Raw genomic sequence first — 60308 nt, forward strand, 5'->3', positions numbered from 1 at the left:
CGGCAGGTTCCCTTGGTTGCTTCAGATACATGCTATATTTCACTTTTCAAGTTAATATCAATTTTACTACAAGTGCACACATGAGTACAGCGAGAGGAACATGTACACAACCACGATCATGCACACACACCACTGAGAACCAGGACTCCTGACACCAGCTCTCAGCCCCTCTAGAGGAATCTAGGCCAGTCCTTCAGACCCTACAGGTAAGGAAGGAATCAGCCCTGCATGCTCTGTATCAGAGCAATATGATCTCCCTCAGAAATATACCATTTCACTGTCCCCGTTTCTGTGATGACTACCCTCAGCTCCCACAGGCTTAGCTCCGGTTTCCAGCCTCAACGCATTCGGCAACATGGATGACAATTCCCTGCTACTCCTCCCGATGCCTACTGGCCATGGCCCCTGGATTGGGCGATGGAGGGGAGAGGAAGGTGGAATGGCAGCTATGGGCCATCCCAAGGGCTGTTTCCTGCTTAACCGCTCCTGCCATTCTGCAGAACAAATCATCTTCTGTAGCCCCACACTGACCCTCTGACAGCCCAGAGCAGCTCTGGCCATAGCAAGAGGAAGGCCCTTCCTCAAGAGCTCATGGGGCTGCTGACACCTCAGGGACTCCTGCCTTTCTGGACATTTGTGGGCAGAGATAACAGCAAGGCAAGGCCTGATGGTCACTGGCAGGAGAGCAGACCAGGATATCTTCCTCAGCTTCAAGGGTTGGTGCCCAAAACAGGAGCCACTACAGGCTGTCCCAGCCTCCCACTCCTCTGAGAATGGAGACGTGTCTCCTTGTGCTCTAACCCCCTTCCACCCCAGAGCAACACCTTTCTCCTTTGGTAGCTTGGGGAGTGTCCACAGAGGGAAGGACCACATGGAGGCCAGGCTTGAATGCAGCAGAAGTTTAATGAGTCCAAAGAGGGAGACAAAGTCACTCCAGGTGGGGGCCGCCAGTTCATGGAGCCCCACGGGCAGCAGCAGAGGCTCTGTTGTCCTTGGCCGTGCAGAAGTTCTTGCATGCTGTCTGTCTGCCTGCCTGCCCCATAGAGGGAGAGGAGACAGCAGGTCCCTACCAGGCTGGCATTAGTAGCACCTTACTGCCAAGGGGAACTGAAGCAGTCAAAGAAAAGGGAGAGAAAAGCAAAGCTCTTCAGCTACACCAAAAACACATCCTAAATCTCGATCCCTTGCCCAGCATCATGTTCTGCATTGCTCGAGATGTCTCCCTGGGGCTTTCCCAGCATCTTTATCAGAGGAGGCACCTTCTGCCACAGTAGCGGCTGGAAATGCCAGAGAGGTCACAGCACCCAGAGGTGATGGGCACTCCATCACAGCTGAGGATGCTGCCAACAGCAGCGGAGGTGGAGGATCCCACAACGGTGTTCTGTGGGAAGGAGCTGAGGATGGGGCCGGGCAGGGTCACCACCACAGGAGGAGGCTCAATGACAACACTGGAGTTCTGGCACTGCCTGATGCAGGGCTCATTGCAGCTGTTGGCCAGTGGGGTGGGGCCACAGGGCTGGCAGGGCTGGCACTGGTTGTAGCAGGACATGTCTCAAGGGCCTGGAGGTGCACCTGCAGAGGATCAAGGAGGAAACAGAGCACAAGGGTGGGTGAGGAGCAGCCTTGTTACCCCCTCAGAAAGGAGCCAAGGCCACTACTGATTGGGGAGCTGGAATCTTGGCCAGGAGACACACAGTCTTCATCACCCTACAAAGAGTAGCCTGGCCCATGGAAGGTGTCTCCTAGAGCATAAACCAAAAGCCCTGTCAGCCACCACTCAGCTTGTCTCTAAGCAGACCTTCTCCCTGCTTTCCCCTAGCATGACAAGAAGACGCAAACCGAAGGATGGAGAGAGACAATATCAGCTGAGAGGTCCATCGAGGAGAGATCTCACTTTGGAAGAGGAGGAGAAGGAGCTGCAGACTCACCTGGTCCCCAAGGAGAAGAAGGCCAGAGAAGTGGAGGAGAGAGCAGGGACTTGGGCTGGCTTTTATACCTGCCCTTCATTGACGCAGCACCAGAGGCATCCTTTGCAGAGGTAACAATTTTTGCACAAGCTCATCTTGAGTGCAAACCATTGCAGCTAATGATATGGGCTGTGCTTTGGTTTCCTGCACTGCTGCCTTTTCATTTCCAGAGTTGTTCCATGCCCATTCCCCATTCCCCATTCCCCAGTGAAGGCTTCCTGTCATCAGTGGGATGAAAGGCCCCAGGATTTCCAGGGCAGGAATGCAGCAGTGTGGGCAGAAGACTCAGATCAAGTGCTGGACAGGTTCAGAGCAGATGACAATAGCCTGGGTCACTCTGCTCATCTCGCCTCATCTCACCCCAATGGTCACTTACTGTTGCTTCCCCAGATGTATGTGTTGCACTGCCAGGTTTTCACCCCACCCTGCCTAATACTGCCCGGTTCCCAGGGGTCCTCAGAAGAATCCATGGTTCATGGTGTTCCTATGTGTGTTCTTGTCTTTTGTGTACTTGTAAGCAGCCAGGTTTTTGTGAATGCACATGGGAACACAAATTTTTGCATGATTCCATGCCAGCGTGCCTGAGCCTGTGTGTATGTGTCGTTGTGTGTCACTCATCAAGAGGGCATGTGCTGGTTATGGCAGGGATACTGTCCGCTGCTCTATCCATGAGCACCACAGAGCAGCATGTTCCCCGGGGCAAAAGGAGCCCGAGTGCAGCTGAGCGGTGATGGCACCAGCCTGCTGGAGATGTGTCCAGGGAAGAGGCACTGAAATGTAGCCCCTGCCTCCTGACACCTCCTTCTCCTGCCCCTGCAGAGCTCACACTCTGCTGCTGCCTATTTCAGGCCACAACGAGGATGGTTTCACTCCATTTTGGATCCTTAGTTGAATTCAGTGTGACACTATTTAGAGTTCCTCAGCACGGCCTCTCCAGGCCAGGGCACAGCTGCTCTCCCCAATGCTAGAGAGTTCAAAGGATGCGGATTGCATTCTGGGCAAGGAGAAAGGCTGAGCAATCCTGCCCACCTTGTGCTGGCTGCCCCTGAGTGCACTTCTTTCCAATGCAGTGTCGGTGGTGTCGGGGGTGGGACATGGCTCTCTCTCATGTCCATGTCAATGCCAAACGTATTTATGTAGCTTATCAACCTGGTGCGGGGACAGGCAGGGGCTGAGACCTTGGATCAAACAGGTCCTGAATGAAAGGAACATGAAGCCTGACATTGCTGTGCTGTGAGTGGAAGGACAGACCCTGCGGCTTGCACAGGAAAGCCAAAGAACTAATGACCACTTTGGACTTCAGCCAATAAGGTCCCTCATGTCCCACATTGGAATCTCAGTCTGAGCCCAGCAACTGTCCCTGGGAGGGAAGGGACAGTGGATTCAAGACCACATCCCCCAAAGCCAGCTACTGTCCCACAGGGCTGTCCAGTATAGACCCTCTTTCTGACAAGGGCTGTGCCCAGTGGGGAAATTTTCTAAGGCCATCTCCCCTCCTGAATATCGGTCGCCCTGTGCTCACATCAAGCTTGGAGACAGTACAGCCAAGGGCTTTCCCCCTTGCCTTTGAGAGACCTTAGTGAGATCAGAGGCAGGGAGCTCTGCTGGGAGAGCTCAGCCAGGGCAGGTTCCCCTCTCCGTGGAGCTGCTGTTTCTGAGCTGAGGCTCTAGTGTAGCCACGATAGCTGACTGTTCCTTTTCTATTGCTACCTGAGAGCATCCAGCAGAACCCCGTGCCCTTCCCTTCCACATCTGGTTTTAAATGTCCAAGTTTTGTCCAAGAATGTCCGAGACATATTCGAGAAAATAAGAGTACTGTTAAAATAGCAAGCACTTGACCTCCAAACCTTCCTGCCATGCCCTGCTGCTGTGCCATTTGCCCTCCCCTTGGCTCCTTCCAGGCCACCAGCGTCCCCGTGGCTGAGGTGCCCGTGCCGGGGACAGCCCGTGCCCGCCCTCCCTCACAGCCGGTGTAGCTGCGGGCAGCTCCGCTCCGGCCGGTCTCTGCCCCGGTGCCGCCTTCCTGCTCAGGGCGCAGGGCTGAGCCCCGGGGCGGAACTGGCGGAGGCGGAGAGGAGAGTAGAGGAGGCGGCGGAGAGAAGGGGGCGTGGCAGGAGCAGAAAGCCGAGGCTGGCGGCGGGCAGCGAGGCACGGGCGGCGGAGCGGCGGGATGCAGCGGTACCGGCGCGCAGGGCTGTCGGGGCTGGCCGTGCTGCTGCTGGGTGTGTGGGGCTGGTGGCGGCAGGCAGTGGGCTGTGTGTTACCAGCGCTGGAGCCGGGGCTCTCCTGCTCCTTCTCGAACCTTATTCCCCCTCTGTTCTCCTTTCTACAGACATCCCTTCTGCCCTCAATGAGGACATTCCCTCCCAGATGACCTGTCTCACTCTGTTACTCCATCCATCCATCCATCCATCCATCCATCCATCCATCCATCCATCCATTCCTCCCAGTCCATATCTTTTCCTTATTCCTTTCTCCTCGTCTTTATTCTGTTCTTCCAAACATCCCTCCTACATTCTTGTCTCCAACCAAGCACTCTCAGAGAAATTTTCTCTCCATACTTTGTTCTCTGAACATATCCCCATCATCAGTGACCTGTCTTCTCCCCTCTCCTGGTGCATGACATTTCCTGCTGAAGCAAAGTGATTCTTCTTTTCTTCTTGGCAGTGGCTGCAGGCAGAACCCAGGTGCAGCAAGAGCCGTTGGCAGAGACCACCGAGGGCGCCGGCATCAGCATCAACTGCTCCCACCCCAACATAAAGATCACCTACTTCATCCACTGGTACCGTCAGCTCCTGGGCCGAGGCCCTGCATACCTCGTGAGCAGCCTAAAAGACTCCAAAGAGCTGCGGGACCCGCCGGGGCGGCTGTGGGTGTCGGCAGACCGCCGCTCCAGCGCCCTGTGGCTCGCCCGGCCCCGGCGCGGCGACGCGGCGGTGTATTACTGTGCCGTGGGTCTCCCACGGGGAGAGGAGCCGGGGCTGCGGCCGGGCAGGAACCGTCGCGGGCGGGGCCGGGCGTGTGTGTTGTGGGCGGAGGAACAGCCCTGGGCGGGCCCGCCAGGGGGCGCTGCGCTCCGCCCGCCGGGTCCCCTCCGGACAACCGGAAGGGGTTTCACAGTTCGTTCCCCTGGAAAAGCTCAGATATACAATGGAAAACTGAGTCCGCCAGCTACAGAATTTCAGACACCTGCCCAAATGTTCCTGCTAGTGTTACAAAGTCATTGCATGGGGTCAGAAGTTGAAGCTCCCCAGCGGCAGGAGAAGGGCATGTCGAGGTCAGAGGCACCTTCAAACGCTCCCCAGAGGGGCTCAGTGGTGAGACCAGGAGCTTCTTTGACAGGATTCAGCACCTTGGCAGCTGGGGCCCAGGAGACAGGGTAAACCGCTTGGCCTGGACACACTGAGCGCAGCCTCAAGGCATGCCAGGTTTCTCCTTGAGGGATGAGTCAGAAAGGGATTTGCTGAGTTGCCCTCAGGGGCTGGAGGTCTGAAGGGAATGAGAGCTGGCAGGAGGCCTCTGGTAAGAGGCTGTGGGCTCCAGCCAGGCCCCGGGGAACTCTGTGTGACTCAAGCAGCTGACAGAGGTGGTCAAACCCATGGGCAGAGGCTTCCAAGGCACAGAGTGAAGGATCTGTCTTGCTCCCTGTCCCCGTCCCCTGTGCCATGGGGCTTCCCCCACCTGACCGGAACCGGCATCAGCACCAGCACTGGGCGTGGCATCAGCATCCACCATGGCCCCAGCACCGGCATCACCGGGTCCTCCTTGGAGTCAGTGCCTGGGCTCAGCCCCATTTCTCATCAATGGCTCCTGTGGATCTGTGCTCCTGAAGGCAGCGGACAGCCCCTTGGTCAGCAGACACATGGAGACTGAGATGCTCAGTGCAAGGCAGGGAGGGGAGTGTGGTGTTTCCTACAAGATTCTCTTGCTTCCCCATAAAGTGCTCCCAGTGTTCTGGGTAACGTGGCATCCTCTGGCCTGTCCGTAAAGGCCTGACAGCTTTGTCTCAGAAATGCCTCACAGACGTAGAATAAGTTGCAATGGCAGTCATCCACCCCAGCGAACCATAAATGTTTGTAAGAGCTCCTTCAAGTTCTCTTTACTGTGGCCTACCACCTGCTCCTCAGCCCTGTCAGGGCCAGACGTTCACCTGGGCTGTAGTGGTTCCCTTGCTTTGCAGCGGTGCTTGATTTTATTCCTCTGACACCAATGGAGACAAAGAATTCACCCCAGAACACCTTTGGATCCTCCCTCTTGCCTAGGTAGCTGATTCCTTCTGGACATGACAAAGCTGTTTCAAACAGGGCAGTACGTTGCCCCAAAGGAAACACCAATATAGTCAAACAGGGGGACCTCCCCAGGGGGCACATGCTTCTGCTTGTCTTTGTCTTCTCCGTGCATCTCCTAATCATAGTGGGAATAGCCTCATGGTTGTCACCGCAGGATCCTGAGGTAGCTCTTCCTTGGCTGGTTTTCCTTCTTGGAGATCTGCTGTGCCACCACCGTTGTCCCCAGATGCTGGAGGCATTCCATCATTTGTGTTTCCTGCTTTCCTTTTCCCACTTCTTCCTAGGTATGACTGAGTTCCTGATCCTCTCAGCCACGTCCTTTGATCATTCTGTCACCATATGCAAGCTGCTCGGTGAAAAATGCTGTCACGACAAAGAAAGTCTGCTTCCTGCCAGCACTGGGAGCACGCACAGTCGGCTTTATGGTCATCTTTGCCCAGGTGGCTCTGCTGCTGCAGTGCCCTTTCTGCACCAAGAAGGTTGTTGACCAGTTCTACCGAGATGCTGGGCCAGCAGGATCATGGCCTGTTTGGGTTGGGTTGACCTTGGCTGGCTGCCAGGTGCCCACCAAGCTGCTCTGTCACCCCCACTCCTCAGGAGGACGGGGGGAGAAAAGAAGACGAAACAAGAGAGAACAAGCTCATGTGTTGAGAGAAGGACAAGGAGATCACTCAGCCATTACTGTCACGGGCAATACAGGCTTGACTTGGGGAAATCAGTTTAATGTATTGACAATCAAATCCGAGTAGGATAACAGAAAATAACAAATCTAACAGCACCTTCCCCCCACCCCTCTCTTCTTCACAAGCTCAACTTCACTCCTGACTTCTCTACTTCCTCCTCCCAAGCATCTCAGGGGGAAGGGGAACGGGGGGTGCAGTCCGTTCATAACGCTTCTTCTCTGCCACTCCTTCCTTCTCGTGCTCTTCCTCTGCTCCAATGTGGAGTCCTTCCCATGGGAGACTTTGTGAACCGCTCCAACACAGGCCCTTCCCATGGATTGCAGTTCTTCATGAACTGCTCCAGCATGGGCCCTTTCCATGGTCTGCAGTCCTTCAGGCACAGATTGTTGCAGTGTGGGTCCCCCGCAGGGCCACAGGTTCCGCCAGAAAACCTGCTGCAGTGTGGGGTCCTCTCCATGGGGCCACAGGTCCTGCCAGCAGCCTGGTCCAGCGTGGGGTCTCCATGGAGTCACAGCTTCCTTCAGGGCACATCTACCTGCTGTGGTGTGGGGTCCTCCATGGGCTGCAAGTGGATATCTGCTCCACCTCTAACCTCCATGGGCTGCAGGGGGACAGCCTGCGTCCCCATGGTCTTCACCATGAACTACAGGGGAATCTCTGCTCTGCGCCTGGAGCACCTCTTCCCACTCCTTCTTCACTGACATTGGTGTCTGCAGGGCTGTTTCTCTCACCTATTCTCACTCCTCTCTTCCAGCTGCTCTTGCGCAACTGTTTTTTCCCTTCTTAAATATGTTAGCATAGAGGTCCTACCACTATCGCTGGATGGCTCCGATTTAGTCAGTGGCGGACCTGTCTTGGAGCCGGCTGGAGCTGGTTCTGTTCAACATGGGACAGATGCAACTTCTGTCATCTTCTCACAGAAGCCACCCCTGCAGCCTCCCTGATACCAAACCCTTGTCCAATAAACCAGATACAGTCCACCCCTCGCCTCTGTGAATCGCATATTTGAGAATTGTCCTTAATAGATGCATTCATCACACAATCTACAATGTTCACAAACTTCTCTTACATCAACAAAAAAGAATTCCTCACACCAAAATCGAAATAACACCATCACAACACCCACTAAGGTGGGCAATTTACACACACTCCACGCCCCGTCCCTCCACAACAATGACATCAGCAGCAATTCCCCACAATTATTCCACTCTCTGGTCTCTAGCAATGTTTAGTCCATGTTCCAGGGTTCCCCAGGGCTCAATTTCAGGGCCAGTCCTCTTTAATGGTTTCATAAATGATCTGGAGGCAGGAATCAAATGTACCTTGAGTAAGTTTGCCAACGATACTAAACCAGGAGGAGCTGTGGACTCCCTTGAGGGTAGAGAGGCCTTGTAGAGAGATCCGGGTAAACCAGAGCACTGGGCAATCACCAGCCATATGAAAAGCAACAAGATCAAGTGACAGATTCCTCACCTGGGATGAGGTAATCCTGGTTACACATGCAAACCGGGGGATGAGAGGCTGGAGAGCAGCCCCGTGGAAAGAGGTCAGAGGGTTTGGGTCGATGGCAAGTTGAATATGAGTCACCAGTGTGCCCTGGCAGCCAAAAGGGCCAACAGTGTGCTGGGGTGCATCAAGCCCAGCGTAGCTCGCTGTTTTTGGGAGATGATTGTCCCACTCTACACTGCACTAGTGTGGCCCCACCTCGAGTCCTGTGTGCAGTTATGGGCGCCTCAACTTAAGAAGGACAGCAAACTATTGGAGTGTGTCCAAGAGAACGGTGATCAAGATGGTGAAAGGTCTCGAGGGCAAGACTTAGGAGGAGTGGCTGAGGTCACTTGGTAGGTTCAGCTTGGAGAAGAGAAGGCTGAGGGGTGACCTCATTGCAGTCCACAATTTCCTCAAGGAGGGGCAGTGGAAGGGCAGGTGCTGATCTCCTCTTTCTGGTGACCAGTGACAGGACACATAGAAATGGTATGAAGCTGCATCAGAGAAGCTCAGATTGAACATTAGGAAAAGGTTCTTCACTGAAAGGGAGATCGGTCACTGGAACAAGCTCCCCAGGGAAGTAGTCACAGCACCAAGCCTGTCAGAGTTGAAGGAACGTATGGATGATGCTCTTAGTCATATGGTTTAGTTTTAGGTAGTCCTGCAAGCAGCAGGGAGTTGGACGCGATGATCCTTATGAGTCCCTTCCAACTCGGGATATTCTACGGTGCTATGACATGCCAGCACACATAAAAATACATGTGCATATACATCCAGTTACACGGGAACCCCTGTGCAGGCACACACACACACACGTTCACCCCTGAGACTTGTCACCACATAAGTGTTCACATGTGCTTATACACACGTGCACCTATATATATATGCAAGCTCCTGTACAAACACAGATATGTGTTCGTCTGCTCACATGTATGCCCACAGACATACAAAGGCACGCACACTGACAACACACACACACTTACCTCCACACCTGCAAAAATGTGTGTGGACACAAACACATGCACAGACATAAACAGAAATGTCCTCGTTCACACGCATGCTGGCAGACACTCACTCTCACGTGTGCATTTGCAAATGCCCACACAAATGCAAGTACAGAGGCACAAATATGCCCCCAGGTGCAGACAGATGCATATGCACATGAGGAAGCCCAGCTTCTCCCCACACTCTGAGAAGCAGGACTCCACGGGCAGCTCTCTGCCCCTGTGCCCCTGAGGCAAGTCCTTGAAAGCCTACTGCTAAGAAGGCAAATGAGGCGCCAGCCACTGTTGGTGGATTTAGTGACAGCAGAGGGCTTTTGGGCTTTTGTGCGTTGGCCAGTAGTTCAACTGATTGTGTTCTCATTACAGGAAAGAGAGAAGGTGTATTGAGGTCCAAGCAGCGGGGTCTTTTTTTGAAATTCAACCATGTTCACATACCAATTCAGTCCATGAGAGACAAAGTCAAAGCTCAAGACCATCCCTATTGCTGCAGCTCCAGGCATTCTCCACTTTACAAGTCAAAATGATCCCGACGTTTTGCAAGCTCCGGCCCATCCCTGGTGATTGCCGTAAGGCAGTTGTGGAGGTCTGGGACCAGTTCCAGGTTCAATGCAGGGAGAGGTGCTGCCCTGACACGCTCACATGGCAGCAAAGGGTTGTGTGCGGGGGGTGAGCTCCATGGCCTGCAGCTGCAAATGCTGGGGCTGGGACACCAGAGAGGAAGCTGGCCTGATGAAGTTGCCTTAAGATAAATACCATCTCTTCAAAAGACAAACTAATATTAATTAGCAGGTGGCATCAGGAGGAGATTTCAAGCTGCCTGAGCCAAGCCCTGACATCTGTCAGTGAACGTGGCTCATTTGAGCTCAGGGAGCTGCTCTGCTGAGGTGACCATCTCCTCATCTGCTTTTAGCACTGGAGCAGCCGGGAGAGTCAGAGGAGTGGTGGCAGAAGGCTGTGCCCAGCACTGCACAGGCACCGGGAGGACAAGCCTTGTGCCCTGAGAACCTCCCAGAAAGGTTGGCATTTTCCAAGGGTCCTCACCTGGCCTGGAAGGCTCCCATTCAGGTCCCCCCAACTGGGACCTGCCTCCCTTGGAAGGAGTCCCTCTCCCAGCTGTGCTCTGCAAGTGCAGCATCAGGAAGCAAGGTGCCAGACAAACGGTTTTTCCGGCTTTGACAAACATGCAGGTATGGCCTGCTCTGAGCAAGCTCTTGAAATTGGTGACCTGCAGAGGTGCTGTCCAACCTAAATTATGCTATGGAAAGAGTAAAGACAGTTGGGTTAGTTGGTTTGTTAAATGCTAAAAGTAAGGAGAGGACAAATGGAGATCCTACCTGTGTTGAGGAAAGTGAGAATGGAAGGGCTATGGTCAAATGGAAGGACCGTCTCTTTGGGTTTGAGTGTGTTTTTTTCCCCAATGAGCTTGAGATGGGAACGATTTATGAGATGGGATGGGAAGTGTGGCAGGAAACTTGATTTGTTGGTTCCTGAGACTTCTTCTTTTGGACAGAGGAAGAAAGTGCCCAGTGCCTCGTTGGGCTGAGTAGGGCAGCTGGTGTCTGCAGGGTGTGGGGGTGTTGACCGTTGTGTTTCTGAGACCTGCGGATTTGGGTATGCTGAAAGGAGCTTGGGACTAGACACCATGCAGGAGCCAGGAGAGGCTGACCCAGCCAAGGGCTTGAGGATGGAGAGAGAGAGGACACAGGCATCAGGGAAGGAGACACTCCCAACACGTTGCAGAGGGGGATGTGTCAGAGAGGTGGGTCACCAGGTGCAGGCCTATCCCCCTTTAACCCCTCACCTTGCAAAGGCAGAAGCTGTTGACTGCAGGAGCAACACGCGCCAGTACTGGGGAAGAGAAAACCGCAGCACAGGCATTTGAGATGTGCTAAGAACAAGCATTTTCTCCTCCCCGTTTCATTCTTTGTTCCCCTTGCAGAGCTATTTCCGGCAGCTCTGCTCTCTCGGGGCTCTTGGTGGGGACGTGTGGGTTTTCTAAGTCTGTCCCACACATGCAAGAGTATCGGTCTCAGCACACACATCAGGTATCTCGTCCTCTCTGCCTTCCTGAGGCAACCACTGGGTAAGGATTGTCTTTGACTGGAGGCATGATTCCTCTTCTTCCCAGGAGACCCACACCCCCTCAACACGTCTCTGCGGGGAGCTGCTCTTGAATTATGGGCAAATACACCTGCTCTCTCAAGATACTGCTACATAGAGAAAAGATGAGACCAAGAAGAAAGAGCTCCTCTCCTGACCATCATAGACCCCTTGCTTTCCTTTTCTCTTGCCACCCATCCACCTCTCTCTGCCTCTCTCTTCTGATCTCTCTGGGCCCAGTGTTTCACAGACATACCATTGCAGAAGCTCTTTTCTATCTTGGTAGTACACCTTTCCTGACCTTGTACTTGTGTTTTGACACACAGGGTTTTTTGAAAGCTGATGCAGGGACATGAAAGCTCTCTCATGCCACTCACGCTCTATAGGGTGTCCCAGTCTCTCTCCAGGCTGGTGCATGTCATGCAGCTTGCCCGGACTATCCATTCCTCCTGCCTCCTCCTGCCTCCTCCTCAGTGCCTGGGCTTTCTTTTCCCTCCCTACCTTGACTTCGGAGCCTCCTGAGAGGACAGGGAATGGGGAGCAGCATGAAAGTGCTCACAGGTGTTCCCATGATCTCTCACCATGCTGGAAGTGTCCTGGAGCCAGCACAGGAGGGCCAGGCACCACAGGCTCTTCCCTGGACTCTCCGGGCAGCAGGAGATTGGAAATCAAAAATGTGGGTGAAAGCACAGCTCTCCTCTGGGGGTATATCTATGTGAGGTAGTTGGCATTACTGTGTTGTGGGATCTACGCTGAGCTGAGGTGTGAGGCTGCCTGCTCAAAGATACCGCCTTGCTGTACCCATCCATGGGGCTAGTGCTGCAGAGAAAGGAAAAGGGAGCCTGCTCCTCTGACATTTTGCATCTCCTCTTGTTTTGCATTTCAGAGTCTTTCCCTGCACAGTCACTGACCCTCTTTTTCTTCCAGGCACCATGGGATAGACCACTGTCACCCAGCAAGAAGCACAAGTCACAGTGAAGCAGGGAGACACCTTTGAAACCACCTGCACCTACCAAGCCCAGTGGCCGTCTCACCACCGTGCTGAACACCACTGAGAAATACAGCCTCCTACAGCTGGAGAAAGTCGAGCTCTCTGACAGTGCCTTGTACCTCTGTGTTTTGCAAGATACCCCGGTGCAGGGAGCTTCCTTGGCTGTGCAAGAGCCCAGGGGATGGAGGGGATGTGTCTTAGAGTTGGGGAAGGGGTCGTCAGGTGTCCCTTGGCAGAGCTGCTTCCCCTGTACACTGAGGGATTTGCAGGACAAGATCTTCTTCCAGGAGGGGACAGTTTCATTGGCCTGAGAGGAGAAAGAAAGTGGTGAAAGGCTCTCGGGTTCCCTTGTTTTCACCGGGGGTTATATGGTTATTCTGCCCAATGGCTCTGGTGAGCTGGTGGGCAATGCAGGACGTTGTGGGGGTTTGTGCAATGGTTCCTCGCTGCTACTCTTTGCTTTCTGGATCTCCCTGCTGCACACTGCTTCCTCAGGGTTTCTGTGGGCCTGTTTCTTTGAGTCTCTGCTCTGAGATGTGTCCCTTAGAGGCTGGAGTTCAAAGAAAGATGGAAAACCTGCCCTCTGGCAATGGTCCTTCCTGGAATTACATGATTGCAATAATTTTCAAAAATACTCAGAACCACCATGCGGACCCTCCAATTGCTGTACGGCCATGTGCTGAGATCTGGAGGACCTGCTCTCCCCAGTGCACTCTGCCCATCCTTGGAGCCCTTCTCATGCAGTACCTCATAGGTTTCCCGCAGCCCTGCCCCATTTCTTCTGCAGTGTGACCAGGCTGTACAGCTCTATGCAAGATCTCGGTAGGGGAGTAGACCACCATGCAGAGGTGAGTAACAGGCTCTGTGAGGAGAAGGGCTGGCCTTAGGGAAAGCTATTTCATGATTCCAACAACAACCTGTGAGTCCCCTTAGCCTTGCACGTCTGTGTAACTGCTGGGCTGTGCAGGGGACTCTTTGGGGGTAGGGGGTTTATAGGTGGCCTGCCCTAACTACCCTTGGCCTTGCTTTCAGGCCATGCTCCCTCATTCAGGGGAGAAGTTGGAGGATTAGGATGAGAAGGTCAGGCATTATTCTGAAGGCTTTTTCTTACACCATCTTTGCTCCTGCATCCTTGGGGGCCACCTTCTGACTGAGCTTCTTTTCCCACCACAGGGCTATCCAGAGCACGAGGAATTCCCTTCTGCACAGGCTTGTGAGCTGCTGACCTCTCAGAGCCTCCAGCAGCACTGGGGAGCACTCTCTAAGGGAAAGCAATGGTCTGTCTCCTGTTGCAGGACGTGTTCTGATGCCAAGAGATTCCATGTGAGCAGAGATGCTGGAATACAGGGCCTGATACCCACTGGCTGTGGAGGAGATGAGTATATCTTCCTCAGCTCCAAGGGACAGTGATTGGAAGGGACCCACTACCCCATGTCCCACCCTCCCCTTCCTCTTCTGCTTGTGCCCGCACCTTATCCCCCACCACCCAAGACAATGCCTTTCTTCCTTGGCATACAAGGCAATGTTGACCATGAAAAGGGTGACATGAAAGCAGAGGTTAGCAGGCAGAAAACTTTAATGACTCTGAGGTGGAAAGAAGTACACTTGTAGAGGAGGTGGCCAGAGCAGGGAGAGGACCAGCAGATGACAGAAGTCTGCTGCCTTTGCCCATGGCTGAGACCCCACAGGTCTGTCCGACAGAAGGTGAGGGGACAGCAGATGCGCCACGGCAGCTTTGCAGGTCTTATGGCCCAGAAGAACAAAAAATACCAGAAGAAATGGGAGAGAGAATCAGGCACGGAAGTTAGACTTTGGCCAGATTTTCAGCGAACCCCAGCAGCTCTCCTTTGGAAGGGCAGCAATGGCTGCTCAGCCTCCCTAAAATCAATGGCCAGGAGCTTTGTCTTCAATCCAGCATCAGGTTCCTGGGGGTCCTTGTCAGGGCTGTCACCAGCGCATTTAGCAGGGGGGGCACCTTCTGCCATAGTAGCGTCTGGAAATGCCAGAGAGGTCACAGAACCCAGAGGTGATGGGCACTCCATCACAGCTGAGGATGCTGCCAACGGCAGCGGAGGTGGAGGATCCCACAACGGTGTTCTGTGGGAAGGAGCTGAGGATGGGGCCAGGCAGGGTCACCACCACGGGGGAGGGCTCGATGACGACGGTGGAGTTCTGGCACTGCCTGACCCAGGGCTCATTGCAGCTGTTGGCCAGTGGGGTGGGGCCACAGGGCCGGCAGGGCTGGCACTGGTCATAGCAGGACATGTCTCTGGGCTGCAGGAGCACCTGGGAGAGAGGGCAGAGAGGCAGTAGAGCACATACATATTTGAGGAACAGTCTGCCAGGAGTCTGTCACTCCACCACAAGCATGTCAAAGGCATCTGCTGAGCCAGGAGCTAGAAACTGTGCAGTGAGGCAAAAGGGTTACCAGACACAGTACTGTGAGGATCACCCAGGCCCAACCAGGCTGCTGCCAATCTTTGCAGTGAAGGGCAACCTCAGCCAAGTGCCAAGTCCTCTTTCAAGATAATGCAAAGTGTCTCCAGGCCCAAGGAGGCTGCTGCCTATCTCTTAAGAGAACAGCTCCCTCAACCAAGTCCCAGACACTCTCTACTCAGACCTTCACCCTTCTTCCCCTTCTCATGGAGAGCAGCACCACAGCCCACTATAGGAGGGAGGAGTACACACCTGCATGAGCAGAAAACAACGCAGGGAAAGGGCTTCAGACTGACCTGGTTCCCAAGGAGAAGGAGGAGAGAGAAGTGGATGGGAGAACAAGGAGTTGGGCTGGTTTTATGGTGGCCCTGACCTGCCCTGGGCCGAGAGGTAGCTTCTACCGAAGTGGCATTGTCTAAGCTGCTCATGATGAACAGGAAACATCCCAGCTAATGACATGGGCTGGGTAGCTGTTTTCTCAATGCCGCCTTCTCATTTCCTAGCTTATGCTGTCCGCCTTCCCTCACGGAGTCTTCTTCTGAGTGCTGGGATTGTGAGACCCCATGATTTCTGGGGCAGGAATGTGTCAGTGCCTGCTGCAGCCTCAGCTCAAGTGCCGAATGGGTGCAGTGCAGGCAAGTGATGTTGGCCTGGGGCACACTGGTGGGGTGGTCTGTGGCTGCATTGACAGGAATGAGCCAAACTACTCCCAACTCTGCAATCCTTGGTCGGTCTCCCAAGGACGTACCTTGTCTTTCCCTCCCATCTCACTCCAGTGGTCACTTGTAGGGTGCAGGTGGGCTGCACTGCTGGGTTTCATAGACTCTTCAAATCTTTTAAGCAGGAAACTAAGCAGCCCTCCCCAAGCTATGGGTATTAAAGAGCTGTAAAATTATTTCCCCCATTATTTCAATGCTGATGAAAATCAAAGTTATGCGGGTCCTCTACCAGCACCGGGATATAGCTCTGCCCTGGTGAGGCCACATCTGGAGGAGGAATTTCTTTACTTTGAGGGTGACAGAGCACTGGAACAGGCTGCCCAGAGAGGTGGTGGAGTCTCCGTCTCTGGAGACATTGAAAACCCATCTGGATGCGTTCCTGTGCAACCTGCTCTAGGTGAATCTGCTCTGACAGGGGGGTTGGACTAGGTAATTTCCAGAGGTCCTTTCCAACCCCCATCATTCTGTGATTCTGTGATGACCTCCCTCGACCTGCTGACCACACCCTTCTTAATGTACCCAGGAGACCACTGGCCCTCTTGGCCACAAGGACACATTGCTGCCTCACAGTCAACTTGCTGTCCACCAGGACTCCCAGGTCTCTCTCTACAGAGCCACTTTCCAGCAGATCAGACCCTATCCTGTTATTCCTCCCTTGGTGTAGGACCCTACACTTGCCCTTGTTGAACTTTATTAAGTTCCTCTCCACCCAAGTCTCCAGCCGGTCCATGTCTTGCTGTATGGCACCACAGCCTTCTGCTATGTCAGCCAGTCCTCCCAGTTTTGTATCATCACCAAACTTGCTGAGGGTATACTCTGTCCCCTTATCCAGGTTGTTGATGGATGCATTGAACAAGACTGGGCCCAGCACTGACCCCTGAAGAACACCCACTGGTTACAGGCCTCCAACTGGACTCTCTGCCCCTGTTCCTGGTCTCAAGGACATAGGATTCCTCAAGACTGGTCTTGGCTTGTAAAGACTGAGGCAAAGAAGGCATTCCGCACCTCAGCCTTTCCATGTCCTGTGTTGCCAGGCTGCACAGCATCGGAGAAGGCCCACTCATTCAGCAGGGGGACTACAGTTCCTCTAGCCTTCCTTTTGTCACCTGTGTCCTTAGAGAAGGCCTTCTTGTTGCCTTTGACAGCTGTTGCCAGAGTCAGTTCCACTTGGCCTTTGCCTTTCCTAACCTCATCCCTGCATGCTTGGACAGTGTCCCTGGAGTCCTCCCCAGTTTCCTCTGCTCACTTCCTTCGTGTGTTTTAGTTTGGCCAGGAGCTCCTTGTTCATCCATGCAGGCCTCCTGGCATGCTTTCCTGACTTTCTGCTCATTGGGATGGCCTGCTCTTGAGCTTGGAGGAAGTGGTCCAGATGTCTTAAGCCTCTGTTGCCTCCAGGGCTATACCCCACAGGAATTTTCCAAGCAGGTCTTTAAAGGCACCAAAGCCTGCTGTCCTAAAGGCCCAGGTTATGAGCTTGCTAGTTGCCCTCCTCAGTCCCCTTGGGATCATGAACTCCACCATCTCACGGTCACTGCAACCCAGGCTGCCTTTGATCTTCACATCCACAACAAGCTCTTCCTTCTTGATACCTATGAGGTCCAGCAGAACACCTGTCCTCATGGGATCCTCCATCACTTGGGTGATGAAGTTGTCATCCATGCACTTGAGGAAACGTGCTTATGTCCTGCTGTGCTGTTGTTCCAGCAGATATTGGGGTGGTTGAATTTTCCCATGAAGGCCAGTGAATATCAGACTGCTCCTGCCTGCCTGTAGAGGGTCTCCTCTGCTGGTTCTTCCTGGTCAGGTGTCCTATAGGAGACACCCACTACAGTATGTTCTTTATCTGTCTTCTCTTTAATGCTTACCCACAAGCTCTTGGTTGGCATATCACCCATCCTCAGGCAGAGCTCCATGCACTCCAGCTGCTCTCTCACAGAAAGAGAAAGTCCCCCTCCTCATCTTTTCAGTCTGTCTTCTGAAAGAGCCTGTATCCCTCCACTGAAACATGCCAGTCATGGGAGCCATCCCACCCTGTCTCCATGATCCCAACATGATCGTAGCCCTGCAACTGCGCACTCATCTCTAACTCCTCACGTTTATTCTCTTTAAAGGCAATGAACCTATTTTGTAGTTGTAAACCCGTAGGTGGGGCAGAAGCTTTCCGCTTGGTGCCAGAAGTCACCAACATCCATCCTCCAATTGTCCTCTGCAAATCTGCTTTTAGGAGTCTACAAGCAGTATTCAGTTTTTAAGAACCATCTTTTAAAAGCACAGGAACAGGCAATTCCATTATGTCTCAAGCTAAGCATCAGGACAGAAGACCTCATGGAACTCAAGAGGAAAAGAAATTGTACAGGAAGGTTCGCAGGAAGGTTATAAAGCTGTGGTTCACATATGCAGGGAGAAGGCAGGAAAGGCCAAGGCTCAATGAGAGTTGAGAGTTGGCTCGTCTTGTGTCAGTCAACAAGAAAGGATTTTTAAGTACGTAGACAGCAAGAGGAGGTCTAAAGGAAACACTGAACAAATACCTGTTGAAGATGGTCACTTGACTGAAGTCCTGTTGAACTACTTAGATATCCTTCTATGATGAGGTCACCCACCTAGTGGATGAAGGGAAGGCGGTGGATGGAGTTTTTCTGAATTTTACTAAGGCTTTTAATAGTGTCCCTATCCTTCTGGAAAAGTTGGGAAGTCAAGTGAGTTCTGGAGAGTCAACTGTGGGATGAGCAGGAATATGGTGTGCTGGGTGAAAAACTGACTGAAAGGCAGGGCTCAAAGGGTTGTAGTGAATGGGGCTACATCTGGCTGATGACCAGTCAGCACTGGTGCTCCTCAGGGCTCAATTCTGGGGCAGGTTCTGTTCAATATTTTGATCAGTGATCTGGATGTAGGAGTTGAGTGTGCCATGAGCAATTTTGCTGATGATACCAAACTGGGAGGTGTTGACGCGTCTCTGGAGGGACAAAAGGCCTTGCAGAGGGATCTAGGTAAATCAGAGCATTGGGCAATCATTAATGGCATGAAATTTAACAAGTCCAAATGACAGATTCTGCATCTGGGATGGAGTAACTCCAGACACAGGTATAAATTTGGAGAGGAGTGGCTGGAGCTGCCCTGCAGAAAGGGATCTGGGGGTGCTGGTTGTCAGCAGGCTCAACAGGAGTCAGCAGTGTGCCCTGGAGGCCAGAGGGCAAACCACAGCCTGGGGTGCATTAACACAGTCCAACCAGCTGGTCAAGAGAGGGGATTATCCCACTGCATCAAGCACTGGGGCGGCCTCCCCTTGAGTACCGTGTGTATTTCGGGGCCCCACAAGTTAAGAAGGAAGTGAAGGTGCTTGAATGCATCCAGAGGAGGACAACAAAGCCTGTGAAAAGGCTGGAAGGAATGTCCCATGAGGAGTGTCTAAGGACTTTGGGCTTGTCTAGTTTGGAGAAAAGGAGTCTGAGAGGTGACGTCATGGCTCTCTATAGCTTCCTGAGGAGGGGAAGTGGAGAGGGAAGTGCTGATGTCTTCTCCCTGGGATCCAGTATCACAACACAGAGCAATGGTTCAAAGCTGCATCAGGAGAGGTTCAAAGTTGTCATTAAGAAACTGTTCTTCACCAAGAGAGTGGTCACACACGGGGACAGCCTTCCTAGAGAGGGGGTTGATGCCTGTCAGTAGTTAAGAGGCATTTTTGGACAATGCCCTTAATAACATGCTTTAACTTTTTTAACTTGCAACTGCTTGACGACTGACGAATGCCCACTGCTTGCTGTTTGTTATGCCTGAGAATATTCTGTGGTCTTACAGTTGCTGGCAACTGCTGCCTAAGGAAGTGCTCTGGAAAGATCCTTTTACCAAATTTGTGGAGGACGTAAGGTTTGCTCTTCTGCTCATTTACAGAGCTTTAGGTAAAGCAGGGATGGACTATTTGGGGGAAAAAAAAGGCATCTGGTCCATGGACATTAGGACAAGCAACTATGGGGGCTGTAATGACCTGGGAAAGACATGAGGACTGAAACAGTCCTCTCTTTGGATGCTGAAATGAGGGACATTCTCCAGACACCAGGTTTGCTGGCCTATGAGAAAGCTTAGGTGTATACAAACGCTCTGCAAAAGTACTTCTCCCACAAGAAGCAGAGCAATCAGAAAAGGCAGACAATAACTCCTGCTTTTCCAGAGGAAAACCAGACAGAGGTGGATAAGCCCCTGGAGACTCCTGAGGACTCCAGCCCTGTTGTTCAGGAAGTGCCTGATAATATGCATCCACGGTATTGGAAGAATGCGCAAGTGCTCCTAGGTGAACTAGGGCAGCACAAGCATATCTCTTCTTGGGAAAACCAGGGAAGTGTTGTGTACAAATAGATGTCATTAAGGGGTCCCACCTCTTGATTTAGTCCAAGGTATCCTTCAGACTTGTGTCCCATCTGAGAAGACCTAAAGGCTGGAATGTTTTTAGGAAAGCCATGGCTGCGGTGAATATCCCCTCTGGCATCACGGGTCATACAACAACCACGGTCTCTGGAAAACTAGAAGTGACTGAAGATGTCCAAGAAGCATCCCAGACATCTTGTAATATGAGGATTATACCTAAAAATCTGTGGTGCATGCTGTAAAGTTTACTGTTGAAATAATAATATTCATGGAACCATGAAATCACAGGATGGCTTTACTTGGAAAGGACCTTTAAAAGGCCATCTAGTCCAACTCCCCCTGCCACGGAGGTTTTATATTCATACAATCTTGAAACTTTGCTGTCTGTAGTGTCCATTCAAAAAACATGTTGGGTTGCGTTGGGTTGGGTTGAGATTAAAAAGCACACACTCAGCCGTGCAGTTGGGTTGTAGGCTTTATTTATGGAACACAGTTATGAAAATTACTGCAAGAAATGCTGGTCTGGGTCTTCTGAAAATTATTTTGAGTAGGTGTGGCCATGAGGAGAGCTCCATCTTATTTTACAAAATGCATCAGTATGTGATCATTTTCTACTGGATTGTGAGAATACAAATTTGAAAACTGTTTGGAAGGTAATCTCTTGTTATGGTGATGTAGGAAAAGACGCAGTGGTATCCACAGGCCATGAGGGGGAGATGCTGCAGTTGCTTCCTCTGGAAAGCACTTTCTGTAGCATTGTGATTTTCAAAGGCCATGATGCTTTCAGGAAAGAGAGCACTCTTTGAGTGGGGGGTAACCACATGAGTCAAAAAACCTCTGTGTGGTTCTGATGTGCCAAGAAAATTGCTAGCCAGTGCACTCCGGTCTGATTATGAGGGTGTGTAGTCACCACCACGCTCACTGGTCTTGCGGGAACATGGGCCCTATGGAGCTAGTTCCTCGGCTAAGCACCCAGAAATGTTTTCCTGGTGTAGGGCTCTGCTAAGAAAAAACAAGAGAGTTGCTCCATCTCAGACTGCGATCTCATCCCTGTGTTACCACTGGACTCAGCACTGACTCCTACAGAAGAGGGAGAGGTGGGGAGAGGTGTCCCCAGTCCTAACCCCATGCAGGAATCACTCTGTCCTCTGCCCTGGTCCTGTGCTGCTGTCGGTGTGTGGCATTTGTGTGAGGGCAAACTCCCACAGCACATGGGCACAGAGCCTGCAGTTGTGGGATGCCCTTGGCCTGTGTGTGGGGAGCAGCAGTGCTGCATGGAGCACAAGGGTCACTTCAGCCCCGGGGTTCTGGGAATGCTGAAGGAGGTTGGTGCCTGGGGAAAGGCACCCCAGCGTGTAGCCTGTGACTGGGCTGCTGTGTGTCCTGTACCCTTCAGAGACAGCTCATGGATCTTACTGAGGGTTGAATGAAATCCCACTGTCGCTGCCATGTCTCCACGGAGCTGGAATATCTCCTCTCACACAGCACCTTTCTGGACTAGACTGGGGTTGTGGCACATGTGGGGCGGCAGAGTTCCTGTGCCTCAGGAAATCTCTGCTTGAGGAAGACAAGGCAGCACAGAGCAGTGCTGCATCTTTGGGCACCAGTCACTGTCCTAGGCCTGCCTTCAGCCAAGGGGTGCTGGGTTCACTGGGACAGGGGACTCCAGTGAGTGGCCTGCTGTAGCTGATACCAATAGGAACTTGTGAACACCTCAGCCCTACATATCTGGGCAACAGATGAAATATGCCAGATGCTGGAGAGTGATAGAATTGCATGGGGAATCTGTCCCTGCTGCTCGTGCATGGCATACTGACCATGTTCCCTAGATCAGGTGATGGAGGAAAGGGGCAGGTGGAGTAGGCAATGTGGGCCATCCCCAAGGCTATTCACCCATTCCCAGTTCCTGCCATCCTTTGGGAACATGGTTTTCTGAGCCTCCTTGCCCAGCACAGCTCCACCCAAAGCAAGAGGAGCACTCTTCCCCAAGAGCTTGTGGGACTGCAGACTTCCCAGGCCTCCTACATGCCCACAGTTCCTCTCTGGAGGACAAGAGTTGTCAGGATTCCCTTTCACATGACATGGTCCATGGCCAAGGGGCTATTTCTGAGCAGAGCTGCAGCAAGGCAAGGACTGATGGCCGTTGGCTGTGGAGTAACCAGGGATGTCTTCTTTAGCTTCAAGAGGCAGTGCCTGAAAGAGGACTCGCTGCAGTGTGTCCCACCCTCCAATGCCTCTAGGAGTGATGAAAGGTTCCCCTGTGCCCTCACCTGATTCCTAGCACAAAAAAATGGCTTTCTCCCTCCACAGTCAAAGTGCAGATGGAAAGACCATGCAAAGGGCACTGGCAGGGTTGCAGCAATTCTTTAATACGTCTAAAGAGGGAAATGAGGTCATTCCAAGTGGAGGCCCCCAGCGTGGGGAGCAGAAGGAGCAGACAAGAATGTGTTCCAAATTTCCTGTGGCAGAGTTCCCACAGGGCATCTGTTGACCTGCCCATCAAAGGGAGACAGGCTAGAAGGTTCCTCCAGGCCGGTTTCTGAGGTCTACACAACAAAGCTTTAAGGGAAGCACAGGACATCAAAGAAAAGATAGAAAAAGGGTGAGAGGAAGACCAGAAAGGTAAATATTGTCTGTGTTTTCAGAGACACCAGGTTGGCGTCTTCACATCTGTACTTGCAGGGAGAGTCAGAGATGGTCAGCTGCTCTTAAAAAAAATGGCATGAAGTCTGATCCTCTGTTCAGCACCATGTTCTGAGTTCCAAGGGGTCCTTACGGGGAGCCGTTGTCAGCATGTTTAGCAGGGGGGGCATCTGCTGCCACAGTAGCGGCTGGAAATGCAGGAAAGGTCACAGCAGCCAGAGTTGATGGGCACTCCATCACAGCTGAGGATGCTGCCAACAGCAGCAGAGGTGGAGGATCCCACAACGGTGTTCTGTGGGAAGGAGCTGAGGATGGGGCCAGGCAAGGTCACCACCACAGCAGGAGGCTCAATGACGACGGTGGAGTTCTGGCACTGCCTGACACAGGGCTCATTGCAGCTGTTGGCCAGTGGGGTCGGGCCACAGGGCCGGCAGGGTTGGCAGGGCTGGCACTGGTCGTAGCAGGACATGTCTTGGCTTCGGAGGTGCACCTGGGAGAGAAGGCAGGGAGGAAGCAAAACAAGGGGATGTGTGAGGAGCAGCCCGTCACATCACCATGAGAGAGACAAAGAACATGCAGGGCTAGGAGATGGAGATTGTGCATACAATGTGAGGACTTCTTGGCCTCGTTCTGACAGGTCCCAAAAAGAGCCACCAGCTCCTATGCAGCTACTGCCTGGCCCCTGAGTCCAGAAGCCACCTCAGCACAGTCCCAGCCTCCCTCCATGTCTAACCTTCTCCCTGCTTCCCCCTCCCATGACAAGCAGCCCCATGAGCTGGCAGAGAGCAAAGCCAACCTCAGCTGAGAGGTCAGCTGAAGTGAGACCTCCTTTTAGAGAAAGCAGAGAAGGAGAAGGGGCTTCAAACTAACCTGACTCCCAAGGAGAAGGAGGCAAGAGAAGTGGATGAGAGAGTGAGGAGCTGGGCTGGCTTTTATCATGCACCTTAACTGCCCCAGGCTGCCAGAGGCATCCCTTGCAGAGGTGATTCTTTGCTGACAAGCTCATCTTGAATGCAAAACATCCCAACCGATGTTACAGGCTGTGTTTTGACTTCCTGAATTGCTGTCTTTCCATTTCCTGCTTTATGCCAGCACATTCCCCAGTGGAGGCATCTTTTACATGACAGGATGAGAGCCCCAAGCATTTCCGGTGCAATACACGTTGGCGTGGGCAGACGACTCACCTCACATGCTGGAAGAGTCCAGGAAAGGTCACTCAAGACACACTAAACAGATGCTTTGACAACACACACACACACATATTCACACACTAATCTAAACCTCCAGGCATCTAGAGTGAAATGAGGAGACTCAAGACACCCAATGAGAGGCTGCCTACACTGTCCAGGGCACAGGACATGGACCTGACAGAGTCATCTTCTGCAAATCCTGTTTGAAAGAGTTCATTGTAGCTGAGGGAAGACTGATGTGCACTCAGGGAGAGCCAGAGATGCAGCTGAGGAGAGTGACATACCCAGCTTGATGCCATTCACCCACACAAAAGCCCTTTCCCTGTTATCCATCTGTGCCTGAGTACCAGGGACATGGATATGGGGTTTAGCCGTGGGATAGAGGTGTTTGTAGGCTCTGGTGGAAGAGCCTGTGGGTTCACTTCTGACCGTATGATAAAGCAAGCCATGTGCAGGTGACCAGGTAGGCAGGCCCTGCTGTGAGCTTAGTTCAGAGATCAGAGGCAACCATTGGTCAATTGCAGGATCGGTGTCTCCAGAAAGATGATTCATTCTGTTTCCTGTGGACGTCTGCTTAGGATGGGATAAGTCCCCTGTGTGAGCTGATGTCTCTCTACTGACTGTGGGCAGAGTCTGTAGAGTCTGTTGGAGTGGGTCCAAAGAAAGGCTCCAGAAATGATCCAAGGGTTGGAACACCTCTCCTGTGAAGAAAGGCTGAGAGAGGTGGGGTTGTTTAGCCTGGAGAGGAGGAGGCTCTGGGGAGACCTTCTTGTGGTTTTGCAATTTTTGAAGGTGGCTTATAAGAAAGAAGGAGAAAGACATTTTACCAGGACCTGTAGTGAAAGGACAAAGGTCAATGGCTTAAAACTGAAAGAGGGTAGATTTAGATTGGACATAAGGAAGAAATCATTGTATGATGAGGGTGGTGACACACTAGAAGAGTTTGGCCAGAGATGTTATGGAAGCCCTATCATTGGAAGTGTTCAAGGTCAGGTTGGATGGGGCTCTGAGCAACCTGATCTAGTGAGAGATGCCACTGGCCATGGCAGGGGGTTGGACTAGATGGTCTTTCAAGGTGTCTTCCCATGTGTGCAAATGCATACATGAGCAGAGCAAGAGGAACATGTACGTGAGCATGAACCTGCACACACACCGCTGAGAACTAGGGCACCCAATGCCAGCTCTCAGCCTCTCGGGATGACTCTAGGCAAGTCCTTCAGGTGCCACAGTCAAGGCAATGAATCAGGCAGCATCAGCTTTAATGAGCTCAAGAGCTTGACGCTGGTTCAGTCAATTCTTTTCTCGCCAGAAAAGAGAGAGAAAGCACAGTGGAGTCGAAGCTGCCATGACCTTTCCAGATATTGAGCTTCTCCATGCCCCAGCTCTGCAGGTCAGGCACAACATAAAATCTAGAGAACATCCATATTGCTGCAACTACAAAGAATCTCCACATTACAACGGAAAAAACTCCTCCAGCCCTCAGATCATCCCAGATGTCCTAAGTGATCTCTTTAAGGGAGATGTTGGGGTGTGGGACTTGGCCCAGCACTGTAAAGGGTACAGTGCCTCAGTGGTGAGCCTGGGACAAGCCCGACTCCCCACAAGCTGCAAAAACTGAGGCTGGAGCACCAGAAATGACATGGACTGATCCCACTAAGAAAGTCACTCAGCATCTTCAAAGCATTCCTTAAAATGCTATTTACTAGCGCTAAGACAAGAAAGAGAGGATAGGAGGGATTGATGGAGCTGGGACTGTTTAGTTTGAGGAAGAGGAGGCTGAGGGGAGATCTCATCGCTCTCTACAACTACTTGAAAGGACATTGTCGAGAGGTTGCTGCTGGTCTCTTCTCACAGGTAATTAGCGATAGAACAAGAGGGAATGGCTTCAAGCTGCAACAGGATAGGTTTAGACTGGACATTAGGAAAAAAATTCTTCACAGAAAGAGTGGTCAGACACTGGAATAGGCTGCCCAGGGAGGTGGTGGAATCACCATCCCTGAATGTGTTTAAGAGTCGTTTAGATGTGGTGTTAGGGCATATGGTGTAGGGGAGAACTTTGTAGAGTGGGGTTGATGGTTGGACTCGATGATCCCAAGGGTCTTTTCCAACCTAAATGATTCTATGATTCTATAGATAACCTTATATCCCGTCAGAGGGTGGGAACTCAGAGCTGCTCTATATCAGCTGCTCTCAGAGAAAGAAAGAATCACAGAATGGCTGAGGTTGGAAGGGACTCCTGGAGGTCATCTTGTCCACCCTCCCTGCACAAGCAGAACCACGAAGAGCCAGTTGCCCAGGACCGTGTCCAGGTAGTTTTTGAACATCTCTAAAGAGGGAGACTTGGTAAACTCCTTGGAATACCTATGCCAGTGCCCAGTCACTCCCACAGCACAGGACAATGTGCTGCCCCCTCTCTAGGGCACAGGTCACTGGACTGATCGCATCCACAGAGGATTACCCAGTTTTGGTCAGTCGAGTATTAGAGCATTGTCTTCAAAGGAAACAGTTCTATTCATCAGTTCTACCATCAAACACCACAACCCTGCCAGCTGTTTATTGGATGAGAACAAATACGAGCAGCTTTCCCATCCCTGTTTCTTAGGGTGCAAATCAAGAGCTTGAGCAGAGGAGTAAGAATCGTGTAAAGAACAGCTGCTGTTCTGTCCAGTGACCATTTGGAGGTCACTTCCCATGATGGTGAAGACACATGGGCCCTAGCAACAGACCACAGCAGTGATATGGGAAGCACAGATTGAGGCAGCTCTGGGCCTGCCTTCTGCACAGCAGAGTCACAGGGTGGTTCTTGCTCTGCACCTGTAGGAAGTGAGAATGAAGATGGGAGGTTCTCATCACCAATACTGAAGGTAATCACGGCCTTGTTGGCAGAAGTGCCAGCACAAGCCATGTCCAGGGCAGCTTGTGAATCAGCTAAGAAGTGGAGGATGTGCTTGGGCCTGCAGGAAGCCAAATGGGAGGTGAGTATTGCATGCAGAGAAGGAACCAGGGAACTGGCCAGCCATGTGCCTGCCACCAGCCAGATGCACACAGCCTTATGCACGATGGCCTCATAGTGCAGTGGGTTGCAGAGCGTCAAGCAGTGGCCGTAGGACATGAGATCGTAGAGGAAGCATTGAGCACTTCCCAGCAGATGGAAGAAGTACAGGTGGGCCATGCAGCTGTGGAAGGAGATGTGTATGTCCCCTGGCCTGAGAAGTCATCCAGCACCTTTGGAAGGAAGGCACCAGAGAAGAGAGACTGCAACTTTTGGTCTTCAGTCATTCTGAGCTACACTTCATCCGTCCTAATTCCCTCTCAGTGGAGGACATGGGTGGGGGGATTACCATCCTTGCACGTGTACTTTTTTTGCAAGGCAACTGAATTTTCATGGTGGGAAATAAGATATGAGACTGTAGTGGCTGCCAAGAGATAGTTCCACTGGTCGTAAGGGATGAGATTTACACGTGTCCTGGTTCCGGTGGGGATAGGGTTAGTTCTCCCCAGGCTCAAGCAGGGACACAGGTATTCCATCCCATGTGAGCCATGCCTACAGGGAGCTGCTGGGGGAGGGGGCAGGAAGTCGAGCTTGGAGCAGGCTGGGGCATCCAGGGTCTGGTCGGTGAGCGGCGATTCTGTAATCGTGTTTGTATATTCCTCTATCCATGTTGTTGTTTTCTTATTCCCTTTGCTGTTCTGTTAAACTGCCTTGGTCTCAGCCCACAAGTTTTGCCTTTTTTCTTCTGATTCTTCTCCATATTGGGGAAGCCCGAGAGAGCAGCACATGGTTCTTTGTTGCCATATGAGGCCAAACCACATCAACACGTTAAAAAGTACTCTCCCCCTGAGAAGGGCAGCCAATTTCTGAGTACAAATTCTTTGGGGGGACCAAGGAAGCAGTCAAGAGCTCTGCACCTGCCTTCAGCATTCATGGGAAGTGCACCCAGTACCCTCATCCTTGCTGATCTTCCCGTTCTCCTGTACGGTCTCTGTCACAGCAATTTGATCTCCTTCAGAAATAAACTGTCCCCACTTCTATGCTGACCACTCTCAGCTCCCACATGCTTAGCTCCAGTTTCGAGCTTTGATACCTTCAGCGGCATAGACAACTTTACCCTGCTGATGCCTCCAGGCCATGGCCCCTAAACTACGTGGTGGAGGGGAGAGGTCATCCCAAAGGAGGCTCCCTGCATGACCACTCCTGCTATTCTGCCAGCAAATCATCTTCCAGAGCCCCAGACCCTTCACCCCACCACCCCAGAGCAGCTCCGTCCATAGCAAGAGGAATCCCCTTCCTCAAGAGCTCATGGGGCCGCTGAGCCCTCAGGGCCACCTGCCTTCTGGGCATTTGTGGGCAGAGATACCAGCAGGGCCACCTGCCTTCTGGGCATTTGTGGGCAGAGATACCAGCAGGGCAAGGCCTGATGCTCACTGGCAGCAGAGCAGCCACAGATGTCTTCCTCAGCTCCAAGGGATGGTTCCCAAAAGAGGAGCCAATGTACGGTGTTTGAACCGCTCATTTGTCTGTGACTGGAGCAGGGTTTCCTTGTGCTCTCAACCCCTTCCACCCCTTCTCCTTTGGCAGGACGGGATGTGTCCACAGAGGGAAGGACCACATGGAGGCCAAGCTTGAATGCAACAGAACTTTAATGAGTCAAAAGAGGGAAAGAAACTCATTCCAAGTGGGGGGTGCCAGTTCATGAAGCCCCAGGGGCATCTGTGAATCTGCGGTCCTCGGCTGTGGAGAAGTTCCTGCATCATGTCTCTCTACCCGCCCCACAGAGGATGAGGAAGACAGATGGTTCCCACCAGGTGGGCCTTGAGGGAACCTTGCTGCTAAGGGGATGTGAAGCAAACAAGGAAAGGGGAGAGAAAAGCAAAGTCATTCAGCTATGCTGAAAGCAACTTTGAAAACATCAATCCTTTGCCCAGCACCATGTTGTGATTCCTCAGGGTGTCACCTTGGGGTTTTCCCCACAGTCTTTAGCAGGGGAGGCACCTTCTGCCACTGTAGCGGCTGGAAATGCCAGAGAGGTCACAGCAGCCAGAGGTGATGGGCACTCCATCACAGCTGAGGATGCTGCCAACAGCAGCAGAGGTGGAGGATCCCACAACGGTGTTCTGTGGGAAGGAGCTGAGGATGGGGCCAGGCAGGGTCACCACCACGGGGGAGGGCTGGATGACAACGGAAGAGCTCTGGCACTGCCTGACACAGGGCTCATTGCAGCTGTTGGCCAGAGGTGTTGGGCCGCAGGGCCGGCAGGGCTGGCACTGGTCGTAGCAGGACATGTCTCTAAGGGTAGAGGTGCACCTGGGAGAGAAGCAGGGAGGAAAGAGAGCACCAGAGTGGGTGAGGAGCAGCCTGGTTACCCCACCACAAAGGAGCCAAGGCCACTTCTGGGTGGGGAGCTGGAAGCTCGGCAGGGCCCACATGGTATGTATTGCACTACAAAGAGCAGCCTGGCCCAGGGAAGGCCTTTCATTGGGCTTAAACCAAAAGACCCCTCTACCACGACCCAGTCTGTCACTAAGCAGGCACTCACCCCTCTTCCTCCTCTCAAGAGAAGAAGTTAGAAAACCCAGGACAAGACATAGCCAATATCAGCGGAGATGTCCATCAGGGAGAGATCTCACTTTGAAAGAAGAAAAGAGGCTCCAGACTCACCTGGTTCCCAAGGAGAAGGAGGCCAGAGAAGTGGATGAGAAAGCAGGGACTTGGGCTGGCTTTTATACCTGCCCTTCATTGCCGCAGCACCAGAGGCACCCTTTGCGGAGGTAACAATTTTTGCACACAGTCATCTTGAATGCAAACCATCACAGCTAGTGATATGGCCTGTGCTTTGGTTTCAAACACTGCTGCTTTTTCATTTCCAGAGCTGTGCCATGCCCATTCCCAAATGAAAGCTTCTTGTTAGTGCTGGAAGGAAAGACTCCAGGATTTCTAGGGCAGGAATGCAGCAGTGCAAGGCAGAAGAGTCAGCTCAAGTGCTGGAGTGGTCCAGAGCAGGAAAGACACCTCAGCTTGGGTCACTCCGGTGGGGCTGTTTGAAGTGTTTTTCTCAGGAAGACAATTCAGCCATCCTCAGCTGGACACCCATGGGCTCCCATGCATGAGGAGTCTTTCCCCCCCTTCTCTGCTCCCTCCAGTGGTCACTTGTTGTTGCCTCCCCAGGTATGTGCGTTGTGTTGCTAGGTTTTGAACCTGTCCTGACTACCATTGACCTCAGGAAAAAATTCTGGCTGCTTTGGAATGGTGCCCACTCCCTGGAGTCTGTGAGTACACAAACAATGGCATGGGCATGTCTGGGGCCTTGTGCTTCCACAGAAAGTTCTAAATCTGTAACAACCCCATCTGTCCTTGGCAGACTCCACGCTCGCTTGTGTCCCTACTTGTCTTCTTGTCTTATGTGCACTTATGTGCAGCCATGTTTCTGTGGATGAATGTGGGAGCACAAATTTGTGGATGACTTGATGCTGTTGTGCATTAACGTGTGTGTGTGTGTATCCTTGTGCATTCCTCATCACAAGGGAATGTGCTGCTCATGGTGGGGACAGTCACAGGAGTGCCAAAGTGCAGCAGGTTCCCAAGGTCAGAAGGAGCCTTACCACAGTGGAGTGGTGATGGCACCACCCTGCTGGAGATGCGTCCAGGGAAGAGGCACTGAAATGCAGCCCCTGCCTCCTGATGCCTCCTTCTCCTGCCCCTGCAGAGCTCACGCTCCACTCCTGCCCATTTCAGGCCACAACAAGGTTGGTTTCACTCCAACCTTGATCCTTAGTTGAATTCAAAGTAACAATACTGAGAGTGCCTCAGCATGGCTGGCAGTCCCCACTCCTTGCCGCTCCAGGCCAGAACACAGCTGCTCTCCCCAGTTCTAGAGAGTTCAAAGGATGGGGACTGCTTTCTGGAGAAGGAGAAAGGCTGAGGAATCATGCCCACCATGTGCTGGCCATCCCTGAGTGGATCTTCTTCCAAAGCAGTGTCAGTGGTTTCTGGGATGTGCTTGTGCTCTTCACAGGCCTGGTGCTGTGACAGGTAGGGGCTGAAACCTTTTCGCAAACAGGTCCTGAATGAACGGAACACAGAGTCTGATATCACTGCGCTGTGAGCGGAAGAACAGACTCTGTGGATTTCACAGGAAAGCCAAAGAACTGATGACAGCTTTGATGTTCATGCTCAGAATGTTCATGTCCCCTACTGGAATCTCTCAGTCTGAGCACCCAGCAACTGTCCTTGGGAGGGAAGGACATTGGATCCAAGGCCACACTCCTCCAAAGCCCTCTGCTGTCCTGCAGGGGTTTCCAGAGACACCCTCATTCAAACAAGGGCTATGCACAGTACAGAAAGTTCCTGAGCCCATATCCCTGCCTGAAGGTTTGTCTGCCTGGACTCACATCCAGCTTGGAGATAAGGCAGCTGAGGGCTCCTCCACTTCCCTGTAGTGACCCCATAGAGATGAGTGCCAGGGAGCTCTTCCAGGAGAGCTCAGCCAGGGCTGGTTTCCCTCTCCATGGAGGTGCTTCCAAGCTGAGAAGCTGATGGCCAAGCTCATTGCTTTCTCAGGAGGTAACAGTCACTGTGGAGAAGGGAAAGGCAGGACATGAATGTACATAGAGTTTAGCAAGACCTTTGACAGCCTCTCTCCTACTTCCTTCAGAGCCAAATTGGGGATAAATGGGTTGGGGAATGATAAGGTGAGAAGAAAATTGGCTGGAGTTTATGCAGAAAGAATTGTGAGCAGTGGTGCAAAGCCCAGCTGGCAGTCAGGTACTAGTGGGGTCTCTCAGGGATCAGCAGTAGGACCAACACTGTTTCTTGATTTCATGAGCAACATGAGAGGTGGGAAGGAGAGCACTCCCACCAAGGCTTTGGCAAACACCGACTCAGGGGGAACAGTTGCTACACTGAGCTGTGTATAGGTAAAGCGTTCTGAACAGGTCAAGGAACCACTTGTTCAGAGGAGAAGGAGGAGACGGGCCTAGACTCTGGAAGTGCCCAATGACAGGAGTAGAGGCAACGGACATCAGCTGGAACATGGGGAATTCTCATGAAGCAGTAGGCTAAAAGAAATAGTGAGTCAAGGAAGGGGTTTCCCAGGGAGGCTGTGCAATCTCCATCCTGGGAGGTGTTCAAGGCTGGGCTGAATGTGACCTTGAGCAACCTGATTTGTTCTGAGCAGGGGTTGTTACAGATGACCTCTGGAGGTCCCTTCTCACCTACATTCTGACACTGGGGTTCCCCACCACCCCTGCCCTCCCTGACCCCTGCTCACCCCTGAGCATATTTGTCCTCACACTCCCTCTGCCCCAACACAACTCCTAGGCATTGTGCTGGGGCTGCAGAGCAGCAGCTGAAGGGAGGCTCTCAGCCTCCTCACTCCCAGCCTCAGGAAACGAGTGGCTGCTGGTTCCAGCCCCTGGGCTCGTAGAGAGCTCTGGGAAGCTGGTCCATGTGCTGGGCAAGGCCCCGCTGCTGTGCCAGGCTGCAGCTGGCGCTGTGCAGGCTTCTTCTTGCTGGAGGACGGGGAGAGTCCATTTCCCAACTGGGAAAATCTGTGTCCGTGCGGAGTCCCTGAGCGGTCTGAGCAGGAGCGAGCCCCTGGGCGGCGCCGGCGCAGAGCTGATCCCCAGGACCGAGCTGGCGGCGGACGGCAGGAGCGGAGAGGAGAGGAGGCGGTGCAGAGGAGGCGGAGCGGCCGGAGCAGAGAGCCAGGGCTGGCGGGGGACAGCGAGGCACAGGGCTGGCGGGGCTTGTCGCGCTGCTGCTGGGTGTGTGGGGCTGGTGGCGGTGGATGGGGCCAGGGCTGCGACAGGGATGTTCCTCAGGAAGCTCAGCGTCAACTCTTCCCTCTCCTTCTTCAGCCTCTCTTTCCCCCTCCTGTCTCTCTGACATGTTTTGTGCCCCTTTGCAACCCCCCGAATCCCCTCTTCCTGTTCTTCCTCCTTCTTCCCCACCTCTGTCGGTACGAGACTCCTTGCATGTACACCTGATTTTTCATGCACCCTCTCCTTCCTCTGTACATTCTGCAGTTCTTATTGCCCTCAATATAGACCTCTCTCCTTCACTGTAACAAGCCCTCTCCCTGTCTGCTCTTTATCCACTCACGCACTCATATTCTGACTCATCTCTCCATGCATCTCCATCTCCGAAGCCTCTTCCTACTCCTCGAGACCCCTCTCTCATCTTTCTCTCTGCTTCCTTCATATCCATAACCACAAATTGTCTTTTCTGCACCGTGCCATTATTCCATATATCCTCTGATCCCCCTGCGCTTTCTGCATTTATTCTTCTTCTCAATTAAGCCCTTCATCATTCACTGTAACACTTCCAACTTTCCTGTCTCCTCTTCTTCTCGCCACCCATGCATCCATGCATCCATCCCTCCACCTGGCTTTCATTCTAGCTCTGTATGCATCCATTACAAAGTCCCTTGCAGACTTGTCCCTTTGCTCCACAAACCCACACGAGGATCACTCTCGATGCCCACTTGGTCCCTATTTGTTCCAGTCCAGCTCTATCTACATGCCACTCTTTCTGACCATTTTTCTGGCAAAAGAGCCATCAGACCTGAGTGATCTTTGGCCTTTTCTTATACTTTCTCAGCAGTGGCTGTGGGCAGAGCCCAGGTGCTGCAGGAGCCGTCAGCAGAGACCACCGAGGGCATCGGCATCAACATCACTTGCTCACACCCCAACATAAAGTCTTACGATTCCATCCACTGGTACCATCAGCTCCCAGGATGAGGCCCCGCGCTGCTCCTGAGCGCTCACAAAGAGTCGAAAGAGCTGCGGGACCCGCCGGGGCGGCTGTGGGTGTCGGCACACCGCCGCTCCAGCGCCCTGTGGCTCGCCCGGCCCCGGCGCGGGGACGCGGCGGTGTATTACTGCGCCCTGGGAGACACGGGGAGAGGAGCCGGGGCTGCGGCCGGGCAGGAACCGGCGCGGGCGGGGCCGGGCGTGTGTGTCGGGGTCGGGGGGACAGCCCCGGGCGGGCCCGCCAGGGGGCGCTGCCGCTCCGCCCGCCGGGGCCGCCTCGCCCCAAACGGCCCCAACCGGCCTCTCGCCCCTCGCCGCCTCCCCTGCCCGACCGGCCCCGGCCCCGGCAGCGGCAACCCCGCACTCCCAGCGGGACGCACACAGAAATCCCCCACAGAAACTGCCGCCGCCGCCGGGGCAGGAATGGCACCCGGAGCACTGGCCGTGTCCGGCGGGGCCCGGCAAGGAGCGATGGCAGCCGCCGGCCCCGCTGGCACCCGGACAGGAGCAGCGCCTTTCTGCTCCGCACAGGGCGGTGGGCGGCAGAGATCCTCCTACCCACGGGCAGCCGCCCAGCCCTCGCTCCTGCCGCACGGACCGCCCACTGCTGACATGGAACATACAGGGCCTCTTCTCGGCCTTTTGACTTTCCCCACGAGGATGCCGAGGGAACCCTGAGCAGCTGCTTTCGTCTGCTCTGCAACCACGGGGACTCCAGGGTGCAGTTGCCAATGCCAAATGGTCCTTAGAAAAAGGACAACCAGAAAGGGTTTCTCATTTCATTACTCTGTGAAAGCTCAGATATACAATGGAAAACTGAGTCCTCCAGCCCCACATTTTCGCAGAGCTTTCAAAATGTTCCTGCTGGCATTACAAAGTCGTTGCATGGGGTCAGGAGTTGAAGCTCCCCAGCGGCAGGAGAAGGGCATGTCGAGGTCAGAGGCACCTTCAAGCGCTCCCCAGAGGGGCTCAGTGGTGAGACCAGGAGCTTGTTTGACAGGATTCAGCACCTCTGGAGTTGAGGCCCAGGAGGCAGGGTAAACCGCTTGGCCTGGACCCACTGAGCGCAGCCTTGAGGCATGCCAGGTTCCTCCTTGAGGAGTGAGTCAGAAAGGGATTTGCTGAGTTGCCCTCAGGGGCTGGAGGTCTGAGGGGAGTGAGAGCTGGCAGGAGGCCTCTGGCAAGAGACTGTGGGCTCCAGCCAGTCCCCGGGGAACCCTGTGTGGCTCGAGCAGCTGACAGAGGTGGTCAAACCCCATGGGCAGAGGCTTCCAAGGCACAGAATGAAGGATCAGCCCTACTCCTTATTATCTTTCAACTTGATGACTTTATTTCCAGGGAACTCCTGGCAGGTGACAAACAAGGCAGAGCAACAGGTATTGCCAGGCCAGCACACACATTAGACACATGCTCACACACTTTAGCCCCTCTCATCGCTTTCTCCATCTGTCTTCCCACGCTTGCTCCTGTCCAAATGGCCTTGATCCCTCTCTTTCCCCATCTCTGCTGCTTCTCCTAAGCATCCCATGTCACACACAATCCCCAAATACTTTTTCACTCTATCCCATAAGGCGTTTGATCCCCTTGTAGGCAGAAACATCCCTGAGTTTATGTGATGATCCTCTCTTCTCACACTTCTGGAGGGTGCCATCCCTAGAGAAAGTGGCTGATTGTGATACTTGAATCAAGAAGGATTTGATGTCTGTGAAGCAGAGGGCTGTGCTGGATGTCCTCCAGCCAAGAGAGGTGGTGTGTCTTACTGTGGGTGGGATGTTTACAGCAGGTGCTCTTCCTAGAGACATTTCTCTTGAAAGGTCTCATCCATGGCCTTGGGAGAAAGGAGAGAAAACCCTGTAGGGACAGGGAGTCAGACACCTGGATCTAGGTGCTATTGGCCATTCCTCGTTCTGCCTCCTTTCAGACACTACCGAGGCACAAGGACCACATCACGAGTGCAAAAGTTCCTCTCTCAAACCCCATGACAGGTGAGTGCAGACCCTTTTCCCTGGCTGGGCAGTGGATGCCAGGAGAAGTTCACTGCTCCCATGCTGGGGGCTGGTTGTGCTGGTTGTGATCTCCAGGAAGAGCAAAAAGCAGGAAAACAGCCTGCAGCCTCCTAGTGCCTGACAACAGACTGCTTGCTCTCTTCCTTCAGGCTTCCACAGGAGTTTTCACGTCCTCAGGTCCCTTTGGCAGTGTGACCTGGAGCTGAGAGGCAACGCTTCTACACCAAGCTATGTCTGCCTGAGGGGATGCTCAAGCACCTTCTGACATGGAACACTGTGAGAAGCCCGGCTGTGGCCTGACTTCCCAAAGACGAGCCTTCCCGTGCTGAACAACCTCCCCTTGGCCCTTGCAAAATTAGGGTCACAGTTTGGTTTCGTTCCTTGGGCTGAGCACTTTAACAACTTCAATTAGTCTCTCTGCAGAGCCTCCTCGTGGCAGAGATGTGGAGTCCCAAGCCAGACAGTCCCAAACTCCTGTCTGCAGCAGCAGAGAAAGAGTTTTGCTCCACCCCCTGTGCTGAGGGTTGGTGGGTGCTTTGGGCTGGCAGAGGGAGGAGAAGTGGTGAACTCTCAAGCTTCAACTCCCGCTTCCTGTGACATGCTTTGACACGGGGTGCATGGGAGAGTGTGACATGGTCCTGATTTTCCTGGCAGCTCTGGTGGGACTGGCATATTTTGGTGAGACACAAGGTTCAGGCTGGGGAGGAGCAGGGCAAGAGGTTGTTGTGCCAGTGGTGGGAGAAGAAATTTGAGTTTGACTCTGCAGGAAACTGGGATTCATTCCACAGGGAGAGCAGGGAGTACAGGTGGGAATGGAAAATCATCTGGGAGATGTCAGCTGTAATGGGTATGGAAGGAGGACGAAGACTCTGCACATGCCTTTCAGTGCTCGCAAGAACCTTTCTATGGGTTATTTTTGCATGGGTGTTTAGAGAAAGAGAGAGCTGCTTGGGTAGAGTCCTACACTGGAAATGGAAACTTCTCTCCCAGGTGTATTTGACCAAATGCTGCCAGCCTGTGTAGGGATGGTTGAAATTCTAGGGGAAGGCTGGGTCAATGCAAGGAATGTTGGAATTCCTTTACAGGTCATGCACAGAAGGACTCTGTGCTCCAATTCCCTCCAGAAAGGACCATCCAGGCAGGATACGACACAACACTGCACTGCAATTTCTCCACCAACTATTCCGGTGCCTTCACCTACTGGTACCAGCAGCTCCCAAAGCAGTCCCCTCAGATGCTGTTGTGGGTGAGCAAATACAAAGCTCATGTGGATTCAGGGAGGTTCTCCTCCATGCTGTCTGCAGAGGACTCCCAGGTGCTTCTGCATGTGTGGGACGCCGAGCTCCAGAACAACGCTCTCTACCTCTGCGCACTGAGCCCACATCTGTGCCCTCAGTGTGCAGCACTGCACAAGAAGGGGAGGGTGTACCCTGGGAGTGATTCCCTCCCCACCACTGCTTGCATGGAGCTCTAAGCTCATCTTGCCCAGGAACCACACCCAGGTGCTGTGGTGAGGCTGGGTCTCTGTCTGCACAGTCTGTGCAGCAGGGAGAGGATCTGAGAATTGGTTAGGTTGAAAAGCATCTTTTGAGATCATGCAGTCCCTGTTAAAGCCGGGCCAGCCAGAGCAGGTTTCCCAGGACTACGTTCATTTTGGTTTTTCTGCTGGTGGGCACTCACTCTTCTCCCGTCAGTGGGCATTACTGAGAAGAGTCTCTTCTTCATTCCCTCCCATCAGCTATTTACACACATTGCCAAGATCTCCCAGAAGCCTTCTCTTCCCCAGGCTGAACACTGCCAGCCCTCTCAGCCCATCCTCAGAGGAAACATGCTCCAGTCCATCCACTATTTTGCTGTGCTCACTCCAGTATCTTTCTTGTACTGGGGAGCCCAGAACTGGACCCAGCACTCCACAAGTGGCCTCACCAGCACTGAGTGGAGAGGAAGGGTCAGGTACCTTGTCCTGCTGGTGATTCTCTTCCTGCTGCAGCCCAGGATGCTGTTGGCCTGCCTTGCCACGAGGGTGCATTGCCACAGCAGGCTCAGGGACACCCCTGAGCCACTGAGACTGAGTGGGACACAGCAGTGAGTGTTCAGGAGAAGCATCCCAGAGGCTTCTTCAGCTATAACTTTTCCTGAGCGTCCCTCAATGACCACTGTGTGAGAAGGGGGCTCTTGGTAGGAGACGTGACTGCTCCTGTGGCTTTACTTCCCAGGTACAGAAGCCCAAAGTGGGAAAATGACTTCCTGGCCCTACGTCTGGGGATCAGGGAAAGCCTAGACCTGTGAGCAAGACCCATCAACCAGGCATTGGACAAGATTCCCTGTTCAACCACTTGAGCTGTCCGCCTGCTTTTCATGTCTCCCCTCCAGCCCTGAGCACTCACCAGTACTTGGCTGGGGCGATGCCTCTGGGTCCCTCTGGGTTCTCTGCCCAACAGAAAACCGCTGGTGGCTGCATTTCCAGGATGTGCATTTCTGGGCTCTAGTTTGTCCCTCTGTGCACAAGGCTCTTGCCATACTAAGTCCCTCAGCCTTTCTTTATGAGAGAGGTGTTCCAGTCCCCTAATCATCTCGGTAGCCCTTTGCTGTACCCTCTCCAGCAGTTCCCTGTCCTTCTTGAACCGGGGAGCCCAGAAATGGACACAGCACTCCAGATGCAGCCTCACCAGGGCAGAGTAGAGAGGAAGGATGACCTCCACTCGATCTGCTGGTCACGCTCTTCTTGATGCACCCCAGGATGCCATCAGCCTTTTTGTCCACCGGGGCGCATTGCTGGCTCATGTCTGAGGCCAGGTTGTCCACCAGGATTCCCAGGTCTTTTTCCACTGAGCCGCTCTCCAGCAGGTCAGCCCGCAACCTGTACTGGTGCATGGGGTTATTTCTCCCCAGGTGCAGCACCCTACGCTTGCCCTTATTGAATTTCATAAGGTTTCTCTCCACCCAGCTCTCACGCCTTTCCAGGTCTCACTGTATGGCAGCACAGGCTTCTGGTGTGTCAGCCACTCCTCCCAGTTTTGTATCATCAGCAAACTTGCTGAGGGTGCACTCTATCCCTTCATCCAGGTCATTGATGAATATATTCACTAGGACTGGGCCCAGTACTGACCCCTGGGGAACACCACTTGTTACTGACCTCCAACTAAACTCTGTGCCTCTAATCACGACCCTCTGAGCTCTATCTTTCAACCAGTTTTCAATGCTTAGGGGAAGGGTCACAGGTGAGGGGGAAAGAGGGGACTGGGGATGAGCAAGGGGAGCCAATAGAGAGGAGGAAGGAAAAAGGGAGGTACTTGCAAGTAGGCAGCTGCTGGTCAGTGCGCTTGTTGGGATGAGCCCTGTGCCCGATCACCACAGTCCCCTCTACCTTCTTCATAAATGCTTTCTTAATCTTCCTTCTGCGTACCTTCACTCCCTTTCCCATGTGCGAATGCTGCAAGGTCTGAGGGCCAGTAAATGGAGCGACTGATGTGCAAGAGAGCTCTGGGTGCCAGTAACTGGGCAAACAACCAATGGCCATGGGGACTGTAGGCCTGGGTGCCAGTAACTGGATGGACCAGGGTGTGCTGCAAGGTCTCAGTGTCAGCAACTGGAGAAGCGGCCTCTGGTCACAGACCCTGTTGATCTCTGTGCCGGGGCTGGAGGGACTGGGGTGTAAGCAAGGTCTGGGTGCCAGCAACTGGAGAAGGAAGAACGTGTCCCAGGGCTCATATCTCTTGCTGTCAGCAACTGGAGGCACCACACTGCACATGTGTGTGTGAGAGGTCAAAGGACCAACGACTGCAGGGACTTCAGTGTGTTTTCTCCTGGGTGAATTGAACCCGACATGCATGGGTGATTATGTGGACTCTACCAGCATATTTCAAGCTGGCCCATCCAGAGAGCGGGAGAAAAAGCTGTATCTAAAGTCTGAGACAGAGATGGGTAAGTGAGCTCAAGGCTAGTGCATGGCTATTAGAGAGCCTCATATGGTGGCAATATCTGAGGGATCTGCAATTGTGAGGGTGGTTGTGAGAGGAGCGGGTGATTGCATGTATCTGTCAGAGAAAAACAGCCTAGTCTAGCCAGAGACCCCAGTGCTGGGTAAGAGGGCCCAGGCTGCAGGCAGGGCTATTGGATGGGCTGAGGGCCTGTGTTGGTATTTGAGACACGCACAAATGTGGGTGTGCTTGTGACTCCAGAGGGTGAGGGGGTGTGTGTTAGAACTAGGGAAGTGCATGTCACAGCCGTAATGGAGTCAGTCAAACAAAGGGACACTTTAATGATGAAGAGACTGGAGCATCTCTGGTAGGCTGAGAGAACTGGGCCCCTTCAGCCCCAAGAAGAGAAGGCTCAGGGGAGATCTCATCAAGGCATACAAATAGCTGAAAGGGAGCTGTGAAGAAACTGGAGCCAGGCTCTTCTCCCTGGTGTCCAGTGACAGGCATTTGGCACAAACTGAAACAACGGAGGCTCCGTCTGAACCCCAGGAAACCCTTTTTCACTATGAGGGAGCCCTGGCACAGGGTGGGCAGAGAGGTTGTGGTGTCTCCGTCCTTGGAGGAATACAAAATCCATCTGGACATGGTCCTTTGCACCCAGGTCTAGGTCACGCTTCCTGAGGTGGTGTGTGGACCCACTGACCTCCAGACATCCCTTCCAAACTTACCAATTCTGTGTTTCTTTAACAGAAGACATGAGGAGGGTCTGAGAGGACTGGCCTTCTTCAGCCTTCAAAAGAGAAATTAAAGTTGAGAGCTTTTTCTAACACTTGATTGGAGCATGAAGAGCCAGATGGAGCCAAACTCCTTCTTGAGCACAGTGAAACAGAGAAAGGCAATGGCCATGGTCTGGAACAGGGGAAATTCCTACTAGAAATTTGGAGTTCTGGTTGTTTTTTGTTTTTTTGTTTTTGGTTGTTTTTTTTTAATGCATGCATGTTGATCCCATTAAGAATGGGACTCTGCCTCCACAGAGTCTTGACTAAAATACCACCAATTGGAGATAAGAAGGTAAAGGGGCATAGCACAGGTGATGTTATGTCCCTTCAGGTGCTGGGAGCCCCAGCTCTGGGGCATGAAGTAGAGCTCGAGTCGGGTCTTAACACATAGTGCAAATCCTGCCCATGCTGAGATTCATCTTAGGCATTGTCATCTCTGGAGTTTTCATGGCATTTCCTTAGCAATAAACCGCTCCCAATTTCTACTGTTCAGCAAAAGGGCATTTATATGAAAGCACAGTGCTTCACTCCTAGATCAAGACAAGGACGTGTTTGTGGCAGCGTTGCCAAGTTTGCCAAGTGATATATACAGCTCAGCACAGCACTGGTCTGGATCTACTCAGGTCAGGTTAACTTAACGACAATGAACAGTTTGTCCCTCTGCCATGAGTGGTGCGTGGGATCACTCTGGAGTTCCTGTGGCAAGGGGGTGGGAGTAGGGGTCCCCACCTGCAGTACCCCCACCCCTTCACATGCCCTTTCAGCTGTGGGTGCAGGGCTGCCCTATCCATAGCCCTCGCAGTGCAGCACTCCAATGGGTGCCCCATGTTCTCCCTGGGAGTGGGTGTCACCACTCATCCCTCATCCTGCTCTCCGGTGAACTTATACCATTTTCCTAGGGTAAATCGTCCTTATCATCTCTGGGTTTGTGGCATCTACACAGCAGTTCTGGAGCCAGGTTCTTCTCTCACACTCTGGGTTATCCCACCAGAATAGGACAGAGCCAGAAGCCCTAGGCTGCTGCACAGCAGCTTTCATCTTGTGTTTGGGGGAATCTGGGGGAGAGTTGTTTTTCCCAGGTAGCTGAGGAAATAATGGGGAGAAGTGAGAGAAATGGAAGAGACTTCTGTTCCCAAAGGAAATAGCAGTGTCCCCAAAGAGCTCAGGCCCCCAGGCAAAGTTCTGAAACTTCACTGTGGAAGAAACACCTGACGTCCAATATAAGCCAGCACTGGTGTTCAGAAGAGCAGGGGATTCTCGCTGCGGAGGAGAGCACTCCACTGTGAGCTCACTGGGACCAGCCTCTCCCCACCACTGGGACACGCAGAGCCCACAGGGGCTCTTCATGGGGAAATGCTGAGAATGCCACTGGCTGAGGGAGCCACAGGTGTTGCTGCTGGAGGAGGGAGAAACCCAGAAGCAGCATCTGAGGCACAGGAAGAACAGATCTCTGCTCTTCCCCGCTGCTTCCTTGGCTCCCCCAACAACGTTGTTTCCAGCAGCTCTGTTATCTCGGGGCTGGGAGGGGGTTTTCTGACTCTCTCTCACTCCACAAAGAGGTGGGTTGATGTCAACATGCAGCTTGGATCTCTCATCCTCACGGCCTTCCTGGGGCAACTGCTGGGTAAGTCCTGGCTTTCTATAAATGCATCCTTCTTCCCCCAAGGAAATCCTTGCCAGCCTCATCAGGATCATGCAGAGAACAACTCTTGAATTACAGGAAAACACTGTGAAATACCAGCTCACATTTGTGGTTTTGCACCATTTTTCTCAAGACGCTCTTACTGTTTGAAAGGAGAGAGAAGAGATACCTCAGACCTCTTCTGCTGCTCTTCTCTCACCTTCAATGCCTTTCTCTCTGCCTCTCTCTTCTGATCCACCTGCTCTCACCACAGGAGATCTCAACGCTCTCTCTGCACTCTCACATTTTTTCTTTCCAATGCAAATCAGCAGAACTTGTATGCTCTCATCCCACTGACATTAACTGGGTGTCCCATTCTGCCTCCTGGATGGCTTATGTCTGCCATGGCTTCCAGTTTTCCCCTGGTTGTTGACTCAGTCGGGGATCCCTCTTTCTACCATTCAGCTCACCATTGTATATACTGAGGGAGCTAGGAGCCCTCAGAGATGAGAGGGATGGGGAAGCAGGATGAATCTTTTTGACAGAGCCCTATGGATGCCTCAACATGATGGAGTTGTGCTGGTCCCAGCATGCAAACACTAGGCATGAAAGGCTGTTCCCTGGTTCTCTGGGTAGTAGGAGCAGGAGCAGGGAGGAGGAGCAGGAGGAGCAAGGAGGAGCAGGGACTCAGCACAGCTCTTCTCAAGATCCACACTGAGCTCAGAGCTCCACATTGCCACTCAAACTCCTCTCCACCTGAACTGTCCCCAGGCCTCAGGATTTTCCTCTAAGGCAGATGACAGGGAGCCTTCTATGCTTGCTTTTCACATGTGCTGGTGGTTTTCTTCCCCTGCTGAGCTGCTGACCTTTGCTTTCTTCCAGGCACCATGGGACAGATCACTGTCACCCAGCAAGAAGGACAAGTCACAGTGAAGCAGGGAGACACCTTCCAGACAACCTGCACATACCAGACTTCCAGCTTTTATGCCTTGCTTTGGTACCAGCAGAGGAAAGGCCAAGGTCCCCAGCTGGTCTCCTATCAGGCAACTGCTGGCCGCAAGCCCAGTGGCCATCTCACCACCGTGCTGAACACCATGGAGAAATACAGCCTCCTCCAGCTGGAGGAAGTCAAGCTCTCTGACAGTGCCTTGTACCTCTGTGCAGTGCGTGACACCCCGGTGCAGGGAGCTTCCTTGGCTGTGCAAGAACCCAGGGGAAGGAGGGGATGTGTCTGTGCAAGGCTGAGGGTGGGGGAAGGGGCTGTCAGGTGTGCCCTGGCAGTGCTGCTTCCTCTGTACACCCAGGGATCTGCAGGACAAGATCCTGTGATGGAATGTTTTCTGTCCATTCCACACATTGATTTATGCAACCATGGTCTTAAATAGTCCCATACCACACTAAATGAAGGCACAGTCTTCCTGTAGCCAATGCATTGGAAGTCTGGTAAAACACAAGCAGCACGCACATGAGCCATTGCATGTACATATTAGCGATTTATTCGTCTTCACCACTCCTAATACCCACAGGCACATACATCCTCCTCAACAGTGACTGAGTTTGTCTTGTCTCAAGATGGTGACACCTTAAAACTGGTTCCATTGTGTTATTTCCCTCTTGAACATTGGCCATGGCGGTTGATGTAAAGAGATGCTGTACCTTTTCTTCACATAGGCAGATCTCAGCATGGGGCCTCCATGCATCCTCATTCCCCTGTTCTCGCTGGGGACGTTAAACATTCTAGTGGGAGCTGGTCAGTTCCTCCTGCTCATCTGCTGTGATGAACTGGCACTTTTGGTAGCAAGTGTCCTGGATCTGCTCAGTCACAAATGATCAAATTGTGTCTGAGCACTGCTCTCTTCCCCTAGAGGGTCCTTCTGTCCTTTAATCCCTGGGTACTGTGGTGGGGGAAACAAAGGAAACATCTCAAGGGAAACATCCCCATGAACAGCAGCTGCTGCTACAGAGGCTCCCCACACAGGGACAGGCATTGCCCCTCACTCTACTGTGTTGGGGAGGACACTCATCACAGCCTCACAGACTCTCTGGGAATGTAGCAGCACCCACAGTAGAAGAATATGGAACTAAGGAGCTCTTAATACAATTTGGACATACACAAGTTCATGGGATCATCGGAGTGTGGCACACCTGGGACAAGCCAGACTCCCCACAGGTTGCAGACACTGAGGCTGGGGCACCAGAAATGACACTGACTGATCACAGTAAGAAAGGCACTCAGCCTCTTCAAAGCATTCCTTAAAATGCTATTTGTTAGCATTAAGACTAGAAAGAAAGAGAAGACCAGTATGGATAACCTGACAGCCCTTCAGATGATGGAACCCAGAACTGCGCTACATCATTTGCTGTCACAGAATGAAAGAATCACAGAATGGCTGAGGTTGGAAGGGAGCCCTGCAGGTCATCTGGTCCAACCTCCCTGCTCAAGCAAGGGCACCTAGAGCCAGTTGCCCAGGACGGTGTCTAGGTGGCTTTTGAATATCTCTAAGGAAAGAGCCTTGGCAACTTCCCCGGGCCTGCCAGGCCAGTGCTCTGTCACTCCCACAGCACAGGACAATGTGTTGTCCCCTTGACAGGGCACAGGACACTGTGCATATCTCATCCACAGAAGGGTTACACAGCTTTGGTCAATCATGATTTCAGATCATTTTCATCAAAGGAAACAGATCTTGTCATCGTTTCTACTGTCAACAACTACGACCCTGCCAGAAGTGTATTGTACACGAACAAGTATCAGCAGCTTCACGTCCTTATTTCTTGGAGTGTAAATCAAGGAGTTCAGCAAGGGAGTAAGAAAGGTGTAAAGAACAGACGCTGTTCTGTCAGTAGATGGTTTAAATCACCATTAAAAAGAAAAGAAAGAAAAGAACTTTTGGCTACAGTGCCCTTAATTGGAGCTGTAAAACCCACATGGATCCTGTGCCCTTTTCCTGCCTTTCCAGGATCATTTTTGTAGGGCTGGCCATCCTAAGGGCCGTTCCCTGTATTAGCACTCTAGACATTCTGCAAAACAAATCATGTTCCGGAGCATCACACCCATCACCGCACAACCCCAGAGCAGTTCTGGCCATAGCAAGAGGGACACCCTTCCTCAAGAGCTCATGGGGATGCTGACACCTCAGGGTCTCCTGCCTTCCATGGCATTTGTGGGGAGACACAGATCAAGGCAAGGTCTGATGCTCATTGGAAGTAGAGCAACTCGGAATATCTTCCTTAGCTCCAAGGAATGGTGCTCAAGAGAGGAGCCACTGCAGGCTGTCCCAACCTCCCACTCCTCTGAGAATGGAGACGGGTCTCCTTGTGCCCTCACCCCCTTCCACCCCAGAGCAACACTTTCTCCTTTGGCAGCCTGGGGAGTGTCCACAGAGGAAAGGACTACATGGAGGCCAGCCTTAAATGCAATGGAGCTTTAATGAGCCCAAAGACGGAAAGGAAGTCATTCCAAATGAAGGACAGGAGTGTAGGGGGCCCTGGAGGCAGTCAAGAGTCTGCTGTGCTTGACCATGTAGAAGTCTTCACATGATGTCTGTCTGCCTGCCCCATAGAAGGAGAGGAGAAAGATGATCCCCACCAGGCACGTCTTGGTGGGACCTTGCTGCCAAGGGGAATTGAACGAAGCAAGGAAAATGAAAGAAGGACAAAGCCGTTCAGCTACACTGCAAACACATCCCAAATCCTGATCCTTTGCCCAGCATGATGTTCTGAGTTCCTCAGGGAATCTCCCTGGGTCTTTCCCAGCATCTTTATCAGAGGAGGGACCTTCTGCCACAGTAGCGGCTGGAAATGCCAGAGAGGTCACAGCACCCAGAGGTGATGGGCACTCCATCACAGCTGAGGATGCTGCCAACAGCAGCAGAGGTGGAGGATCCCACAATGGTGTTCTGTGGGAAGGAGCTGAGGATGGGGCCAGGCAGGGTCACCACCACAGCAGGAGGCTCAATGACAACGCAGGAATTCTGGCACTGCCTGACACAGGGCTCATTGCAGCTGTTGGCCAGTGGGGTGGGGCCACAGGGCCGGCAGGGCAGGCACTGGTTGTAGCAGGACATTCTATAAGGGTTTGGAGGTGCACCTGGGAGAGAGAATACAGACAGTGAAGCGCACAAGGGTGAATGAGAAGCAGCCTTGTTTCCCCGTCACAAAGAATCTAAGGCCACTACTGAGTGGGGAGCTCAAAGCTCAGCCCAGAGCCCCATGGTCCTTATTGCCCTACAAAGAGCAGCCTGGACCATGGAGGATCTTCCCTAGTGCATAAACCAAAAGATCCCTCTGCCATGTCCCAGCCTCTCACTAAGCAGACGCTCGTCCCTCTGACAAGAACATCCAAGCCCCAGCACAGGCCACAGACAATATCAGCTGAGATGTCCATCAAGGAGAGACCTCACTTAGGAAAAGAAGGAGAAGGAGCTGCAGACTCACCTGGTTCCCAAGGAGAAGGAGGCCAGAGAAGTGGATGAGAGAGCAGGGACTTGGGCTGGCTTTTATACCTGCCCTTCATTGCCACAGCACCAGAGGCACCCTTTGCAGAGGTAACAATTTTTGCACAAGCTCATCTTGAATGCAAACCATCACAGCTAATGATGTGGGCTGTGCTTTGGTTTCCAACACTGCTGCCTTTTCATTTCCAGAGTTGTTTCACGCACATTCCCCATTCCCCATTGAAGGCTTCCGGTGATCAGTGGGATGAAAGGCCCCAGGATTTCCAGGGCAGGAATGCAGCAGTGTGGACAGAAGAGTCAGCTCAAGTGCTGTATGGTTCCAGGGCAGGAAAGACGCCTCAACATAGGCCACTCTGTTGGGGCTGTTTGAAGTGTCGTTCTGAGAAAGAAGCTCCAGCCGTCCTCACTAGACACCCATGGGCTCCTGTGCATGAGGAAGTGCCACATCCTTCTCTTGCCCTCCCTCCTCAGCTCACCCCAACGGTCACTTGATGTTGCCTTCCCGGCTGCGTGCATTGCGCTGCTAGGTTATGACAACATCCTGCCTCACACTGCCCTCAGGAAACTGGCCAGTTTTGACTGTCTCCTTGCAGTCTGTGAGTACATCAAAGACACCATGGGCATGCCAGGGGCCTTGTACTACCCCAGAATGCCCTAGCCTTGCTGTGGTTGTCCCCAGATGTCCTCAGCAGAGCCCACAGTGCATTTTTATGTGTTTCTATCTTGTGTGCTTTTGAGTGCAGCCAGCTTTTTGTGAATGGATACGGGAGCACAAATTTGTTTATGATTCCACACCAGTGTGCATAAGCCTGTGTGAGTGTGTGTGTATGTCCTTGTTGTCCCTCCTCAGGAGGGAATGTGCAGGTCATAGTGAGGACAATCTCCCCTGCTCTCTCCATGAGCACCACAGAGCAGCAGGTTCCCAGGATTAGAAGGAGCCCGAGTGCAGCTGAGCGGTGATGGCACCAGCCTGCTGGAGATGCGTCCAGGGAAGAGGCACTGAAATGCAGCCCCTGCCTTCTGAGATCTCCTTCTTCTGCGTCTCCACAGCTGACACTCTGCTGCTGCCCATTTCATGCCACAACAAGGATGGTTCCACTCCAATTTCGATCCTGAGTTGAATTCAGTGTGACAATATCAGGAGCACCTCAGCATGGCTGGCAGTCCCCACTCCCTGCCTCTCCAGGCCAGGACACAGCTGCTCTCCCCAGTGCTAGAGAGTTCAAAGGATGGGGATTGCTTTCTGGGCAAGGTGAAGGCTGAGAAATCCTGCCCACCATGTGCTGGCCATCCCTGAGTGGATCTGCTTCCAATACCGTGTCAGGGATATCTGGGTTAGGACACAGGGCCCCTCTCATGCCCAAGCTAAGGCCCAACGGAGTTGTTCAGCTCATTGGCCTGGTGCTGTGTCAGGCAAGGCCTGAGAGTGTGTCCCAAACAGGTACTGAATGAAAAGAACATGAAGCCAAGGGCCAAGTGCATTGCTTTCTCAGGAGGTAACAGGCACTGTGGAGAGGGCAAGGGCAGGGGATATGGGTACCTGCAGTTCAGAAGGAACTTTGATACCCTCTCCCATTCTTCTTTATGACCAAATTGGAGATGAATGGGTTCATTAAGAGGATGATAAAATGGGTGGAAAATTGGCTGGACTACCAGGCTCAAAGAGTTGTGCCTATGGAGAAATGGGCTGACTGGAGCCTCATGAAGGCCAAAAAGAGCAAGGGCAATGTTTTGTATCTGATGGAGGAACCAGCCCATGCACTCACGTAAGCTGGGAGCTGGCTGCCTAGGAAGCAGATCCACAGAAAAGGATGTGGGGTATAAGGACAGCAAGCTGAATGTAAGACCACAGTGTGCCCTTGCAGCAAAGGTCAAGTGCATCCTGAGCTAGATTAGTCAAAGCTTAGCCCACAGGTCCAGGAAGGTGACCCTGCCCCTCTGGCCCATGTGAGAACACATCTGGAGCACTGCCTCCAGGCTGAGGTGCCCTCGTCCAAGAAGGATATTGACCTACTGAAGCAAGTCCAACAAAGGCCACCAAAGTAGATAGGGGGCGGGCAAACATGACGTGCGAGGAGAGCCTGAGAGAACTGGGCCTGACCACCTCGGAAAAGGAAAGGCTCAGGGGAGACCTTCTTGCTTTCTACAACTGTTTGATCAGAGAGAAAAGAGACAAAGGACGAAGGCACTGGAAGTGCTAAGTGACTGAGTAGCATCAATGGACATCACCTAGCATGGGGAGAAATCTGTAGGATTTCATATGGGAAGCTGGACCATCTGCTGTGCCAAGGCCCCACTGCTGTGCCAGGCTGCAGCTGGCACTGTGCAGGCTTCTTCTTGCTGGAGGACAGGGAGAGTCCTTTTCCAAGCTGGGAAAAGTGGTATCCGTGCGGAGTCCCAGAGCGCTCTGAGCCCGGAGGAGCCCCCGAGCGGCGCCGGCACAGAGCTGAGCTCCGGGGCGGAGCTGGCGGCGGCGCAGAGGAGAGGAGAGGAGGCGGCGGAGAGGAGGCGGTGCGGCCGGAGCAGAGAGCCGGGGCTGGCGGGGGGCAGCGAGGCGCGAGCGGCGGAGCGGCGGGATGCGGCGGTGCCGGGGCACAGGGCTGGCAGGGCTGGCCGCGCTGCTGCTGGGTGTGTGGGGCTGGCGGTGGTGGATGGGTCCAGGGCTGTGCCCGGCGTGTTCCCCGGGGAGCCCAGCGCCAACTCTTCCCTCTCCTTCTTCAGCCTCTACTTCCCCCTCCTGCGTCTGACATCTTTTGTGCCCCTTTCCAAACCCTCCGAGTCTTCCTATTCTTCTTCTCCCTCTTTCGTCACCACCTCTATTGGTACAAGCCTCCTTGCATGCACGCCTCATTGTTCATGCACCCTTTCCTTCCCCTGTGCATTCCGCATTCCTAATTGGCCTCAATATAGCCCTCTCGCCTTCAGTGTAACAAGCCCTCTCCCCGTCTACTCTTCCGCTCTTCCCTCATTGATCTTCTGACCCATCTCTCCATGCAACTACCATCCCTAACCCCTCTTCCTGCTCCCTGAGGTCCCTTTCTCTTTTTACCCTCTGCTTCTCTCATATATGTAGGCACAAGTTTGCCTTCTGCATTGTGCCATACATCCACTCATCCCCCTGTGCATTCACCTTTTATACTTCTGAATTCATCCCTCCATCCTTCACTGTAACACACCTTTCCTGTCCTTCTGCCTCTCATCATTCATCCATGCACCTGACTTTCCTTCTGTCTCTCCATGCATCATTTGCAATTTCCCTCCCAGACTGCTCCCCTTGTTCCACACATGCCAGGATCACTCTCCATCCTTGTTGATGAGCTCCCTGTCCCCAGTTGTGCCAGTCTGTCTCTGTCTTACTGCCGCTCTTTGTAACGATTTCTTGTGGAAAAGAGCCATCTGAGCTGGGCGACCATTCTTGATTTTTGTTCTTTCCTTCTCTTTCTCAGCAGTGGCTGTGGGAAAAGCCCAGGTGCTGCAGGAGCCATCGGCACAGACCCCCGAGGGCACCGGCATCAACATCAACTGCTCGCACCCCAGCATTCAGGGGGACATGAACGTTCAATGGTACCGTCACCTTCCAGACCAGGCACCGCATCATATTGTAACGGGTGTCACTGGAGATAAACCAGTGCGGGGCCCGCCGGGGCGGCTGCGGGTGTCGGCAGACCGCCGCTCCAGCGCCCTGTGGCTCGCTCGGCCGCGGCGCGGGGACGCGGCGGTGTATTACTGCGCCCTGGGAGACACGGGGAGAGGAGCCGGGGCTGCGGCCGGGCAGGAACCGGCGCGGGCGGGGCCGGGCGTGTGTGTCGGGGCCGGGGGGACAGCCCCGGGCGGGCCCGCAAGGGGGCGATGCCACCTCGGCCCAAACGGCAACAACTGGCCCCTCGCCCCGGGCCGCTTCCCTCGCCTCACTGGCCCCGGCCCCGGCAGCGGCAACCCGCACGCCCAGAGGGACGCACACAGAAATCCCCCACCACACTGCCGCCGCCGCCGGGGCAGGAATGGCGCCCGGAGCGCTTGCGGTGTCCGGCGGGGCCCGGCAAGGAGCGATGGCAGCCGCCGGCCCCGCTGGCGCCCGGCCAGGAGCAGCGCCTTTCTGCTCTGCACAGGGCGGCGGGCGGCAGAGATCCTCCTGCCCACGGGCAGCCGCACAGCCCTCGCTCCTGCCGCACGGACCGCCGGCTGCACGGACTGCACGGACTGCACGGACTGCTGCTGCTGCTCTATGGGCAGGGGCTGGGGATCTCTTCCACCCCACTCACGTCGCCAGGCTCTCTTAGAACAGGAAGACCCAACTGCTACAGTGCCAACACAAGCCCTTACTTTGAAACCACAACCACAAGTGGTAACTTTGTCAATCCGCTCAGCTACACACTTACAACTTGAATCCTCCAGCTCCACACTCTGCTTCTGGTGTGCTCCTGCTGGTGTGCAAAGGCGTCCTGTGGAGCCTGCAGTTCTACTTTGGCACCAATTTAAGAAGGAGATACTGATTGTCACAGACACCTTCAAGTGTCTCCTGCAGTGCCTGGTGATCAGAACATAGAGCTTGGGGCACAGGATTCCCCTTAACCTCAGACTGAGAGCCTTTGGTGTTGAAGGGAAGTCCAGGAGACAGGAGAGAAGCCTGAGCAGGGCACTGGCTGAAAGACACATCTGAGACTCAAGGTCAGACTCAGGAGGGAGCCCCAGAGATGTGCTAAGTTACCCCATGGGCTGAAGGTCTGTGGGGAGAGCTGAAAGGGGGCTTCTGGGCATGGGGTCCTGGGCCCAGCCAGTCCCCAGTGAGGCCTGTGTGGCTGTAGGAGCTGAGAGAGCTGGGACAATCCGTGTTCAGAGGCTTCAGGGGCAGAGAGGAAAGGCTCAGGTCTCTTCCCTGCCTCAGCTGGGGCCTGTTGTGGCGGCCATAGTTGTATTCCAAGGGAACTCCTGGCAGGTTTGCAGTCATTGGAGAGCAGAGGGCAGCCCACTGTCCTTCTGCCATGGCCTCGACTGAACAACAGGACAGTAAAGGCCTTGTGGGAGCATGGTTGTGAATGGGGGCTGCTGTGCCAAGAACGTGCTTCCTGCAGTCCCTGCCAACTGTGTGAGAAAGGCCCTGGGTGAGAAGAGGCAGAGGAGCCCTGCTCCAGGCAGCAGACACCAGAAGACATGAAAATCAAGTAGGCCTTTTGCTTGCCTGGGTATTGAGGTTCTGGGGCTCAGGGTGGGAGAAGCATCTGGAGGCTTTGCGTAATGTGGGTAAGTGAAGGGACACAGAAGGACTGCCTGCACAACAGAGAGCTGTGTTGCCATGCCAGAGTGAGGCAGTGTGTCTGTCCCTGTGCAGCTGGTTTCTGGAGCAGATGCTCTTCACAGAGATGTTTCTCTTCAGGTTCCTCCTCTATGGCCAGAGGAGAAGGGAAAGAGTGTGTGACACCTGGGGCCAGGCACTTCACTGTGTGCTTGGTCCTCTCTCCATCCAGACAGTCCCAGGGACAGGGTGGACATGGGTGGGGGCAGGGGTGCCTTCTCCCTCTCCTGCAGAGCTGGGTGCAGGCCTGTGCAGCTGGCTAGGTGGTGGGTGTCAGGAGAAGTTCTCAAGGGATCCCTGTCCCTTAGATGGACACTACTCAAACCATGATTCTTTTATGTCTCTAGAGGGCTGCCTTGTGGTAGAGGTCGGGGGAAAGGCCCAAAGAGGCCTGGCTGGAGCAGCAGGGAGAGAGTTTTGCTCCACCCTCTGGGCTGTGGTTTGGAGGCCTCTTTGATCGGGCAGAGGTAGAAGAAGAGGTGAAGGTGCAAGCCTCAGGTCTCTCATGCTCGTAGGTCCCTGGGCACCCCCTGAAGAGAGAGCGTGACATGGTCCTGATTTTCCTGTCAGCCCTGGTGGGACTGGCTGACTTTGGTGAGATGTGACTTTCAGGCTGGGGAGCTTGAGGCAAGAGTTTGTGCATCTGGTGGTGGAAGGGAGGAGATGTGAGTGCTGACTGCCTGGGATGCCTGGGAATGTATCCGTAGGGAGATCAGGGTCTGCATATGGGTACAGCAAATAATCTGGGAGATGTCAGGAGTAATGGGCGTCAAAGGAGGAACAAGACCTCACCTGAACTTTGCAGCTGCTCAGCATTCCTGAATGTGCTGCTAATACATATTAAGCCTGAAAAGAGGGAAAGGTGCTGGGGAATGGACCAACGTGGCATAGAGCAGCTTCTCTGCTGTATGTATTGGATACAATGCTACCAATCTCTGTAGGGATGGTCATAAACAAGAAGCTGCAGAATAAACAAGGGCAAACAGCTCATCATTTCTGAGGCTAGGAAAAGTGAGAGGGACAGTGGGGACAGTGAGCAAACTGATGAAGTTGTAGATGGACAGGTCCATTGGCAAGCAAAGCTGAAAGCTCTTCCTGGCTTTACAGGTCATGCCCAAAAGGACTCTGTGCTCCAGTTCCCAGCAGAAATGACCATCCAGGCGGGACGCAAGGCAACGCTGCACTGCAATTTCTCCACCAGGGATTCCAATCCCTACATCTTCTGGTACCAGCAGCACCAGACCCAGTCCCTTCAGATGCTGCTACGACTAAGCAAGTACAGAGCTCATGAGGCATCAGGGAGGTTCTCCTCCACACTGTCTGCAAAGGACTCCCAGGTGCTTCTGCATGTACGGGACACCGAGCTCCAGGACAGCGCTGCCTATTTCTGTGCACTGAGCCCACACTGGTGCCCACAGCTGGCAGCAGTGCACAGAAACGTGGGGGTGCTCTGAGGAGCAGTTCCCTCCCTGCCACTGCTTGCATGGAGCTCTGAGCTCAGCCTGCCCAGCAGTGGCACCTGGGGCTGTGGTGAGGGTGGGCCTCTGCCTCCCCAGCCTGTGCTGCTGTGAAGCACATGCCAATGTGACTTTTACAGCTGTGTCTAGATCCAGGGTCTTTGCTGGTGAATAGAACCAAGAAACCTGACTTGTGGCAAGAGGCTAAACCATAAAGAAGCCAAACCAGGCTTCTAAATGCCCTCTGTTTAAAATAGCTGGTACACTGGCATGAGTCCTCAGGGCAAGTAACCTATCAGCTTGTGTGCTTCTTCCCTTTCCCTGTGGCTCCACTGATGGCCACAGCTGGAGAATGAAGCTTGTGGTAGGAGGCACAACTGCTCTTATGCTTTTGCCACATGGCCATAGTAGCTCCGGAAGGGAAGAGCCCTTCCTTGCCCTGCATCTGAGTGTCAAGTGTAAAAGACCCATCAGCCAGATGCTGAACAAGATTCTCTGGTTAAACCCTTCCTGCACTCATCCACTGCCAGAGAGTGGTCCCACTCTTTTTCATGTCTCTTCTCCTTCTCAGGAAAACCACCAGTGCTCAACTGGGAGGAACCCCTATGTTCCTGAGTCCGTGCTGGTTTCTCTGTCCAACAACTGGTAACCACATCCCAGTGATCTCATTTGCTCCCATAGGGAACACAATGGTTGCTCATGAAGCATCATCCACTTCACCTGAGAAAGCCTAGGCTAGATTGTAGTTGTCCTAGTACTGCTGCAGGATGGCCTGCCTCTCCCAAGTGATGTGGGTCTGCTCTGACAGCCCTGTTGCAGGCTTTGAATGCCCCTGTTTATCTTAGAGGGCTTTAGGAAGCGGTGATGGGGAATTGACAGGAGCCTTCAGTGTCTCACACTCTTTTGTGTCTCAGGTCCCCTGGACATTTCAGGTCCTGCTTTTGATTGCTCTCCAGGGCTGCAGAGTGCTTCAACACTCCACAGACACAGTTCTCCCCCAAAAGCAAGGAATGACAAACAGTGATGGCTACCTGAGGACGCATCCAGGCTCAGGTTCTTTCTCCAGCCTCAGTGGGCTGTCGCAGGGATTTTCCCAAGTGCCCCTGAGAAAGAGAGCACAGCTGACAAGGGCGGGCATCAGCCTGTCCTTGGCACTGGTGTCTGGGCCTGGCTGAAGGTCTAAGAGCCAAGTGCCCAGGACAGGTGGACACAGGAAAATCATCTCCAGAAGCACCACTGCTTCCAGAAGGGAGGAGAGGATGTTCAGTATGGATTCAATCATCTCAATGGAGAGCTCTACACTCAGGTGAAATCAGTCCCACACTGATCTTAAAGGTGTGTCTGCTATCTTGATGCCTCCTCCTTCTGAAGTGGTCACATGGACTCCCTTCAGTGTCCTTGTGCAGAAAGAAGAGCTTTGAGAACATGATGCCTCAAATGAAAATTGGAAGGGGGAAAAGCAAGGGCCCTTTGGAAGTGCTGATGTCCTCCCAATGAGTGTGAGGAGAGAGCTGCTGCCCAGCCAGCCTTTCACAGTTCTGCAGTTTGGGGACTTTGCCAATCTCATTGAAGTGTTTCCACAACAAAGCCCAAAATGAGTGGCAAGATGGACTTTTAAAAACTGATGTGGGGTTTCAGATGTGGAAATGTCCTGACACGTCTAGCATGAAGCATAGTGATTTGCATATTTTTAATTAGAAAGAACAAAGTACCTTCAGATACTGGATAGTGGGAAGGAAGAGGAGTGTAAATTTTGTTGACTGCCTTCTGTTAGAAGTAATGGCTTTTGAGATACCAGAACTTGCCAAATTTTCTGTTGAACCAGAGCATGACTCTCTGAAACAGCCCTAAGAGTGGGGCATAAATCCTTCCAGAAAATGTCAAACTAAACATAGAAATACATGCCCCTTTCCTAAAGCAGTGAGCCAGCTGCTGGGAATTATTTAGGGACACAGGTGAATCCCTGACAAAATGAGGCACTTGGCAACCTGGGATACAAACCTGTGGGAGGACTACTCTTCCAGTGTTCTGTTGGAGAGCTGCTTCTGGATGGGGTTTGTGAGCCTTTCCAAGTGGTGGTCTTTAGAGCACTGGGAGGCATTCTGAGTTTACTCAGGAGGGAACAGAGGGAGGTGGGAGCATTAGAATTGAAGCTTCATTGATCATCAGCAGAGAGAAATAGACACTGCCAAGCCTCAGTTCATCCTGTCTCATACACAGCAGGCAATCCATGCCTTCCAAACACCTGTTTTTCTTCTGTTGACAAGGGGGACTAGACAGCTGGTAGACTAGACAACACACACACATACACACACTTATACAGGTCTCTACGCATCTGGAGTTAGTTGAGAAGACTCTCGCCCAAAGAGAAGCTGTCTACACTGTCCAGGATCACAACACAGGTGTTGGACTTGCATCTTCTGCAAGTCCTGTGTCCAAGGCATCAGTGTGGTTGAGGGGAGACTGATCTGCACTTGGTGGGAAGGGGAGATGCAGCTGATGAGAGTAATGTGCCCAGCTTCAGCCTTTCCACCCTTCCACCACTATCCTCGAGTACCTTGGACATGGGGTTTCACCATAGGATGGGTGTGCTTGGAAGGCTAAGTATATGTGGGCTTATTCCTTGGTGAGGATGGCAACTTGGTGACAAATGACAGGTAAAAGGTTGACATACCTAGTCTCTATTTCACCTCACATTTTACTGGTATGGTTTCTCCTCAGGCCAACCACATCCCTTAACCTCCCCACAGACTCTATGGGAATGAAGCAGCACCCAAGGTAGAAGAATAAGGAATTAAGGATCTTTTACTACCATATGGACAAACACAAGTTCATGGGATCACTTGGGATCCAAGAGTGTTCAAGGATCGGACCGGACAGCCTCTACTCAGTCCCTGGAAAGAAGATGGAGACAATACTCTCAGGAACCTTCTCTAAATGCATGAAAGGCAAGAAGGGAATTGGGAGCAGCTGACATGGTTTTACTGAGGGCAAATGGTGCCTCACCAACCTCACTGCTTTCCATGAGGAGGTGACAGGCACTGTGGGAAGGGGAGGGGCACTGCCTGGGGTGTACCTTGACTTCATCAAGACCTTTGACTTACCCTCATGGGTGCACACACATGCACAGCCATATGCACACCGAGGTATGCACACTCACAGGCATGCAGATACAAATATGTCTGCAGTTGAGGAATTTTATTGTACCAGTTGAGGCAAATGAAACACATGCTTATGTATTGGCCAGAGTCCTACCACCATAAGCAGTTCTACAAGGAGTCTGGAAATATGTGTCAGAAGCCGATTCCTCACATACACTGGCAGCAGCACCAGTCCTGTGAATGGTGCATGGGACACCTCAGCCTGGCATTGGGTCTATCCCCCAGCACCAGCTCTGCTGCCCAAAGGTGGCCACTCACCATTCCCATTCCACGGTTGCTACAAGACAATGCTGCAGCTGTTTCTCATCTCATCACCAAGGGAAACTGCTCTCCCTTCCAGAGAGTCCTTCTGTCTCTGCATTCCTGCTGCCAGTCACTTTATCCCCTGCTGCATTTGGGCCTTTGTGTCCTCTGTAGCAGGTCATTCCTTGGTCACAAATTACCACTGCTGAGCAGTTACAAGTTGAATTTCCCCTTCAGTGCACACACAAACTCACACACATGAGCACAACCACACACGTCAGCTGACACACACCCAAAGAGCAACTCGTTCCTGTGCAGTTATAAGGAGGTGTGTGCACACACTTTTCCAAAGGAGCCCATGTCCATAGCAACATGCATGGCCACTCCCCCCACCAACAGGTACACACAGATATTCACACACACACATGCTTATAGGTATGCATGCTCCTGCACACATGCATTTGCATACAGATGACATTCATGCTCCTCTACACAGATGCACACACCCCTAAGCACACATCTGCACACACCTACGCCCACACAATTACACATACGCAGAGCAGTCATACACATTCATGCTCTCCTGCATGAAGGCACGTGTGTCTGCTATAACACATACACACTCATGGACACAATTGCCCAAACACACACACACACAGAACATTTGTGCACACACATATTTGCATGTGTATTACACATGTGTGGGCTAATGCAGACATGAGCACAGTCAGAGGAACATATACTTGAGCACAATCATGCACACACTCCACGGAGAACCAGGATCCCTGACAACAGCTCTCAGCCCCTCTAGAGGACTCCAGGCAAGTCCTTCAGACCCTACAGGTAAGGAACAAATGAGTCACTGTCCAGCCCCATCACCTTTAGTGAGCTCAAGGGTGTGGCAGGGGTTCAGTCAGCTTCTTTCTCACTGTAAGACACAGAGAAGCCACAGCAGAGTCCAAGCTGTCATGGCCTTTCCAGCCATTGAGCCTCTCCACGTCTCAGGTCTGCGTGTGAAGGAAAAGATAAAAACTAGAGAACATCCCCATTCCTGCAGCCCAACAAAGAATTCCCACATTACAATCAAAAAAAAAATATATCCTGCAGTGTTGGAAGCTGCTGCCTGGCCTTGTTGATCTGCTCAAGGGTCTGGGCCCAGCCTCTGCCCTTGCAAAGGGAGCAGTGCCACAGTAACACACTCATGTGGCAGCAGAAGGGTATGTCTCTGGGACAAGCCAGCCTCCCCTCAGGCTACAGACACTGAGGCTGGGACATCAGAAGTGATGGAGTAGTGAACCTGTCTCCTTGAAGGGAGGAGGGAAACACTTGAAGGGCAATATCCTCTCTTAAAAAAGCAGAGAAAGGCAGAAGCAACATTCATTTGCAGAGCAGATGAGAACATGGTTTGGCTACCCTGGGAATGTTCATGCATTCTTTTGATATTTTCCCCAGTTTTAATAGCTGTGTTGGCCTTTTTTCCTCTTGTGTTTTGCATGCAGGTGCAGGGTGTGTCATTGCCTGTAGCGAGAGGGTGCTGCCTGCAGAACATAAGGGTTCATTCCCACTCATGCCAATCCCTGGCCCCATCCCTGGCCCCGTGCTGAAGAGGGGATGCCCCTTCCCTGGGCTTGTTTGCAGGGAAGGGGGATGCCATCATGTTCACCCGCTCCCCACCCCAACCCCGCACCACTTGCTGCCCACACCCCTTTGTGCTGCTGCACCTGCGTCTCACACAGGGCTGCTGCTTCAGCTCCAAACATCCCCACGTCCACTTCAAGCATGGTACTAACAACCAAACACAGCACCAATTTCCCTTTTCTTTGCTCTACCCCCATGTTTCTTGAAACATGTTACTACTTCAGGTGGGCTGGGACATTCAGCAAATTCCTCCTCAATTTTCCAATTCACCAGGAAAACCACCTAGGCCAAGTGTCTTGTGATGGCCCCCCATGACTGTGTGTGGGGCCAGCCAGGCATTCGGTCTGTCTCTTCTTCACTGTCCTTTCTCTGCAGAGGCATTTCCCACTGGGACCTGCCGACTAAACCAAATATTTTGCTGCTCACTTGTTCTGATTCGCAGAATAAAGTCACTCAGACTCTGAAAAGTATCCCTTAAAATGCCAGTTCTCAAACTAAGACTATGAAGAAAGAGAAGGCAATATAGAGGATCCTATGTCCTTCGGATGCTAGGAGCCCTATGTGCTGTCAAATCGGCACCTCTAATCAGGGCACAGCATGCCATGCAGGTCCTGCCCATGAAAGGGTTACCCCATTCCAGTCCATCAAGCTTTTAGCGGATTTTCGTAAAAGAAAACAGCTCTATTCATCATTTCTGCTTTCAAACAGAAACAATGTTCACACGAGAACCTCATACCGTATACTTAGATAGAGGCAAGGACATGCAGGTAGTGCAATCACTGGCACCGAGCAGGAGCTGCCTACAGGCTCATCGGTTACAATCGAGTGGCTGAGTTTGTCCTCTGGCCAAGGGATTTGTGCAGCACAAGACGGCTGTGAAGGCCAAGCTCTGCCTGTAGCACAGCACAGCAGAGGCCAGGGCCTCCTCAGGTTACATGGATCATTAACTCCTTGATGTACAGTGATCTTAGTATTAGGGTGACAGTACCCTGCCAGTTGTTTACTTCATGTGAAGATATACCAACTCTAGAACCTCCTCAGAGCAGCTTTCACATCTGTCCTGGTTTGAGCTAAAGTAGAACCAACTTTCTGTTCATTAATTTTACTTCTTAGCTAGGCCTCTTCTAACTCTCTGAATGTAACAGCGTATTGTGCCAAAACCAGTTCCTTCTCAGAGTGATAAGACCAGTGTTTACAATTAGTGCCAAGGAATGGTATGCAGAGAGGCTCTTGCTTATACTTACTGCTATAACACCCAAGGTCAGCTATGGTGGTTATTTGCCCCATTGGAGGGTCGGAAACGGAAAAGCATAGAGGGATCCCACCTGCAGGGAGGAGCGGACACGGCAAGTGACCCAAAACTGACCAACAGGGGTATTCCATCCCATCTGCCCCACGCTCGGTAGAAAAGCTGAGGCATCAAAGGGTCAGTCTCTTTTCTTCAATAGCCGATGTCTGAGGAGGACGCTGTCTGCTCATCTGCCTTTGATCCCGATCCATGTGTTCCTGACTCCAGCTTTGGAATCCAGTTTGCACACATCACTGAGTCCAGTCTGGGACTTCCCCAGTGCCTGCTGGTGACATCGTCCTGGGAGCTTAATATGGTTTTGTATATACTGTATCTATCTCATAATTTCCTTTTTATTTTATTATTAATATTTCATTAAAGTAGTTTAGTTTCTTCTAAACTCATAAATCTCTTTATCTCTCCTCCTCTCCATGTGTGAGAGGTGGGGGAGGGGAGAATCTGTCAATGGCCATTGGGCAATTTGTCCAAAACCACAACAACATCCTTCTTCCTTAGGGTCTAAATCAAGGGGTTGCGCAGGGGAGTAAGAATGATGTAAAGAAGAGCCACTGCTCTGCCTAGTGACCCTTTGGAGGGGCCTCCCATGTAGGTGAAGACACACGGGCCATCGAAACAGGCCACAGCAGTGAAATGGGAAGCACAGATTGCGATAGCTCAGTGCCTGCCTTCTGCAAAGCAGAACCCCAGCATGATTAAAATCACTGTGAAAAAAGAACAATCTCTGTCAACAGTGCCCTTAATTTGAAGTGTAAAACCTGCATGGATCCTGTGTCCTTTTTCTACCTTTCCAAGATCTTCTCACGTGCAC

At 52.8% G+C, this 60308-nt stretch overlaps 4 protein-coding genes across 4 annotated transcripts; 1 reads left to right on the forward strand and 3 right to left on the reverse strand.

The window, feature by feature from the left end:
- Positions 1-1246: 1246 nt before the first annotated feature.
- On the reverse strand, positions 1247-1549 carry LOC141732609 (feather keratin Cos2-3-like). Its single transcript, XM_074561878.1, has one exon. It carries the CDS (start codon positions 1547-1549, stop codon positions 1247-1249), a length of 303 nt encoding a protein of 100 aa, XP_074417979.1.
- Positions 1550-14481: 12932 nt separating this feature from the next.
- On the reverse strand, positions 14482-14787 carry LOC141732887 (feather keratin Cos1-1/Cos1-3/Cos2-1-like). Its single transcript, XM_074562355.1, has one exon. It carries the CDS (start codon positions 14785-14787, stop codon positions 14482-14484), a length of 306 nt encoding a protein of 101 aa, XP_074418456.1.
- A 14059-nt stretch (positions 14788-28846) lies between these two features.
- LOC141732859 (feather keratin Cos2-3-like) lies at positions 28847-29152 on the reverse strand. Its single transcript, XM_074562301.1, has one exon. It carries the CDS (start codon positions 29150-29152, stop codon positions 28847-28849), a length of 306 nt encoding a protein of 101 aa, XP_074418402.1.
- Positions 29153-41899: 12747 nt separating this feature from the next.
- On the forward strand, positions 41900-47057 carry LOC141732610 (T cell receptor alpha chain MC.7.G5-like). Its single transcript, XM_074561879.1, has 5 exons — positions 41900-41948; positions 42828-43123; positions 43811-43837; positions 44620-44749; positions 46927-47057. The coding sequence occupies exons 1-5, from the start codon at positions 41900-41902 to the stop codon at positions 47055-47057; spliced, it is 633 nt and encodes a 210-aa protein (XP_074417980.1).
- The last annotated feature ends 13251 nt before the right edge of the window (positions 47058-60308 follow it).

The sequence above is a fragment of the Larus michahellis genome, chromosome 18 (genome assembly GCF_964199755.1).
Source record: "Larus michahellis chromosome 18, bLarMic1.1, whole genome shotgun sequence".
Lineage (NCBI taxonomy): Eukaryota > Metazoa > Chordata > Aves > Charadriiformes > Laridae > Larus > Larus michahellis.

Excerpts from the sequence above, each read along its gene's own strand:
- LOC141732609 (XM_074561878.1), bottom strand. The coding sequence starts at position 1,549 with ATGTCCTGCTACAACCAGTGCCAGCCCTGCCAGCCCTGTGGCCCCACC.
- LOC141732887 (XM_074562355.1), bottom strand. The coding sequence starts at position 14,787 with ATGTCCTGCTATGACCAGTGCCAGCCCTGCCGGCCCTGTGGCCCCACC.
- LOC141732859 (XM_074562301.1), bottom strand. The coding sequence starts at position 29,152 with ATGTCCTGCTACGACCAGTGCCAGCCCTGCCGGCCCTGCGGCCCAACA.
- LOC141732610 (XM_074561879.1), top strand. The coding sequence starts at position 41,900 with ATGCAGCTTGGATCTCTCATCCTCACGGCCTTCCTGGGGCAACTGCTG. Across the intron at positions 43,124-43,810 it reads GTGCAGTGCGTGACACCCCG|AGGGTCCTTCTGTCCTTTAA; the intron begins GTGCAGGGAGCT and ends CTCTTCCCCTAG. Across the intron at positions 43,838-44,619 it reads TTCTGTCCTTTAATCCCTGG|GAAACAGATCTTGTCATCGT; the intron begins GTACTGTGGTGG and ends TTTTCATCAAAG.